The following is a 51,562-nucleotide window of genomic DNA, read 5'->3' as shown; positions in this document are numbered from 1 at the left end:
CGAAACTTTGAGTTATTGGATTAATGTATCTCAACCTTGATGAACCAAAGATGAATAAATAAACCTATGTATAGTTATAATCTTTAAACATGTAACAAACATTATTTTATATTATACTATATAAGAAGTGCTTGTTTTTACTAAAGTTATAGTAAGTAATAATTGTGCAATCCTAATATTTTAAATATTACAAAAGCCTAACCGACAAGTGTAGACTTAGCAGAAACGATTATTGGCTCATCGTATCTTAACAATTTTCTCTTCAATAATTACATTAATTTAATCCACGAGAAAAAAACACATGACATTGACTCTAACATCAATTATAAGACCAACATATATACAACTTTGTCAAAAGTTATAGCTAATGATAACACATCACTGCATCAATCGTTCTCCTAATAGGGACCATCATTCCAGTACAACAATATTTCATATAATGGAGAGCGCATGAAAAATAGAAGGATTTTCTTGAAAAATGTGGTTGATCTTGAACACTAACTACACCAATTTACATGGGCATCGCTGATTATAGTCTAAGGTATGGTTTTTTTTTTCGGTTTTTTTTTTCCAAATTCTTGATGATTTCAATTGAATCTCTGGAATTTTTGATGACTGCCTTTCACCCATTGAGTAACACGAGCATAATTTTACTTGTTAACATGAATATTAAGAATCTTCAATAAAATAATAACATAGGCTAAGGGAGTGATCCGACATGTTAACCATATTGTATGAATTATAAAAATTAGTGGTACACTACGACTTGGAATAATCAAAGGTCTGACTAAAGCAAAAGAAAATTCGAACATTTCTTTTTTCACATAAAGTGGTGATGACTAATTGACAAATATTATTAAATAATTTGTTTTCGAAAACACGACTTATATATTTTAAAAAATTTGCATGCTTTAGTTTACTCTCAAGTTTTCTTTTAAATGATATGAGAATCCACATCCATTGTTTTTGGTGTGCACTGGATAATTCTAAACTAACACAATAGTCGACAAACTACGTTAGTGAGGTAGATCGCACTAGCAACCCTGTGTGACAAGTTTATCCGATAAAGTGTTGGCATGAGTAATCGATTTCCTGATAATTCACCAAGCATTTTCCTACTCCAACCACTCAGATACCAATCAACGATCTCATTGTATTCTCCTTTCTACTATGTTGTATATGTATTGGAAGAATTTCGTTTGTAATTTGAAAAATCATCTTAGTTAAATATTCTTTTAATTGTGACATTTCTTACTTTATTATTATTAATTTTAATAAATGGCGCTAAACATATAGAGAAACAAAATGACCGAATAAATGTTAAAAATAGAAAATATTATAAAAAAAATCTTTATCAAAGAAAGATTATGTTTTGAAACCTTTTCATTTAACTGAATTTTTTTTCAATTGTTATTCTTTCCAAATATACCAGAAGAAAAACCTTAATCTCTCATGGTCGAACGACGCATGGATACAAATATACTCAGAAGGTAAAATTAGTTATGGAATGTAAGCAGTTATGGAATGTAAGCATTCATGGTTGAATTGAGCGCAAACGTCGACTCTGACTGTGTACAGATTGTAACTGCATCCACATTTACGTGAATCCGAACTAGAAGAAAAAACATTCATATAAAACAAGAGCCTAGTTATATTTAATGCTATATTTAATGATATTCTAATTTCAATTGAAAATGTTAGAAAATTTACGTTTTGGTGATTTAATAAGGCTGTTGATCAAATTGATAATTACAGAGCCTAGTTAAACTGAATTCAAGAAAAAAAATGAATATTCACAAGCAAATATTTTCAAAGCTAATCAGAGCCCTACCGACTGCTTAGTCAAATTGATAGTTTATTATTCGAAGGCAAAAATGTTATTGATAGCTAAACTGATCGAAGGACAACTGATTAGAACAGACCGCTTCAATGGATCAGTCATTCTAAAAAAACGAACATTCTCTGATCATCCTAACATTTCTTAAAGAGCAGAGCCCAACTAAATTATTGGATAAAGTTTTCTGTATTAATAGTATTTGAATATCAGAGTCCATGTGTACTACCCGAAGTGTACGATTTGTCAGAAAGGATGATGACATGACAACAACGACTTCTGTATTTGAAAACAGATACAAGATTAAAAAAACGACCATTGCAAGCAAAATCTATGAATAGCTCGTAAGACAAGCTTTAGAAATGCTCTGAGAAATCCTTTCACCGCAATTAAATCTTTTTGAGTATAATTTTTTCTTGAGAGTCGAACTGATCGAAGCAAAAACAAACTAATAGTTTGTAATATGATAATTGAAGGATCAATTGTGCTAGATTTTTTGTGAAATAATTGTAATTGAGAGTAAGAAATGTTATTGCTCATTTGGTTAAAGAGTGAGTATACTAGGAGTTCCAGTTATGGAGTGGAAAATAAGTAATTATCCAAGTCTTTTAGTGCAATCTTTTCGCAAGGAAGAAGGGATGACGTAGGATGTGTGGTTGAATTCTCTGATCATCTAATAACAAACTTGTGGCATTTACATTTCAGTCAGCCTATTTTTACTTTCCATTTATAGCGCAACTGATTTTATACCTTAAGCTCTTTGTGTTCAAACATTTTCAGTAGTCTATTTATGCGCAATAATAACTGTTGCTTACTGATACCCAACTAACAAGAATTCTATTTCATTGTTCCTATCACAATTTAAATATTTTTACTATTTTTTGAGATTATTTATTCATGATCTCTAAATCAATCTTCGATCCTAACAAGTAGTATCAGATGAGAGTTTAATTCTTGTCTCTGAACATTATATTCAAAATGGTCTCATTTATCAAAATCTCAATGTTTTCCAAAGAGGATTTTTGACGACTAGAAGATCAGAATGCATGATCATTTAGCTGCACAAGATGATGACATGTTGTTTGTCAACACATTTGACCCAATGAAAATCTTGAAATCAAACACTGTCATTTCCATTTCTGATGATGCTCTTTAGATGATTGAATACCGAGAATGAAATGGACCAGTGATGATAAGAAAAAAGGAAATATAAGCAATGTTGTCAAGAACATCTTGTATAAGAACATTGGACAAAATACCTTCAACAGTATCAAGATATATTTTATTTCCAAGGACATCTGGGAAGAAATGATAAAACTATGTGAAGTCAATGATCAAACAAAGGAAAATAAAATTTCTGGTGTAGTACAAAAATTTGATAGTATCAAGATAAAGGCAGATGAGTCCATGTCAGACTTCAATAAAAGAGTCAGCAATATAATAATCGAGCTGGCTGCTCTTGCCAAAGAGTATGAAAATCGTGAAATAGCATTGAAAGTAATGATGACACTCCCAAGAGAATGATATGTCAAAACAGTGACAATTTGTGAAACAAAAGACCTTAACAAGTTTGAAATGCACAATCTATTTTTAGACCTTTAGGACATATGAAATCGAACATGAAATAAGGACTGATGGTGAGTCATCTACCAAACTGAAGAAGGCTCTGGCTGCTGCAATCATTGAACAATCTGCCTCGAAAAAGAAGTCAATTGAGAAATGATCAGTTATGCTATGTCTGTTTGTGAAAAAAATTGGCAAGTTTATAAAGAAGAACCAGGTCGAGTTCCAAAGTTCAAGCATATGTAATCATTATAAGAAAGATTCCACTGATGAGAAAATGACTATTTCAACTATGGAAAGGTCGGACATTTCATATCCAACTGTCCTAAGACAAATAACGGATGAGAGGAGGCCAACTAATAAAATATGATAGACCTTATGAAAATAAGAAAAGGTCAAAGGATGACATGAGGTTATTCATAAAAAGAGGTCAGAAGTTACTGGTGGATGAGAAAATAAGGTCAAGTGGGCTGGATATGAGACTGACTCATCCAAGTCAAGGTGTTCCACCAGTGAGAGTGATGAAAATGAGGTGCAGTACCTTGTGGACGCCGCTGAGTTGGAATCTACCAATGATGAGGTATTTGATTTATCTCAATTGATTTTACACGAGATGATCTCATGACTGTACTTAATGACATGTTAATAAAGTACAAGAGACTGGGAATGAAAGAGTACGGATTGAGCATCAGCACATTATTTCCGAGAATACAAAATTAGATGAAATGATTAATATTTGGAACAAGTCTTTTATGTCTTGAGAAAATTCAGGAGTTGCAGAAGCACTCAGGAGATAAAACTGGTCTCAGCTTTAGTGGTAATGATATCAACCTCGCTCACATCAGTACTCAATAGAAACTAAACATTTGCAAAGGGAAATACATTTACTTTGTTAAGTCCAGTACGATACATGAACATCAGAAACCTAATGATCAAGTTGAGAAGCCTGTCGAACTGATGAATAAAGGTAGAAAGTTTGTAATTGAGTATATACCAGAGAGTTCCTCTGTAAAGCCCAACTGGTCTAGTAATGGTATAGTAACAGATTTAGTCCGGCAAGACATAACTCTTTGAAGGCTAAGCCGTATCGATACTATACCTGTAGGCCTGTTCAGAAGAGACACAAGCAAACTAATGATGACCGAGGGGCCAAACAACATTTGCTTCGAACATGAACAAATCATCACACACACACACACACCAGCATTGCACACCCATACTTTTGCACAACCCTTGTTGAACAAACAGAGTGGTCAGCTTGAAACGTCTATCCTTTTTATTGCTTTAAAAGTACTAGAATTTTTTTTTACCTCCCTAGCATCGGCCGAACCACCAAAAATTACATAAATATTTTGGACCTCATTTTAAAATAAACAACCAACTTTATAATTGAAAAATACAGCTCATACTATAATCTATCAAAATTCTCTCAAAACATGAATAAAATGTCGTAAAATATTTTTAACATAACTTGAAATCATAAATCATAACTAGTGCGGAAATCTAGCGTCGGTCCTCGGGTTATGTGCACCTTCAGTCTAGCAAAGTCAACCATCAAGACCTCCATTATCATAATTATTATAATCACCTGCATCAATCACACCTAGTGAGTCTAAAGACTCAACACGTCATATTCTTGATAACGAGTAATACGTATAAAACCACAATCAACAGTGAAAAATACTTGTACTTAAAATATCTTTTTCATGAAGATGCATAAACTTCAAACATGAACATTTTCGTAACCTTTTTATGATGCATGAACTTTAAATAGAAACATTTTCATAATGATGCATCAACTTTAAGCATAAACATTTTCATGACATGCATCACATAAAACTTAACCTTTTCCTTTCTTTTTCCTCAACATGACATAACATAAAACTTTTTTTCATGATCATAAACATTTTTCCTTTTCCTTTTCCTTTGTTGAATTCATATCGTTAATTGTGACTTTCCTCAAACCTCAAAAAGTCGATGGATCAATCTACATGAAACCGCAGTACTGGGCGACGGGGGACACCAGCAACACTCTCACCTGTCAACTGGGCCCTGGCCTATCTTCTTTCGAATAGAAATACGATCGTCGGGGTTCTCTCTGGGGCCTTTTCCCCTCACGATATTCCAGTCTTACAGTTACCACATACCATTACCTCAATAGCCACAATTACTTCACTTTCTTTAACGTTAACATTCTCATCACTTTAAAATCATGCATAACATATAATTTTGCTTTGAAACCAAGCATGCATTATGTATTTTAAATGTCAACATTAAATCATAAAAATCCTTGGACATTTAAAAATCATAATTTAATCATGAACATTTCATAAATATTTAAAAATAACCATAATATCATAAAAATAGCATTTAGAGCACTGCCATGACGTTTACTAACTTTTGGTGTAAAAAGACCGTTTTATCCCTGGACTTGGCATTTTACGTTTTTGGTTTTTTTCTTGATTTCTTGAATCGAACATGTCCCAAATAATTATTTAAGCCTAAATTAATTTTTCCATAATTTTATTTAGCTTAAATATTAAATTTTTTCAGTTATCTTTAATTAATTGTTTTGACGGTGTTTTAATCCCGAAAAATCCCAAACTTTAATATAAAATTCTTAAATTAAAAATTTAGTCTTTTAATATTATTTTAGCCCTTATGAACCACGACTGACCCCCGTGAGCCGTTTTTCAATTTTTATTAGTTAGAAACCCTAATATGACACCTAAACTTCGACCCCGAGCCAACTTTCGATTTTCACGAGTCACCCCCAAGCCAAGTTGATCCAAACCCTGTCCAACATCCTAGAGTACCCTACTGGACCCTAAGTTAACTTAGAACCCACCCCAAACAACAAAAACGAAGGCCCCTCACTCACCCCTATGCTGGACGAGAGTTTCATTGTGATAGGACTCTATGATTTTTGCGTCCAGGCCTCTACCAGCGAGCCCAGCCCATGAACCAACCACCCGTCCACCCTCGTAGGACTCTAGTGCATCACCTTAGCCCGGCCCCTGAACCACAGACCGAGCCCCGAGCCCCTGCAAGCTGCGCGAACCCTGCACAATTCTGTGCATGTTCTCGGGTAGTGTCCTAGCCATTCTTTCCCCAGCCCCTAACTCGATTCTTAGCCTAGCTAGGAGCCTCCCTTTGACTTCACTAACCCCTGGCCGAGCCCTGGCCCCAAGCCGTGACTCCCCAGCCCTCGCAACAAGGAACCCGATCGCCCAAACCCCATGACAGCAAATAAAAACCCAGCTTCTTGTTCCTTGTTGTGTGGTGTTCGGTGTGTGTCTAGAACCCTTTTCAACGTGTAAAATCATCACTTTAACAAGTCTTAACATCATGGCAGCCCCTTTGGTATAAAAAACGTGAATCATGGCATAAAACCGATGGCATAAAAATCATGCACATGAGGAAAACGAAAACAGCAAATCTGGACTTCATGTTTTCATACAAACATAATTAAAACGTTAATACGATGTGATAGATGAGAAAAAGAGATTTATGGCGTGTCTTTGCGTTATAATACGCACGAACAACCGTTGACGTCGAAGAACGGAGTGAAACCTTTGGCTAGAATTCCCTTGAACCTTCGAAAATTCCTTCTACTTGGTGGTGTTGTGTCGTGTGTGTTGTGCTTGTTGGGAGAGAAATTTCTGAATTTTGGGAGAGGGAGGCGTGAAAGTGAGGGTAGGGTTTTAGGTGATTAATAATTTTAAATAGCTAATTAATTTGATAACTAGGCTTAGGCCTATTAAGCCACTAAATTAAGCTCATTAGCCTTAATTAGAATTTAATAAAATATTAACAAGATTTTTGTTTAAATACATTTGTGAATTTATTAGCCGGGTTGCCAAAAAGCTCGCATTTTAGTTGAAAAACCAACACCGATAAAATTTACGTCCCGGCGTATAAATCACCTCAAAACCCCTTATTTTCCAAAAATATGAAAAACCATCAACCATATTTCAAATAATTAAAAATAATTATTTAATAAAAATTTTTTACGTTTTTTTAGCCCTCGGTCTCCGTTCTTCGATCGCAACTCGAATAACCTTTTAAAAATACATTTTAATGCAACCATGTAGAAAAATATATTTTAAACATGCAAACATGCACAACATAATTAATTAATACAATTAAAACATTTAATTAAAATACAAAGGAATTTAATAATTGCATGCATGTGGTTTGCGTGGACCTTTAAATTTTTCGGGACGTAACAATCTTCCCCGCTTAAATTGAATTTCGTCCTCGAAATTCGCTTATCCTTAATAACCCAAAGTTTAGATTCAGTTCTAGTATCCCAAAATCCACGCTTCCGCTGCGCTACTCTGATAAAACTTAAATTCTAAAATGTCCTTACGTCTACTAAATCCCAATTTATTTTTACCTTCTAAATCCTTATTTTCAAATCGTAACTTAAAAAGACCCAAATGACTTAGTGCTATTATTATAATAACCTCGAATTTCAATTTTTCTTACAATTCCCAATTAAAAGATGGATGACCATACTTATCGCATATTATTTTTCTTATTTTATACCCAAAATATTCATCAACTTATCATATTTCAACCTTAAAATCCCAAACGCATCCGTTAACGCTTAGATTTTTCAAGCTTAGTATTGATTCATCCTTAAAAACCCATGATCAACATTCCTTATTACACTATAACCAAGATATCCCAAGGTTCCAAATATTCTCAAAAGTCTAAATCATCAAAAACTCTTATCAATTAACCCATTCAATTCTCATTTATTGATAAACTAGTCCACAAATTTCGTAATAATTGCAAAACAAATTCTTAATTTCCTCAAAAATTATCCTAATTGGTCCTTAATTTCGAAAATCCTACGATTAACCCATAAATTTTTGACGTTCTTAATTTCCTTCTACAAGTTTTCCATAACATAATTTCAAAAATTTACACTTGTTTACCCAAAATCAATTCTCATAACCATTATTACAATTCCATCAAAACTTAAAATCCCAATTTATATTTTCTTACTTCCAAAGATCATCGCAGTCTTCGAATCATTATTCCTTACGTTTAATTCCCAAAATTAACTCAACTAGTAATCATGAATCATCAGTATTTTCTTAGAAAAATCTACGTGTCCCAAAGCATTCATAATATTCACAATTAACTTATGGCCCAAAAAGTAGAACGTCAATACTAAAATCCAAAAATCAACGTAGTCCAATTCCACCACGAATCCAACATGCGTTGAAATCAAATAATTTTTTTATTTCATATCGTCATGCAGGTAACATCATACTGAATCATATAAAGCATGTAAAACTTACAACTTTGAGGCTTGACGACTGATCTTCCCGGCGTTGATGGTGACACAACCCTTTACAGGAACCTTTGCTCTGATACCAACTGAAACGTCTGCCTTTTTTATTGCTTCAAAAGTACTAGAAATTTTTTTACCTCCCTAGCATCGGCCGAACCACCAAAAATTACATAAAATATTTTGGACATCATTTTAAAATAAAACAACCAACTTTATAATTGGGAAATACAGCCCATACTATAATCTCTCAAATACCTCTCAAAACATGAATAAAAATTCGTAAAATATTTTTAACATAACTTGAAATCATAACTAGTGCAGAAAACTAGTGTCGGTCCTCGGGTTATGTGCACCTTCAGTCCAGCAAAGTCAACCATCAAGACCTCCATTATCATAATTATCATAATCACCTGCATCAATCACACCTAGTGAGTCTAATGACTCAACACATCATATTCTTGATAACGAGTAATACGTATAAAACCACAAGCAATAGTGAAAAATACTTGTACTTAAAATATCGTTTTCATGAAGATGCATAAACTTCAAACATGAACATTTTCGTAAACCTTTTTATGATGCATGAACTTTAAATAAAAACATTTTCATAATGATGTATCAACTTTAAGCATAAACATTTTCATGACATGCATCACATAAACCTTAACTTTTTCCTTTCTTTTTCCTCAACATGACATAACATAAAACCTTTTTCATGATCATAAACATTTTTCCTTTTCCTTTTCCTTTGTTGAATTCAGATCGTTAATTGTGACTTTCCTCAAACCTCAAAAAGTCGATGGATCAATCTACATGAAACCGCAGTACTGGGCGACGGGGGACACCAGCAACACTCTCACCGGTCAACTGGGCCCTGGCCTATCCTCTTTCGAATAGAAATACGATCGTCGGGGTTCTCTCTGGGGCCTTTTCCCATAAATGGGCTCCCTCTGGGGCCTTTTTGCCTCACGATATTCCATGCTTACCGTTACCACATACCGTTACCTCATACCGTTACTTCAATAGCCACAATTACTTCACTTCCTTCAACGTTTAACATTCTCATCACTTTAAAAATCATGTATAACATATAATTTTATTTTGAAACCAAGCATGCATTATGTATTTTAAATGTCAACCTTAAATCATAAAAATCCATGAACATTTAAAAATCATAATTTAATCATGAACATTTAAAAATAACCATAATATCATAAAAATAGCATTTAAAGCACTGCCATGACGTTTACTAACTTTTGGTGTAAAAAGATCGTTTTACCCCTGGACTTGACATTTTACGTTTTTTGACTTTTTTCTTGATTTCTTGACTCGAACATGTCCCAAATAATTATTTAAGCCTAAATTAATTTTTCCATAATTTTATTTAGCATAAATATTAAACTTTTTCAGTTATCTTTAATTAATTGTTTTGACGGTGTTTTAATCCCGAAAAATCCCAAACTTTAATATAAAATTTCTAAATTCAAAATTTATTATTTTTATATTATTTTAGCCCTTATGAACCACGACTCGACCCCCGTGAGCCATTTTTCAATTTTTATTAGATAGAAACCCTAATATGACACCTAAACTTTGACCCCGAGCAAACTTTCGATTTTCACGAGTCACCCCCAAGCCAAGTTGATCCAAACCCTGTCCAACATCCTAGAGTACCCTACTAGACCCTAAGTTCACTTAGAACCCACCCCAAACAACAAAAACGAAGGCCCCTCACTTACCCTTATGCTGGCCGAGAGTTTCATTGTGATAGGACTCTATGATTTTTGCGTCCAGGCCTCTACCAGCGAGCCCAGCCCCTGAACCAACCACCCGTGCACCCTCGTAGGATTCTAGTGCATCACCTTAGCCCGGCCCCTGAACCACAGACCGAGCTCCAAGCCCCTGGAAGCTGCGCGAACCCTGCACAATTCTGTGCATGTTCTCGGGTAGAGTCCTAGCATGGCTAGGACCCTCCCTTCGACTGAACCAACTCCTGGCCGAGCCCTGGCCCCAAGCCATGACTCCCCAGCCCTCTCAACAAAGAACCCGATCGCCCAAACCCCATGACAGCAAATAAAAACCCAGCTTCTTGTTCCTTGTTGTGTGGTGTTCGGTGTGTGTCTAGAACCCTTTTCAACGTGTAAGATCATCACTTTAACAAGTCTTAACATCATGGCAGCCCCTTTGGTATAAAAAACGTGAATTATGGCATAAAACCGATGGCATACAAATCATGCACATGAGGAAAACGAAAACAGCAAATCTGGACTTCATGTTTTCATACAAACATAATTAAAACGTTAATATGATGTAATAGACGAGAAAAGGAGATGTATGACGTGCCTTTGCGTTATATACGCACGAACAACCGTTGACGTCAAAGAACGGAGTGAAACCTTTGGCTAGATTTCCTTTGAACCTTCGAAAATTCCTTCTACTTGGTGGTGTTGTGTCGTGTGTGTTGTGCTTGTTGGGAGAGAAATTTCTGAATTTTGGGAGAGGGAGGCATGAAAGTGAGGGTAGGGTTTTAGGTGATTAATAATTTTAAATAGCTAATTAATTTGCTAACTATGTTTAGGCCTATTAAGCCACTAAATTAAGCCCATTAGCCTTAATTAGAATTTAATAAAATATTAACAAGATTTTTGTTTAAATACATTTGTGAATTTATTAGCCGGGTTGCCAAAAAACTCGTATTTTAGTTGAAAAACCAACACCGATAAAATTTACGTCCCGGCATATAAATCACCTTGAAACCACTTATTTTCCAAAAATATGAAAAACCATCAACCATATTTTAAATAATTAAAAATAATTATTTAATAAAAACATTTTACGTTTTTTTTCAGCCCTCGGTCTCCGTTCCTCGATCGCAACTCGAATAACCTTTTAAAAATACATATTAATGCAACCATGTAAAAAAATATATTTTAAACATGCAAATATGCACAACATAATTAATTAATGCAATTAAAATATTTAATTAAAATACAAAGGAATTTAATAATTGCATGCATGTGGTTTGCGTGGACCTTTAAATTTTTCGGGGCATTACACAGCTAGTCAGGCTGATTCAAATGTGGTTCTTAAAAGACTAATCATGTTTGGACTCAAATAGGATTGAATACCATTTGATTTAATTTGTGAATGCAAAACTATAAACGAAAAAAGGCTGGAAAAATTCATTCTGGTACTTGGACAGTGGATGTTCGAGGCATATGACTGGCCAAGCCCAACTGTTTTCTGATTTAATCAACTGTGAATGACCCAAGATAAATTTCGATGATAATGCTAAGGGTAAAACCATTGTTAAGTGTAAGATTACTCATGAGAATATGTTGGGTGCAATAATTGTCCGTGCTTGGTAGAGCGATCGAATCGTGGTGCTTGAGCTACTGTGCGGTTTAAAAGATTTGAGTTGCACCATTACCACCAGCTATAGCTTTTGGTAAAGCGGCAATCGCTCGATCCTACAATTGGTATCAGAGCCAAGGTCACATGTTCGATTCACATTGATTGCAAGGAGTGCAATTATTGGGAGGGAGATTGTTGGGTGCAATAATTTTCCCTGCTTGGTAGAGCGATCGAATCATGGTGCTTGAGCTGCTGTGCAGTTTAAAAGATTTGAGTTGCACCATTATCACCAGCTATAACTTTTTGGAAAGCGGCAAGCGCTCGGTTCTACATAATGTGATAATCAATGACATATTATCTGTTGATGATGGATCGGTTCGGGCATCTTTGAAGGTGCTTCAAACACAATATTCTCAATGAGCTGTAATAGCTCGTGTTCTAAAAATGTAAACATCGATGAATTAGATCGAGTTTGGTTATAAACCAAGCGGAAAAATACTCGAAATAATCTTTCCTTAAGAAAGCTAAACAGTTTAAAGCTTTTAACTTGTTTAAACTAATTAACTGATATAAAGGGGATCAGTTCTTACATATATAAGTTCAGTTACGATGAGAACTGAACTGATAACAGCTCGAACTTATCAAATCAGTTTGAAAACGATAGTTAAACAATTAAGCACACACGATATGTTTATGGATGTTCGGAGACTTCAACTGCTCCTATGTCACCCTTCTACCTCCTCTGATAGTATACACTAGAAGATTTTGATTTATACAACGATTTGTACAAACCCACTCAGCTTAGGACTTACCCTATTGCCTAACTGAACTCCTATTTTAGACTGAAGCAGCACCTTCCAGCCAACACTTTTTTAACGTCTATGTGTCAAAAACTACATACACAAGTTTTACGTCTCTGTGCAAGACTCACTCAACTGATCTTTTAAGCTCTACTCTCTGACATATGTGAGTGATAGTGTGTGAGTGTGTGGTAACTGAACAATGAAAGGTGTTCTCTCACACTGAGGGAAAAGAGCTTCTATACTAAGTTGATAACGTTAAAGTGTTTCCTGGGCTGATTGCTTCTTGTAAGCTGATAAGACTCTAAGCGTGCCATTCTTCTTCACACACTCTTATATTTTTCTGTTATCTTTGCCGATCTTCATCTTTTATTTATAGGCGCGAAGTTTGATCGTACAGTGAGACTCAATTATTGTATCCGTTGCATTTTGAATCCGTTCCTCGAAATATGTCTGTACTTTTCTACAGCCATTCTAGAACGTTTTGGCTTTAAGCACTGCTGCAAAGTCTATTATTGTCCTTTGACTGGACAGAAGCTTTTCCTTAGTGCGCACAACTAGATTCCTTTGAATAAGCTTGTCGTGTTCTGCAAACTGATTGATTCCTAACTGATGTTCTGAACTGGTCAATTGAACTGATCTTGAACTGGTTTGGTGAAATCAGTTGGCTCGTCAGCTGCACTGATTTCGCTGCTTCAGTTGAACTGGTCAGCTAGACTCTTCATCAGTTGAGCTCTTCATGAGCTGGTCGGGCTTCTTAAGGTCTTCTGCTGAACTGCCTATCAGCTGGACAATCAGTTGAACTGGTCTTTTGATATCTTAGTTGAACTGGTTCAGTTTGGGCGATCAGTTGGTGCTTTCAGTTTGCGTCTCGATAGCTTTAGTTTTGGCTCGATAACCAGTGTTCTAAAAATCCCGTTTAAGCTCTGCTTAGGCACACTTAAGCTTGAAGCTCGACAAAAACGCCCTGATTCGGAGAAAATCGGAAAAAAGCGGTTAAACTGTAGTTTGACCGAATTAAGCGTAATTAAGGTGTTTAATTAATTTTGCTTAAGCACAATAAATCACATCTATTTACTTTTTAAATTTTTTATTTTGAAGGTATGTCTTTTTATTTTTAAATAATAAATTATGTTTATAATTTAGATTTTATTTTTAATTTTAATTATGATTAAGCATGTCTGATAATGATTTGACAAATATTTAGTATTTTTTAATGTTGTCTAGTTGCAAAAACAAATAAAGATTGTAATTTTTTTGATTTTTATGCTTTTATAAATATGAGAATTAATGCATCAGACTTAAATTTATCATATTTATGTATTATTTTATCTATTTATTGGTTTGAGATAATTACAATTACACGAAAAATAAAAAATGTTTTTTCACGCTTAAGCATGTGCTAATCTTGCTTAAGCTTGAAAAGCTTGGAGCTCGACATCCGCGCTTCAGCGCGCTTCACGCTTTTTAGAACCATGTCGATAACTGATCAGTTTCAGTTTTCTGTGCACTTAGGTAAAATCATTAGAAACAAAATAACAAGTTTTGTTAATATCAAAATCAAGATCGCGAACATTTCATGTACCAACAGTTGATAATATGTGTTATAATTTGGTTAGCATCAGTCAAATATATGATAATGGCTACTTGGTTGAATTTCATGAACATAACTGCTTAGTTAAGGATGATGATGATCAAACCTTGTTAACCGAAATTAGAAATGGAAACACTTATAGAATTAATTGGAAGAGTGATTATCTAGCCTCACCAACCTGTTTTGCTGCTATTAATAATGATAAATAATGACTATGATATAAATATGGAATCATCTAAATTTTAGATCGATCAACAATCTACGTAAACTTAACCTAACTGATGGTTTTCCTAGTATTGAGGTTTTTTAAAAATCATGTATGTTCTGTATGTCAGTTAGGTAAACAATTTAGATCTATCTTTAAGAATAAAGGTAGAAAATTGATAAATATATGCTTCAAGCTGTTGCATATGAATTTGTTTGGTCATATACCTGTAATCAGTTTAGGGGGAATGAGATATATACTCGTAATTGTTGAAGATTACTTAGTGGTAAAGATCATACAAGTACCCAACTGATTAAATTTTTTAAGTGTATTCGAAATGAGAAATCGGTTTCAGCAATCAGGATCAGAAGTGATCGAGATACTGAGTTTACTAACAAAACTTTGGATAAGTATTTCTCAGAACAGAGATTCAACATGAGTACTCAGCAGTAGAAACTTCTCAACAGAAGGAGTTGCTGAACGAAGGAACATGACCTTGAACTAAGCTGCTAGGATAATGCATGCTGATTATGATGTACCCCAAATATTTTCGGCAAAAACAATCAATATTGCATGCTACACTAAGAAAGAATCCATTATCAACAAAAAGAATGGTAAAACTCTATATAAGATATGGAATGAGATTAAGCCTAACTTATCTTATTTTCATGTTTTCGGCTATAAATGTGACATTCATAATAATGGTAAAACTCATGTATCTGCATTTGATGTCAAATATTATGTTGACATATTTCTTAGTTACTCAGCAGTCAGCAACGCTTTCCGTGTATTTAAGAAGAAAAATTAAATGTTGAATAAACTATTCATGTTGTTTTTGATGAAACCGAACTAACTGATGATTGAAATAATCTAGTTTATTTGAGCAATCAGATGAAAAGAATTAATTTTGCCGATGAAATAAATATTAACAAAAGGATTCATCAGTAACCTGAACTAGAGATCTCAGATCAGTCAGCGAGACAAAGAAATTAAGAACAGGAAAACCAGAATGGTCTAAACCAAGCTGACTTGAACTAGACTGATGATAGCCAAGCTATTTTTGAGAACCAAACTGATGAGAACTAGACTGTGGAGAACCTAACCAATCCTACTATGAACATTGCTTTGGAAATCTACTTGGACAAAGTTAAAAATGGAGTAAGACTCATCCACCCTCACTGGTGATTGGTACCCCTTCACCACCTCTTAGAACTAGATAACAAATGATTAATGAATTCCTGCATGCGACTTTTATTTCACAAATATAATATAAAAAAATAGATGAAAATGTTTTATCTAGCAGTTAGATAGATGCTATGCAGGAAGAACTAAATCAGTTTGACAGAAACAAAGTATGATACTTAGTTCCTAGACCCTCTCATCAGTCATTGTCATAGGAACCCCAAGGGTTTATAGAAACAAACTGTAATGAAGATGAAGTTGTAATTAAAAATAAAGCTAGACTATTTGAACATGGTTTTAGACAAGAAAAAGACAGATTTTTATGAAACTTTTGCACCATTAGCTAGATTAGAAGCAATTAGAATTTTTCTTGTTTTTACTGCTTACAAAAATTTCAAAGTGTTTCCGATGAATGTAAATAATGTCTTTCTATATGGCCTACTTCAAGAAGAGGTGTGTGTGGAACAACCTCCCGGTTTTTTAAATCATACTCAGCCTAATTATGTTTATATTAAATAAGTAATTATATGGATTAGAACAAACACCACGTGTTTAGGATGACACTTTATTTCTTCTTGATCATAATTTCACAATTGGTTCAGTTGATAAGACTTTATTTATATTTGTTGCAGGTGATCATACACTATTAGTTTAAATATATATTGATGACATTATTTTTGGATCTACTAATTCGAAACTATGCGGGAAGTTTGCTAAAGTGATGGAGGAAAAATTTGAGACGAGCATGATGAATGAACTGTCTTTCTTTCTCAATTTTTGCAATTCAAGCAGTTAGACGCTGGAACTTTTGTCAATAAAAAATAATATACCAAAGAATTACTGAAGAAATATGGAATGGAATCATGTTCACCTGCAACAATCCCCATGAGCTCATCAGTTAAGTTTCATAAATAAAAAGATGGAATATCAGTCAAGATAACATTGTATCTAGTTTAATAGGTTCTTTTCTATACCTAACTGTCAGTCGACTTGATATCATATTTGCAGTTTATATGTGTGCTCGTTTTCAGTCTGATACAAAGTAGTCTCATTATTTAGCTGCCAAAAAAATTATCAATTATCTTAAAAGAACACACAATATTGGATTATAATATGCTAAGGACTTATCGTTAAATCTAGTTCGATATTTTGATGCTGGCTATACATGTTGTAAGCTTGACAGAAATAGTACCAGTGTATTATGTCAGTTTCTTGGAGACCGACTGATTTTCAGGTTCAACAAGAAGCAAACATTAATTGCCACCTCAACTGTAGAAGCTGAATACGTAGCTGCTGTGAGCTACTATTCCCAACTACTGCAGATTCAACAACAATTCAAAGATTATGACATTGATTCTAAGGAGTCATTGATTTTCTGCGACAACACAAGTGAAATTGCTCTCACATACAATCCAGTTTTGCACTCTCAGACCAAGCATATTGATATTCATCATCATTTAATCCGAGATCATGTGTTGAAAAAGAACATCCAGTTGGAGTATATCTCAGCTGAACAACAACTAGCTGACATCTTCACTAAACCGCTTGCGGAGAATAATTTTTACTTCTTTATAAATATTTTAAGACTCATTGATTTATCTTAAAATGCATGTGTTTGGGGGGAATATTGAATAATGAAGCTCTACTGATAAGACAATTGTCAGTTAGTCTTTGAGTTTTACTAACTGACAATTAGCCTCATAACGTAACTGATAGATAATACTTTCAGTCTAACCGACCTTATCTTTTAGTATTGATTTTAATGATTTATTTAATTCTTATTATTAACCGTTAAGGGCGAGTTGACCATTTCATTTATTGTTTTTCTTAAAAAAAACTTTTAAATTCATACATTGCACCTACCTTTTTATTTTAAAATTTTAACGGATAGTGTGACACGTGTCATGTCTATTTACCGGTTAAAAATTCTCATATTTTAAATATTCAAATTTTTAAGGTTTTCAGTTTGATTTTTGATTTTCTCTCCGATTATACTTTCTTTCTAAGTACAAATTTTTTCTTCCCTTTCATTCAGAAACTTTCTAATCTTTATTTCAAAACTCTATCTCAAAAATGAGAACACCCGCGTCTCCTTCTTACATCATGAATTCCCTCGTAATTTACTTTGAGTCAATCTACTCTATGGAAGATTCTTCAAGGCGATCGAGTTATCTGGACTTAGGATCTTTCTAAGTTCGTCAATGGAGATTTACGTTTCTGAACTGAAGAATTTCTATGCTAAGGGAAAATCCACTAATGATAGTTCGTCAATGGAGATTTATTTTTCTGAATTGAAGAATTTCTATGCCAAAGGAAAATTCACTAATGATAGAAAGATTTTGTTGGAACATTTTATGTTCGCATTCTTGATTTTAATGTTAACAAAACTTGTTGTTGTGTTTCTAACATATTTACTCAAGGGTGAAATTATTAAAATAAGAAGCAAGCTGAAACTGAATTCTGCACAAATTGAATTTCTAGCAAGCTTCTGTATTTTGATGATATCTCTCAATTGGATGATTCAAATGACAATCCGCCAACATGAATGTTTAGAAACCTCAATTTCAAACAAGTCGTATTTGACGTCAGTTGGGATAAATCAGATGTTATCAAGGTCTAACTGATCTCTGAATTACCAAACTAATTGAACGAAAACAGCAATCATTTGGGTATGAGCAGTTGCGGTATTTTGGTCATATCTCTCAGCTCAGTTATTAGAATGAAGCGATTCAGTATGAGTTGGAAAGATAAGACGATGATCTACAAATCATCTTCAGAAGTCAAAGTCTGAATCAAAGCTTAAGATACTGATAAATGAAGATGAAGCTACTGGTTCTGCACAAATTGAAATCAGCTAGGATGATTTCAGCGCATCAGCTGAACTTAACTGAACCAGCTGCTGACCAAATGAACTGAACCAGCTGCTGACCAGTTTAATATGAACCAGCTGAACTGAACCAAACCAGCTGAAACTGAACCGAACCAGTTGAACTGAACCAGACCAACTGAACCAGCTGAACTGAACCGAACCAGTAGCTGACCAACTGAACTGAACTGAACCAGCTGCTGATCAGTTGAACTGAACGACCAGTTGAGTTGACCAGTCGGGAAAATATCCAGCAAGGCGAATTAGACCGTTGAAATTTCAGAAATAGTACAGAAATTTTCCAAACGGTCATATTCTTTTATCTAACGTATATATCATTGTTGGGGCCTATAAATACAACATCTATAAAATCAAACAAGAGCTTTTGAAGAGGATTCAAATCATGTGCAGTTAACATGAAGAAATCAGCTAGTTGAGAGCACAAGCCCTTGTGTGAGGATACATTTGAGATGTACATTGTAAAGGATAAATTACTCACACACAATCACTCACATATATACAAGAGAGTTGAATTTCAAATATTAGTTGAGTGAGTCTTTACACAAATACGTAAAACATTGTGTTTGTAGTCTTTGCATATGAGACATTAAACAATATGCTGATTGTGAGGTGCTGCCTACAATCTTGAGTGCTAGGAGTTCTAGTTGGGTGCTGCCCTTCCGGAGTGGATTTGTACAAAGATTTGTATAAATCAAAGTTTTCTAGTGAATCCTTCCCAAAGGGAAGAAGTGGTGACGTAGGAGCATTTGAACTCTCCGAACATCCATAAACAAATTCGTGTCTATTTTTTTATTCATTCAACTTGCATATATTTTAAATGCTTTACAAAATATTTAATCGGTTTCTAATAAGGAATATTTCGAGTACTTTCCGCTTGATTTTTAAACCAAACTCGATTTAATTCATCGATGTTCAATATTTCAAGAACCGAGCTATTGTAGCTCAATGATTTACCCCCTAATCGATCCTGTCAGATTTTGATGCTTCTGGGAGAGGATAATCTGTTGCTTAACCAAGTCTTCTTCTCCACTCTGTTCCAATCGCCTTCTGAAAAGTTTAGAGGATTTTTCGAAGTTCCTCAGCAGGCCATTGACGATATGAAGTCTAAGTTTTCTGTTACCAGTGACTCTATCAAGACTTCTGAAAGAATAAATAAATGAAACATGAATATCAATTGTTGGGGGATGTGATGGCCAAACCAATTTTTTCCAAGGTAGGATCCTTTGATTCTTTCACTAATGAAAATTTTCTGGTGATGACAACAATTGCTACTGAAATCAAGGCCAATTGGTCCGTCATTTTATTCCAGAATCTCGAAGCTATGATTTAGTCCGAGAAACAATCTGTTGGATTTTCTATCCAACTCAGCAAATTATTTGAAGATGCAGGAGAATTACTTAGTATTTTAGAAACCCTGCACAAATTCAAACTCTCACTTCCTCAAACATTCTTTCTCTCAGGCCTAAGGGACATGCTTTGAACATTTCTACTGTTGGTATGATGGTTGTTAAAAAGGAAATATGAAAGAGTTGGCTGCTACCAAGAAGACCTTCAAAAAGAAGGTCAGTAATGCTGCCATTACAAAGCCCAATAGGAAACTGATCCTACAATCCAGAAATCAAGGTAACTGATGACAAGGCCACTGAAGAGTCTGTCAAAAACATCAAACTGATAGTTGTTGTATCCCAATCAAGGAAAATCAGTGTGCCAACAACCCTTTGTTATTCTTGTCCACCAAAAGGAGACATCATAGAGATCCCATATAGTTCACAAAGTCATGACTAGATTCTAAAATCTCAACCAAATCAGTTTCAGGAAAGGCTTAGAGAAAATAACATAAGTTATGGAAATCAACCAGTGTCAGTAGTTCAGACACAAATTGACCTTCTATGGATGAAGTGAATGAATTTGCAGAAGAGAAGGTTGAATTCTTTGATGAATGGGTTGTGTTTAGGACAAGTACTTTTTGCGAAGAACCTAAAGAAAAAGGCTGTGTTGGATATGTTAACAGCACTAGATAAAACTATGCTAAACCAAGTAAAAACAGTGATCATTGCTGAAGCACTTCAACACAGAGAATACTTGCTTGATCTTCTGCGCATTCAAAATTTGTCTGCAGTTTGTGTAGAACAAAGAACAAACTATGATCCATCTTGTCCAACAGATTTTGATGATATCGAAGTGATAAATCAACTAGATACGGATCACGTGTCATTGCAATTGAAAGTAAATTTTTGGGAGAATGACAATCGACTATTTGAGCCCACTGATTCTCATGAAAAAACAAGAAGGAAGTTGGATCATCTTCTAAGTCAGCCTCTGAGAACTCAACTGAACCAACCGTTCAAGATATTGTTCAAAAAGCCTCACTGAAAGCAAGTACTGAGCCTTTTCTCAGTCAACCTGCAAAAAATATAATTTCTCAATATATCTCACTTCCAGTAGAAGTGTATTCTCCATCAGTTGAAGAGATTCGCTTGCAAACACTGAAGAAGTTGTGTAATCCATTGCACGACAACAACTTGAGAAATCATCTATGATTGATCAGCTTGATATTATTCAAATTCCAGAAGCAGAAACCATCCTATCTAAGGATGTACTTTATGAAAGGAGCTGATGTTGAGACAAGAGTCTGATGAAGCAGTTTTTGTCCAATCTATTGAAGAAGAAGTGGTTGAGATATCAAATGCTGATCAAGTTAATCTTGTAGTGTTGTCTAAGTTTGTGGAGGCCATACCAGAAGCTGTTGAGGATATATCAGTAATCCCATAGAGAGAAACTAATATTTTTGCATAATTAATTGAGGCAATCAGTCAGGTCTGAAGTCCAAATCGAGAATTTTTCAGTCAGATTGACTGCGAGATATTGATGATAGAGCAGGCTGGTCCTTCAAACAGTCAGGTTTCTGATATGAATCTTGCCATTTCCAAAGAACTTCTTAGGATCGAGCCTTCCTGGCCAGATTTAGATCTTTGAGATGGAAATACCTTGGAAAAAATTCACTCCAATTAAACACACATCTCCTCAACCGTTAGCAATATGAAAGAAGCAACTTGAATACTGAGGAAGCTCTAAACTTTTTTAAGGATAAAATGCTCAAGGAAGTATCTAACTTGTCCAGAAGCATGACTTATATCTTCAGTCGCTTGGATTAGATTAAGAAGAATCAGGCAGCTGCTCTTACCCATCTTGATAGATAAATTCAGAAAAACAACTTTCAGATTTGCACCAAGATTGATGAAGTCCAAACTAATTTCAATGAAAAGATTGATGGAGTAAACAATCAATTATCTACTGTTCTTGCCTACTTGAAAGCACTTTCTGGTGTTGAAAAAAAGAGGAAAGAAAGGACAACTACTGAATTCTCTAGTTTGGCTCACAAGAGAGAACAAGCTAAGCCAATTGATCATTCCAAGAAGCCAACTGACTCTAGTAACAATTATTCTAGATCTCATACTGATTATCACAGAAGATAAGGCCCAGAAAACAATTTATATTTGTTTGTTGAAGAAGTTTAAATTCTCTTCTATCAATGAATTCAATATTTCGAATTAAGTGCTTAATTATGTCAAACACCAAAAGAAGGAAATTGTTAGAATATTTATGTTTTGGTTGATTTAAAAAAGCTGTTGATAAGCATAGCAAAACTGAATTTAAGAAGAAAAATGAATATTCATAAGCAAATATTTTCCGTGCTAGTCAGATCCCCACTGTGCCTAGCCAAACTGGTAGTTTATTATTCGAAGGCAAAAAAGTCACTGATAGCCAAATTGATCAAACAATAATTGATTAGAATAATCATCGTCAATGGACCAGTTAGTCTAAAAAACAAACATTCTATGATCATCTGCTAACATTTCTGAAAGAGCATATGCTAGTGAATTATAAGATAAATTTTTCTGTACTAACCATCTTTGAATGTCCGAATCAATGCGCACTACCCGAAGTGTACAATCTGTCAGAAAGGACGATGTTATGACAACAAAGACATCTCAATTTGGAAACAGATATGAGATTCAAAAAGACGGCCATTACAAGTTTAACCTATAAAAATACCAGTAAGGCGAGCTTTAGAAATGCTCCGAGAAATCCTTTCCTCGCAATCAAAGCTTCCCGAGTCCAAAATATTTTTTGAAAGCCCAACTGATCGAAGAAAGCACACGCTGATAGTTTGTAATATGATCATTTAAATATCAATTTCTGCTTTGATTTCTTTGTGAAATACTTGTAATTAAGATTAAAAAGTTTTGCTGCTCATTAGGTTAAAGAGTGAGTACACAATAAGAGTTTCAGTTAGGGAGTGATAAATCATTATGAAGTATGTGGTTTCAAAGTATTATAATTATCGAAGTCTTCTAGTGTAATCCTTCCGCAAAGAAGAAGGGTGACGTATGAGTGTTGAATTCTCTGAACATCCAGAAACAAACTTATGGGATTTACATTTCAGTCGGCGTATTTTGACTTTCATATGATAGCCCAATTGATTTTTACCTTCAACCATTTTGTGTTCAAACCTTTTTAGTCAGTCTATTTCCGAGCATTAATAAATTGATAGCTTACTGATACTCAACTAACAAGAATTTCATTCTAATATTGCTAATCCAACCAACATGTTTTCATAATTTGTTGAGATTATTCATTCACCTTCTCTAAATCAATCTACGATCCTCACAGTGTATAACAAAAAGTTTGATTGTTTTTTAATATAAGATTTTATATTATATTACATTTTCAAATTTTTAAAAGAGCATCATCGTGTGTGTAAATTGATATTATTATTATTATTATCATTATTATATTAGAACTTTAGTCTCAATATTTTTTAACATATTTCCAAAATAATTTTAAATTTTTTATTCATCTAATTAATGAATTATTTTTGAATTTTTGAAAAATATTTATATATTCTTATAAATTTTGATATAAAAAATAATATATAATTCTTTAAAATATATATATTTTTAAATTTTTCTAATTAGTAATATTGATATTAATAGTTATCTGAAATTCCATAAATAAATATTTTTTACGGGTGAAATTCTAGGAAAGAATATAAAAGAGAGTTGACTAGTTTAAAGTGGTGGGATGGCTCGCAAAGAGTTCTTTGAATCCTACTTCCTCCCATTAGCTGTTCTCTCACCATCTCCACAAATCTTTCAGGGCGAAACGTGCATGTATCTGCAGGTCAATACGGCGAGATGACGTTGTATCTTCGTTAGTTGGCTGAGCTTTCTCAACCATAATATTCTCCTCTTTTACCGACAAAAAAGGTATCTTTCTCACAAAAACTGAGCATATATTAGATGAATATTTATTAGTATCATTTAGATTTTGGCTCGATCGATTGTCATGCTTGTACGCATTTTTTTCTGATTTATTTGCTTTTTTTTTTAAATCAGATTAAGCTGGTATTCTTGAATTTTACCATTTCTTGTTGGCCCATTTTGGGCTTCTTTGATCGATGGCCATTCTGGTATATTGCAGTGAAAAGGGTTCTTGCAACTCTGTGAGTTTGGTGAAGGTGGAGTCTTTCTGCGGCCATTGATCAAACAGGTGTAGAAGAAGTATATTTGAGAACTTTCTTAAGATGTTTGCTTCACAGCTTTGAGAATTCTCCAAACTATGCCGAATGATGTGAAATATGAAACCTGGTATTGCTTTCATCTGCTTTTGATTGCCATGAGAAGTTGTTAAGATTTTGACTCCAAGCAAGATTCTTATCTGTTTGAGTGTAGTGACAGGGCGTTTGATCCGGATGAACGAAGCTCGAGTGTGAAGGGAAGCCGAAATTCGAGGTTTTATGATTCTGAAAGTTTTGGGAGCAAGGCTGAATCTGTTTCCTTTGGAAACAGAGAGATGTACCAGAAACGAGAGTTTGTGGAAAATTGCGGGAATGAGCACTGGAGTGCTAAATCTATGAATGGCTTTTCAAAAGATCATGAAGGTGGAACTAAAGATTTTCCAAGAAAGGAGGATCGGCATGGGCTGTTGTATCATCTAAGCGGTGAAAATGGAGATTCGGATTCCCTATCCTCCGAAACAAAAGAGGAAGACAAGTCCTGGAGAAGTAGGGAGTTCGAATGCTCGCTGATGGTTGAAAAATCGGAACACCGAAACGAGGATGACGTCCAAGATTCTGGGCATATATTAATCTCAGCTTCAAGTTTCCTGGATCCATATCCGGATTCAGATCCTGATAAAATAAAGCTGGACTTTGATTTGCCTGAGTTAGAAGTTTGCTATAAAGAGACTAATTATCACATTGTGAAGGACGCTTGTGCTGATGAAATCATGCCTGAGGAGGACAATATTTTGATTGAAAATGGTAACTGTGGGCACTGTGAGGATCTAGAGGTGCGTGTGGGTGAGGAACCCGTTATTTCGGATGGATCAACCGATTGCTTTCTGGAAAACACGAAAAGGGTCACTGCAGATGAATCTGGGAGCAAAGAAGAAACAAAAGACGTATTACTTGAAGAAGGCAAGCCTAAATCACATGCAGACAGTTCTTTGGAAAAGGATACTGATAAGGATCATGATGCAGACGACTCGATACAGACAGATAAGAATGTGAACGGTGCTTTAGGGGAGGAAACTTTCATCGTCAGCTCCCTTCCAATTCAAGAATTTGGTACTCGGAGTTTCCTCAGATCTTTCCTCAACTCCCTGGACATTGAGGAGAACACCATTGTTCAACCTCGTAATGATAAGCAGGTTTCGTTCGGAGAATCGTTGTCTGAAAGTTTTGCTGTTTCATCAGCAGAACAGAAGGAAGAAATCCAATCTAGAAGCATGTTATACAGGAGTAGGGTGGAACGCAGAAGCATCACGTTTAATTTCAATTCTCCCCTACCGCTGATACCTGGCGACATGATCGAGTCGCAGGATTTGCATGAGCATGAAAATCCGTGGGGAACTAGTAAATACAGTACCGGAAACATCCCTGACCGATCGCTAGATGCATATTACAGTAAATCTTCTTCCACTAGCCCCGTGCATTACATTATCAACGAGGATACGAGTTATGAAAAATGTCAGGAAACATCCACTGACAAACAAGATACAAGATCTTTTGATCTTTCTACCGATGACCATGTTCAGATATTCAGCAGCAAGATTCCAAGTCCACCAAATAACAATGGGCAAGAAATCGAGCTACACTTTTCAAAGCACGAGCGTGGGAACTCTGATAATGTATCAGTTGTTAGCCAAATACAGTATGATGAAGCAGATTCGAGCCATTCCGCAGCCAGTTTTATTATGTTCTCAGGGCCGATAGCGTATTCTGGGAGTTTATCTCTTCGATCTGATGGAAGTGCAACCAGCACCAGATCTTTTGCTTTCCCTGTGTAAATCTTTAGTCCCTTTCCACTATGTTTTCTTACCCTCTCGTTGGACTGTTCATTGATTTCTAACTTAACTAACCTGAAACTTTTCCATTTCATTTGTAGATTACAATCTGAAGGGAATCGGAGTCCAGTGAGGATGGAAAACACAGATTTGAGACATTATCAGAAACACAAATATTGGAGATCAGGCCTTCTTTGCTGCAGATTCTAACCAAGTCTTTCGGTTTAATTTATATTGTGATTTAGGAATCGAGTACTGCAATATATTGCAGCGTTTTTTTTTTTACCGAACTAGTGCCATTGCAAGTGCCAAGCATACCTACAGTTTTGCTATCAATTACTACATACTTATACTCTTATATCATCCTACATTGTTTCTGCAATTTAGTATTATTTCAAGTTCCTTTTCTTAGAAGCTCACTGAATGTATAATGCTCTGCATCAGTTCGAGAATGTATTGTGCAGATCTATTAAACATTACATCTAAGTTCGAAATCGTTTAAATGGAACACCGAGTGGAACGAGATAGATGTGTTGATAGATTTTGTGAAGTCCTTTAAAAAAAATGTAAAGCAATGGCAACCTTCTTGAAGACATTGCAAATTGCAAAAAATTTATTGTATTTTATATATGATATTTCATTTCTTGATTAAATTATCTCCAATTTTCAGGCTCATTTTTTTCTTCAAGCAAGAATTATGTCCTCTCCAAAAAAACAGGCTAAAAATTCCCTTGAATTCGTGGACCCGAAACTGATACTAAACTCTTTAAGTGAAGTCGATACGACGTCATTGGACTACGATAATATTATGATCAAAACCTTAGTATTTCTTGCAGCACCTGAGAGTACCCTTTAGTAAAGAGTTTAAGGTAAAATTAATTCAACTTTTGTCAGTACTAAAACCAACTAAGCATTTCGAGATGCACACTTGACATATGAAAGAGTTGTATTTGTCAAAAAACCAAAACCAGAGCTGTGGTCCAACCACGGTTAGGTAACCAACGATCCATACAAGTTGTGTGAAGGTTCCCAAAAAGGGAAGTATAAAACTATTATTTTCAAAGTGTACTTATTTTGAAATTCTCCATTTTGTGTTTTGTGTATGTTTTCTTGCTCAAGTGAATTGTTTTTTTGTTTTGTGTATGTTTTCTTGCGCAAGTAAATAGTGGGATTTCTTCCTTTTGCTAAACTGCGAAAACCGCAAAGAAAACAATTCATTCCTATGGAACTGCCAACCTTCTTTGCTGCGTTTTGTGTGGCTCTCCTAGCAGTTATGGTTGTACCTTGCGCTTCAGATGAAGTACACAAGCGACTAGCTCTAGGACAAGGTATAGTGAATACATCTTATAGTGTTGCGTATCTATGTTATTCACTCAGTCTTTGCTACTTATGCAGCTCATCATTTCAAGTTTGCTGCTATGCCTTTGTTTCCAAGGAAGCTCAAATTAAATGAAGAGCAGATTATGGGAGTATGACAATTTTTTCCTTAGATTTTCTCTCTGTTTTTCGACACGTACGGAGGAGCTTTATGTGACTACAACCTAAGAACCCAAGTAGTGAGTAACTATTTGGTGCTGGTTTTCTTGATTCTGAACAGGTGAAAGGGTTTGCTAATCAAGCTTTTATGCCACACAACAAGCTGAAGGAAGCTCCATCAGGCATGTTTCAATATTCTTGACTACCATTATCCCATTTCTTAACGTACTATTTTCAAAATGAACCCAAGAACTTGAATGAAAATTATCTTAGTATGCTTGAGAGATCAAATTTTGAATTTTCCAAAAAAAATAAAAAAATCATATATTAAATTTCTGAAAAATTTTATTCAAGAAGGCAACTTGCCTAATACTTGGTGCACTTCATGCCTTCATTTTCATTCACAAAATCAACTTGATCACATTCTGGTCTTGTGAAATTTGAGGCCTGTTATTATTTCTTGGGATAATAAGTAAATTCATATATTTTTAAATTTTTTTGAATTCATACTAGAATGCATATATCTATAAATATATAGATATTTATATGTATATATATTGCTTGACATGTCCAGGTACGATATTTGGTAAAAGAGAAGAAAGAGTGAAAGTGCCTAGATCAGAAAACTTGAGCACAATGGACTATAACTGGGTTAGAAGCAGACTCCCTATACACAACTAGCTAGCTTGCAACTTGCTCCCATTGCTCTATAAAACATTAGCTTTTTAAGCAAAACCCAAAATTTTGTTTGTTAAAAACTGAAAGACAGGAGGAAAAACTAGTGTTTCTAGATGTGTATTGAAGGAATATTTTGTATGTTCAGTAGGTAATTTTCGATTTTGTCGTCTTCATTGTGTTTTTGCTTTCTAATGTACCCAAAGTATTTGGAGGGCAAATGAATCGAGCAAACTCGTGAGTTTTGTCAATGCTCGAATTCATCGGATTCAATTGTAGCTCGAAGGTTTTTTATATTATTTTTAATATATGTTGAGCAACTATATATAAGTATCATGTTTAACATGAACAGTAATAATTGTGTGTATCAGATAAGTGTTGTCTCGAATGTTGTAACACACCGTATGAAAACATGCAACGAAATAATATAACACATAAATAATTAAAATAAAACAGTGATAATTATGCACAAGTGAACACACTTGTACGATGCATTTGGACAAAATAATCACTAGAAAAAAATCAAATTTACCAAAACAATACTGATGAAAAAAATGAAAAACTATCTTCTTTAACAAGTTAAGTAAGTAAATTATAACATAAAATCTCAATAACAAAAATAAACAAAACACAAGAATGCAAATTTGTGTGGCCGAAATTCGGAGCAAGAAAAAATTCTTCGATCAACATTTGTATGTGTGTTGTTTTCAAGTGTCCCCAACACTTCATGGCAATGCAGTGACGACGACATAGTGAAAAAATAATACTTCTTTTTTGCGAGTTCTTCATAAAATTGTTTCGTGTATTGTTTGTCTCGCTTCTCTGGCACCTTCGAACCTCGCATCTCTTATGCATAATTTATTTTTCAATATATATAAACTTGTGTTGATCTTGATAGAATTCTTTAAATAGTTTCCTACAAGATAAAGAAAATAGTTTTTCATTAGGAAACAATTTTTTTAAATATCATGGATAGAATCTAAAGTTTATAAAACTCGATATTCTATAAAGAAAAAATCTTATGCAAAATCTTATCAAAAACGAAAAAAATATAGGAGATAAATTGTGTGTTGCGAAGAAAAACACATTTCTTTTCAATCTCCTCCTTTTTGCTTTTATGGACAAAATAAGTACAAACAAGTCTATTCAAAGTGATGTAACTCCAATAAGCTCCCCCTGAATTTGATTATATTAGCTCGGGTCTTGTTAGTAGTGTTGACAAGACGAGTGCAAAAACACTCATCAGTTTAGATTTAACAAGAGCATTAAGAAACGACTAACACCTTAAGCACACAATAATCAATAAAACTAAGCACAACTACAAAGATAAGAAGTAATAAATGATTAATGATCAGTTTCTTCTCTCTTCAGTATCTTCATCCTCCTCTACTTCAGTACCTCCATGAGTGCCAGAGGGTCCATCCTCTGAAGTTCGTGATGCACTGCTATCTCCTTTTTTTGTCCAGAATGGACACTCATGTCCAATAAAAGCCTGTAATGAACCACTTGGGCTTCATACTGAACGATCAATTCTTTGGCTTGAACGATTTTCTTAAGTGCAAAGTCAATCTGGGCTTGTAGAACGGTAGGGGAAAGCTGGATATAGTCAGAGGTTGAGTATATGTTTCCAAAACCAAAGAAGATCCAGCTTCCGATTGCCATTGAAGAGGGTGGGGGAAATCTTCAAATCTTCAGTCACCATGGACAGATGCTCATCGATGTCTCGGATGAATCCTTGTGATTCCAGGATCCCATATATAAGAGAAGATAAAGGTAGCTTGGTTAAATTTAGTCATCCATCAGTAAAATGTAGCACAATCTTAAAAATGATCTTCCCAAAGTTAAAAGTACTGCTAGTGCCAATGGAAAACATCACAAATGCTTGTGGCATGGTGACCATAGTCGAATTGGTTGATGGTGTCCAATTGCGCATGACTGTTTTGTGAAGCACATAGTAGAATGAAGATAGGTTGGCAGCAGAGATAAGACTTTTATGACCAGGGAATTGGGTCATCAACTGTACAGCGAGTACAACAGTATCCTCATTAATGTCAAGTTGAACCCCTTCCTCATCCTCGACGGGGGTGTTGTATAAAGAATTGATGATGTCGGGGTTGAACTGAAAGGCACGATCTTGGACAAAAACTCTGTCAAACTTGGCAGATCTCTCATCAATCATGCTAGATGTGAGGTTGACTAAGAACTCTTAGACGGGCTTGCGGCAGTATGGAGCAACTGCAGAAACAATAGACAGTAGTCCTTTGGTTTTGAAGAATTCAATAAAATTATATCTCCCGTAGACATCCGGATCAATATTCTTCTTATCAACAAGCCCTCTATTACGGACTTCCCTAGGTAGAACTTGTGAGAGAATGCAAAGTGATGGGTATTAGTCTAAAAAATGGTTTATTTTTGTAAGTTAGGCATAATTAATTGTGTAGAGATTGGATTGGGCCATAAATTAAGGATTAGGCCAAATAGAGAGCCCAAGATAATCTAAGCTCATGGTTCAACTAGAAAGCCTATAAATAGGATCCATCCCACCATTTTAAGGGGGGATTCACATTATTTCATTATATGCTCCATAAGTATCTAGCTTTTGAGAGTACATATTTTGGGGTGTTTGCTAATTTGAGAGTGGAGGATTTTTTTTGTTGGGTATCCCTCGATACCTCTAACCTCAATTCGTGACATAGGTGGCGACCCCGAGATTTATTGGTGTGGACGCGAAAGTAGCGGATATTCTCTCATACTAACGTGTTCACCCGGGCACATTTATCACCTGAATTTCGTGTAGCATCAGTTTGGCGCCGTCTGTGGGAAAACCTGCCACCTGATCACTGAGAATGCAAACACGGTCGCGTACGACTCATGACGCTCCAGAGGAGCATGGGCGCCCTCCTCCAGCTCGCCCGCAGCAGGAGGAGTTCCTGATCACGTCCGAGGTTCTGAAGGTGATGATGGAGGAAGCAGCGTCTAGGGCTGCAGCCGGCCGTGGCGCGATACCTCGCAACTCGGCAGCAGTACAACGAGAACAGAGGAGCGCACGGTGAAGGAGCCCATTCGCATCGTTCAGAGAGAATCTTACCAGAGAGAGAGGTAGTCGGGACCAACGACGTGCCGCCGACAAACCTAAAGAAAGGGATTGCACTCCAAGATGACGAGGCTCATAGCCAGGCACCTCCTTCTTATCAGAAACTCCACGCCAAGAGAGAAGAAGAGGTTGCAATTGCAATTTCACCTGCACGACGTAGCCCTTTCACCGCAGCTGTACTAGCAGAAATGCTGCCGGTTGGATTAAAGATAGCAAACCTACCTGAGTATAAAGGAGAAGGGGATCCACAAGATCACCTCGACAAATTTTATGCTAAGGCAGACCTTTATGACATCAGCGATGCTTCTTACTGTAAAATCTTTCGAACTACCCTATCAGGACAAGCCCTTACTTGGTTCAACAAGCTACCCCCGGGGACAGTAGGCAGCCTGGATGAACTCACCAGACGTTTTCTTCAACAATTCTCCATTAATAGGAAATATCCCAAGACAGCATCTTATTTGTTCACCATAGTCCAAAGAGAGGGAGAGAGCCTGAGAGAGTTCGTACAGCGATTCACTCAGGTCGTTCATGAGGTCCCGCACGTCAATCACGATTTACTGGCAGGAATCATGCAACAAAACCTTCGTCACCGGAGATTCAAAGAGTCAATAGCGGGAAAACCCCCTAACACTTTAGAAGAATTACTTGAAAGAGCAGAAAAGTATATTCGCATCGAAGAAGCAGTAGAACCTCGTTATCTTGGGAAAAGAAAGAGAGAGGATGAGAAATTTGGAGACAAGAAAGAAGAAAGGCGGGTAACTCAGAGCCCTCATCTCCAACACATCCCGCTGAACTCACGCTTGACGGACATATTAGTAGTAGCCGAGAAGCAAGGTCTTTTGCAGCCCCCACGCCCTATGAAAGAGAACTCGAAAAGACAGCAATCTGACAAGTATTGTCGTTTTCACAAGGACAAAGGCCATACCACAGAAGACTGTTTTGTCCTGCGAGCAGAAATAGAGAAACTCATCAAGCGAGGATACTTGGGTAGTTTCGTGGATAAGTCACGAAATCAGCAGGACAATAAGCGCCCAGAGTTCCAGCGCAAGCCCAGCCATCTGAGAGGGAACAAGGACCAAGGGAAACGATCCGAAAGGATAGAGGAGAACCTGCCTACTGAAGGAGTCATCGCAGTAATTTTTGGAGGCCCGCCATGTGGGGATTCAAACAGGGCGAGAAAAACCTTGGTTCGCGCAGCGGTGCAAGAACTTCCATCTGCGGTCAATACCATATCGCACACCATGCTCGAGATAGTCCAGTCAAAGAAAGATATGGCGTTCGGTGACAGTGACCTAGAGTTCCCTCGTGGGGAACACAATGACGCCTTAGTCATCTCCGCCACCATTTCCAATTTCTGGGTGAGAAAGATACTAGTAGATTCAGGAAGTTCTGCGGACATCATTTTCTATAGCGCTTTTGTAAAACTTGGAATTGACAATGCCCTACTAGCCCCGGTAAATACCCCTCTAGTTGGATTTGCGGGGGAGGTAGTTGAGGCATTAGGAAAGGTTACGCTTCCCCTTTCCTTGGGGTCTTACCCACTAAGAACCACAAAGATGGTGAGGTTTCTCGTAGTTAAGTCTCCGTCAGCATACAACATTATTTTGGGACGGCCTAGCTTAAATTTGTTTCAGGCAATAGGCTCTACGTATCACATGAAACTTAAGTTCCCCACACCCGAAGGAGTAGGGGAGGCAACCGGTGATAGCCGATTGGCGAGAGAATGTCATGCCATCACCTTGCAGGGGACAACAAGTCACCAAAAGAGGCAGGCTGCCTCAAAGGACTCATCACCCAGAAGTAAGAAGAATTTGGAGCATCATCCGGAAAACAGCGAGGTTCATGTTGTTGAGAGCGAATCGGGAAGAGACGAGAGACTTAAAGCCGCAAAAATACTGAAAAGTATAGAAATAATACCAGGAAATTCCGAGAGCAAGGTCAAGGTTGGAACGGGCCTGCCAACTAATTTAGAAGAAGCCCTGACAACTTTTCTAAGAAATAACGCAGATGTGTTTGCCTGGAAAGATGAAGCACTGCCCGGAATACCCCAGGAGTATGCACTCCACAAACTCAAAGCAGATCCAAAGATAAAACCAATTAAACAAAAAAAAAGAACGTTCGGTCTCGAGAAGAGCAAACATATCAGTGAAGAAGTAGAGAAGCTGTTAACAGCTAAGTACATCCGCCCTGTCATGTACCCAGAGTGGTTGTCAAATGTCGTGCTCGTTCCGAAGCCAGGAAACAAGTGGCGTTTGTGCATAGAATTCATTGATCTGAATAAAGCATGCCCTAAGGATTCTTTCCCGTTGCCAAGGATTGATTCATTGGTCGACTCCACTGCCGGGTGCGACATGCTCAGCTTCTTGGATGCATATCAAGGCTACAATCAGATTCGGCTAGCACCCGAGGATCAGGAAAAAACAAGCTTTGTAACTGATCGAGGGATTTACTTCTTCGAGGTGATGCCATTCGGATTAAAGAACGCAGGGGCAACTTACCAACGGTTGGTAAACAAGATGTTTGAAAAAACAATCGGGCGCAACATGGAAGTATATATAGACGACATGCTTGTCAAGAGCATACGGGCCTCAACCCACACCGAAGATCTCAGAGAATGCTTTGGCATTCTAAGAAAGTATAAAATGAGGTTGAACCCCGAAAAGTGCACATTCGGGGTCGGAGGAGGGAAATTCCTAGGTTATATGGTCTCAGTTAGAGGGATAGAAGCTAATCCCGAGAAGATCAATGCAATTTTAAACATGTCTCCTCCGAAGACGTTGAAAGGAATACAAGAGTTAACAGGACGGATCGCCGCTCTTAATCGATTCATCTCTCGGTCGGCTGATAAAGGCCTGCCATTCTTCAAAGTGCTCAGACAAGAAAGTAGATTCGAATGGACGGACGAGTGTCAGCAAGCCTTCGACAGCTTGAAAAAGTACTTAACCACATCACCCTTACTTGTAAAACCGTGTGAAGGAGATACGTTGTTCCTTTATCTAGCAGTCTCGTCCGAAGCAGTCAGCGCAGTGCTAACCTTAGAGGAAGGACGCGAGCATAAGCCAGTTTATTACGTGAGCAAAACATTGCAGGGAGCAGAACTTCGATACACCAATATCGAGAAATTGGCCCTGGCACTAGTCATTGCAGGAAGGAAACTACGTCCTTACCTCCAATCTCATCAAGTAGTAGTGTTGACCAACCATCCCTTGAAGAAGGTACTCTCCAGCCCTGAGGCATCTCGTAGGATGGTCAAATGGGCGGTGGAGTTGAGCGAGTACGGATTGGAGTACCAACCGCGCCCGGCGGTCAAGGCCCAGGTTCTGGCAGATTTCATAGTAGAAATGGAGATAATAGAGGCAGAATGTTCCAGCCCCACTTGGACACTGTTTGTTGATGGATCTCCCACTGCATCAGGAAGTGGAGCCGGAATATTGTTAGAAAATCCTCATGGAGACAAGTTTCAGTATTCCATAAGGCTTCAATTTTCGGCATCAAATAACGAAGCAGAGTACGAGGCTATTATAGTAGGATTAAAGCTAGCCTTAGCTGCAGGATCAAAGAGGTTGATAGCGCACAGTGACTCCAGCTTGTGGTTAACCAACTTCAAGGGACTTATGTGGCTAAGGAGGAGGAAAATGGCCAGGTATGTGCTCCGGGTTAATGAGCTGCTCTCGCGTCTAGAGAACTATGAGATAAAGCAGATACCCAGGGCCCAGAATGAAGTAGCAGATAGGTTAGCCAAGATGGCAAGTTCTATGACAAATATTGACAGTAGAAGGGTCACTTTTCTAGCCGTTACTAAGGAAGAGGCGGAGGGACCAACTCTTGACATTCTGTGCACTGGAGAGGGTGAACCGAGCTGGAAAGATGAAATCATCAGTTTCCTTGTACAAGGAAGCGTACCACAAGATCCTTCTACAGCCCGAAAGCTTCGGATAAGAGCCGCTCGATTTACAATAGTAGATAATGAGTTGTACAAAAGGGGCTACTCCTTACCATACTTGAAGTGTCTTGCTCCCAGTAATGCTAACTACGTACTTCGAGAGATTCACGAAGGAATTTGTGGGAATCATTTAGGAGGAAGGGCATTGGCCCATAAAGCTCTGCGACAAGGGTACTTTTGGCCCACAATGAGGCGTGACGCAGAAAAGTTGGTAAGACACTGTCGTGCATGCCAAGAACACGCGAATATCAATCATCGGCCAGCTACGCTCTTGCAACCCTTAGAAAGCCCTTTGCCTTTTGCACAATGGGGAATGGATATCGTGGGACCATTTCCCATAGCTACTGGGCAGAGAAAGTTCTTCTTGTGGCCGTCGATTACTTCACAAAGTGGGTAGAAGCTGAACCTTTAGCTAAGATAGCCGAAAGAGACGTAATAAACTTTGTGTGGAAGAATATAATCTGTAGGTTTGGAATACCACAAGCCTTCGTCTCAGATAACGGAGCACAATTCTCAGGTTCCAAATTAAGAAAGTGGGTGTGAGGGGTTTTCCATCAAACAATTCTTCACTTCCGTAGGAAAACCCCCAAGCGACATGGACAAACGGAAGTTACAAATCGTACTATCTTGCAGCACCTCAAACCCGATTAGGAGCGGCCAAAGGCAAATGGGTGGATGAACTGCCGAGTGCACCTCTGGGCTTATAGGACTACGTCACGCACCTCTACCGGGAGAATCACCCTTCAACTTGGTTTATGGGGGCAGAAGCAGTGGCTCCCGCAGAAATAGGAGAACCTTCCATGAGAGTCCAGAATTATACTCTAGCGGATAATGAAAGAGCGATGAGGTTATCTTTGGATCTCATAGAAGAGCTTAGGGAAGAGGCATCACTCCGTGCAGAAAGGTTACAGAGCGCAAATGGCCAGAGCATACAATAACAAGGTTAAGCATAGGTCATTTCAAGTAGGGGACTTAGTCTTGAGGAGGGCAGAAATCTTGCGGCAGGTAGGTAAACTCGATCCAAAATGGGAAGGCCCGTACAAAGTAATCGAGATAATCAAAGGAGGAGCATATCGTCTTCAGCAACCAGATGGGAAGACCTACCAAGAACGTGGAACATTGCGAACTTAAAGAAATTTTACGTATAGACTACGTGTTTCTATTTGTTTTTACTTAAAGAGTAGTCAGTGATAGGATGTTATTACCTGAGTTACGTTTATCAATAAATTTAAAAGTTTTCCTTGCAATTATCATCTTTTCGTTTTACTTAATTAAAGAACCAAGAAAAAAATGTGTGTAACGCGCGCGAAAGTCATCGCGAGACCCAAGATGTCATAGAGAGCCACCCAAGCATAAGAGGCTTGGCCAGCCCAGCGGGAAAGTGCTCAGACACTATAAGAGGTCACCAAAATAGAGTCCCGGGATACCTACGCTAGGGTAATAACTTCCCGTCGAGACCACAGAGGCTTAGTTATGCCCAAATTCATATTTAATTAAGCAGCAAGCATAAAGTATGATAAAAAAAAAAACGAAAATTAATGCCCAGATGACATAGTAATCAAAATAAACTTCGACTAAGCAAAATAGTTATGCAAAAGTACGATCTTAGAATAAAGCTCAGACAGGTCTAGTGGCGAAGGCAAAAATCATCCATCCTCGATAGCCTCGTCAGCAGGGAGCAAGTGCAGCGCACCAATGACCTCGCAGTCAACATCCCCCGCTGGAGGAAACTCTGGCAGAGGGTCAACCTGAGCGGTGTCATCCAACTCTGCCACATGAGGTGAAATCCTCATAATCACCTCCTCAGGAACCAAACCTGTCAAGCAGAGCTGGAGACGACAGTCTCGCACCACCTCGTCACGGAGACCAAATGCGTGACTGTAAACCTCATCAGCATAAGCCGGAGAAGCACGAAAGGCTGCTAGTGCCTTCTCCTCAACACCCGTCACAAAGGACTTCCCCGTCTTAGAAGCCAAGAACATCCCGCCAGTCTTCACCTCGGTATGGTGTTTGTCATAGAGGGAACCGAGCTCTTTACGCAATTCCTCATCATCTCTGGTCTTTTCTTCACATTTCTTTGTCAAGCAAGAAAGATCGTCTTGGAACTTCATGTTCTCCGATCGAAGACGTGTCATTTTCTTCCTTTATTGGGAGAGCTCTCGGCGAAATCGAGCCTCCTCAGCTCGACCTCTCTCCTCTCGAGCCTGATAAGCACAAGCCAGAGACACAGCCTGAAAAGCAAGAGACAGTTGGTTACATCACATAAACGTCCCTACAGAAAAGTCACTGAGGGGCGGGGAAAGCACCTGGCAACCTATCAAGGCTAGGCAGTGGGATAGAGCAGCAGGGGGCTGAGGGACCAAATGAGCCATGTCATGATCACATATCATCTCCCTCCCCTTTCTCCATCCCATATCAGGGTCATCTATATCCCAAAAAGACCCCACTTTCTCCTTAGCATTAACTCCTTCCAAGAATAGAGAGTTCTTCCGAGAGCCTCGAGAAGACGATATCGGATCTCCACGACATTTCTTAAAGTTTGGTGGGGTGGCCACTTCGCCCTTCCTCTTGCCATCGTCATGTCCTCTAGTACACTGGTCCTTTCTTTTATCCATAACAGTTCCAGAAGCATGGTTGTCAGTGGACATAGGATGAGGCCCCTGACGAACTTGAGAGCTAGACCCTCCTCCACGACCAGACTGGGGGTGCGACCCCGAAGAAGGGATAGAAGATCGAGGAGCGGGAGGGTAGCGCCGGTCATCAACTCTTTTCTTCTCTCCGATAGAAAGAGACCTCCCCATAGTGTCTTCGCGAGCCTGAAGGGTGGCCAAGTTCACGCGCAACCCTACAAGAAAAATAGGGGGCAATGAAGCATTAAAATTTCATAACTCAAACGTAAAAGTTAAAAATAGTGAAAATCAAAGATGTGCAAAAAGGCAATTAAAGCAACAAAAGAGATACCGCGGGTTAACAAACTCTTAGGATCAAATATATAATCAAAAAAACCCCAGGGTTTGGCACTGAACTTGCAAATGTCGATGAATCATTCTCATTTTCACAACACTACAACTAGAGCTCCAAGTTGAAGGTACGTCACAAACCACTATCCTTTACAAAAAGAAAGTGGGATCGCCAATCCCCTCGAGTCGAGCGTAGTCTGACCATGAACTTGAAACCAGCACGAGGTTGGAAGTAGACGGAGTAGTCAGGTTTAAGGCATCGTACTGAGAAAAGAGAATGGAACAAAGAAGTAGTAGCCTGAATTTGAACTCGTTTGCTCGATGACAGAATCCCAGAAAATAAGTAAGGGAGTTTGGGGACAATTGACTGAAGCTTACACCTAAGGTACGAGTCACCTCGACTAGTAAGGAATGAGGAGGAATGGAAAACCCGCTATTAAAATGGGCAAGGGTCACGGTAAAATACCCTGCGGGTGGGTTGTGATAAGAATCCCCCAAGCTAGGAGCCTTAAACTCATAGTCAGAGGAGATTTCCAGTTTACCACTCAAGCACTTCACATCCTGAGAAGTCAGAAGGCTCCGATCTAGGTCCCCGGGAATAACTTCTTGGTCAGGATTATCACCAAACGAGGAACCACGAGGGCAAGGTAATGGCACTTGAGGGATAGGAGGGAAAGAACACTCGAGATCATCCATTAAAACATCATCACCCAAAGAACCCAAGTCACCAAGGAGGGTCAGGTCACCCAAAGAACCCAAATCGCTCAAGAGGGACGGAGTGTCAGAGTGATAAGAGTAAGTATCTGAAGCTTCACCCCTACTAAAATCACTCGAAAGGGAAGATTTGTGCATACGACTAGCCATTAGTAAAGAGTACTCCTTACCACGAGGCGCGCACCCTGCAAGAAGTTTAAAAATTTATCAGATAACCCGAGAGAAGTAGCATTAGGTGCACACCCGTATCATGTTGTAAAGATTAGTCAATACCCCAACCCAAATCAAATCCAATCCACAAATAAACCCAGCCCAATCCCTAGCCCAAATCACCCCAACCCAAATCCAATCCACAAATAATCCCAGTCTAATCCCTATCCCAAATGAATCAAACCAGCCCAATACCCTTGCACCAACCCAACCCAATCCCTAGCCCAAACCACCCCAACTCAAACCCATTACATAAATAAAGCCCAGCCCAATACCCTTGCACCAGCCAATCCATGCCCAGCCAGCCCAATACCCTTGCACCAACCCAATACCCTTGCACCAGCCCAGCCCAGCCCAGTACCGTCGCCAGCGCAGCGGCTCTGCTCGAATCTGTGCACCCCGATTGGAGCAGCTCCGTAAGATCGGCTCTACTAGCATCTGCTGGGCTGAGTAGCAGCGAAGATGACTTCTCACCAGTATATACAGAACGAGGCTCACAGATACGCATGGATTGCGTGAGATCTTTTTAAGATTTCCGGTTATTTCAGACCCACAAAAGCATAGCACCACCTGGAACCAGGGCCGAAGCCTTGGTCGGACCATCTTGCGACATATAAGTCGCCTGAGTTTTCCCAAAAATGGTGGCTTACTGTACGTATTTCTTTGCTCTATGGTGATGTTCACAGAAAAAGAGTCCCCGGGAGCCTCACAAGATTACGAACAGTAAAGCAAATGGAAGGAAGAAGAAAGACTATTATTTCATGGAGCACAAATTCGAATACATAAAGGAAAAGCATTTGTAATATATATTATATAGTATAATATAGTACCTGCAGCAAAGACCCATAAAGAAAGGGAATAGAGCAGAGAGGATACCTGACATGACTGCGGAAGATCAGGAGAGGAGTGAGGCGTGTGGGCCCCTTTTATAGGGGAGTAGGGCTCAACCTAATTGCAAAATTAAAGCAAAGGATAGAATAAGTTTTTTAAGTTATTGTATTGTTATTTTATTAGGAGCGTAGGAGGAAGCTTTTTCTTCTAATAAATTGTTACTCTCGATCACCTTCAATAAAATGTAGGTGTTCCAGAGTGGGGGGCTTGGCTTATGATGGGTATTAGTCTAAAAAATGGTTTATTTTTGTAAGTTAGGCATAATTAATTGTGTGGAGATTGGATTGGGCCATAAATTAAGGATTAGGCCCAATAGAGAGCCCAAGATAATCTAAGCTCATGGTTCAACTAGGAAGCCTATAAATAGGAGCCATCCCACCATTTTAAAGGGGGATTCACATTATCTCATTATATGCTCCATAAGTATCTAGCTTTTGAGAATACATATTTTGGGGTGTTTGCTAATTTGAGAGTGGAGGATTTTTTTTTTTGTTGGGTATCCCTCGATACCTCTAACCTCAATTCGTGACATAGGTGGCGACCCCGAGATTTATTGGTGTGGACGCGAAAGTAGCGGATATCCTCTCATACTAACGTGTTCACCCGGGCAGATTTATCACCTGAATTTCGTGTAGCATCAGTTATGTACATGATAATAATAACAAGAATTTTCAAGTTGACATTGAGACTACGAGATCGGATTTTATAGCGAAAACAGATAAATTATAGTCATGTGTTTTCTTGCACACTTGCTGTATTAAAGCAACGTTTTTGTTGCTTGAGTGACATGCACATAACTTTGTTGAAAAAAGAAGAGAATTATGTTGAGTTTTGTGTGCGAAAGGTAAGACATTTATCTCTCATCTGTTTTGGAGTGCTTGCAAATGTTTGATTAATGCGCAAGCGTACGAGTGCGATCTAGGTGCGTCGAATGTCAGAATAGCTTATTTAGTCCTCTTAAGGTGTCTTTTTTTTTTTTTTTTATGGTTCTGTAACTTATGGAATTTGAGTTTAATCAGGTAACTTTGGTTTTTGTCATATTTTATCGAAATGTTAACGTGAGTTTGAAATTGGGCTAGCCTAATGGGCTTAGCTCATCCTGTTAGTTTGGACTAATGCATGGGTTCAAGTAATGGGTCCTCAGAATTAATGAGGCGTGGTGATGGTGAGAGGTCTCTTTGGGTCAGGACCATTAACAATTGGGGGCTAAGAAAAAAGTGGCCTTGTTTATGAACTGAATGGTTTGGCGTGAACCACAATAATTGGCCATTAAAATTAATTTTTAGTTGCATTTGAACATCAAAGAAATCAAATGGATTTAAAATCCTTGGATTTGAAATTCATAGTTTCAAACTCGTTCATTTTAGAAAATTTACCTATTTAATCCATCATAAAATAAAAGACTATTTTAAATATATTATTTATTTACTAAATAGTATATAATACAGGTTTTCATGTTTTAAAAACCCTAAAGTATCTCTATTTTTCTTTTTACCCAAAACTTAGTAAACAAAGTTTTATTTCAAAATAATTGAAATAAATTCATTTCAAAAAAGTATATTTGGGGAGATAATTTAAAATCAATGGATTTCGATTATATCTTATTATTCAACGTTGAAATTTTAAATTTATATTTTCACGTGTAATAAAATATATTTCAAAATTTTCTATTATTATGTGAATTTAGAATATATCGTAATTCATCGTGTAAACATACAATGAGAGAATTTGAAGTTTATGTTATTCTTTCACTAAAACAACGAAAATACTAAGAAAAAATAGTGGCTAATCGCAACCTCCCTCCAGTGAAAAACCTAAAAGAAATAAAAACTTGTTAAATTTTTTAATAGAATAATATATCATTTGTTGTTTAACAATCAAGTACATTAACTCATGTGTTAAAAACTCAAGCACGTTTATCTCATTTACAAGTGGTTTTAAACCTAAAACTTAATTTTTTTTAAAAAAAAAAGGATTTTAATTGCAATTAATTTTACATACAAGTTTTTTCATTTTTTTAAAAGTTTTATGAGGTGCTGATGCAATTTACCCGTAAAAGTTAAAATATTTCATTATATTTATACATTTTCAATATTTTCTATATCATTAATTGATTTATTCATTTGTGAATCCGACTGATCCTTACAAAAACTATAATTTGTATTTGATCGAATTTGTTAAAAAGAGTTTATTACTTACAAATTCATATAAAATGTTCATTTTTAAATCCCGAAATTTCGGTGTGGTTTCTTAATATTTGATGTGTGGAGCTAGCTTCCACTTGGAACAGATGAGACAATCGATAGCAACAAGCACTAGCATAGTGCATACATTGTAAGACCAATATTTATTAGGAAAAATGAGACAATTTATGGAATTTGCCACTGAGTTCTGAAAATGGCCAGCAATTCATGGAATTTTAGCAAGCATCAATTTTATATCTTACCACGCTTGGTTTAATCACTAAGCTGCACCGACACATGCAGAGATTGGCGAATCTAAATGTGTAGATTTTGTATACATTTTCCCTGACAAAAACTTGTGTGAGACGATCTCACGAGTCATATTTTGTGATACGGATCTTTTATTTGGGTCATCCATGAAAACTATTACTTTTTATGCTAAGAATATTACTTTTTATTGTGACTATCTGTAGAGTTAACTCATCTCACAGATAAAGATTTGTGAGACCGTCTCACAAGAGACCTACTCTATTTTCCATGGTTTAAATAATAAAAATCACCGAATATTTATATGAACTAGCGGATGAGGCACCCGCGTTGCGTGTAACATAACACTTAATAATGTTGTACACATTGTTGTGTATGACAAAAATCTATTTTTCTATTAAACTTAATTTCAGTTAAAAAATAATATTATGGTAGGAAAAAAAAAGATTTTTTTGCGTTAAAAATACTAACCGTAAGGTTTTTTTAAATTGAGAAGTTTTAAATGTGTTGGTACCGCTAGGGCTTTCATTTTTGGGGAAGATTTCAGACGTGTGGGATTGACGTGGTTGGAATTATTACAGGTGGTGTTGAAGAAGAGGGTAAAAAGGGAAGAAATTTTGGTGTCCTCCTCAAGCAGTTTTTCTAACCCACTTCACTTAATAATATAGTATAGATATTTAACATTGGTAAAAAAATTTCAACATGTGATATATAAAATAATAAAAATTTATGATCGAAATAGTGCGACATTATATTATTATAAAACAAAATGCAATAAATAGGATCACATATTGACACTTAAAAGTATTCCTCGCAATAATTAAATCAATTTAAACTCTATGTTAATCGATAAATTAATCAACTACCTACTATCATGGTGCTTAGTATTATAAAATTGAATTAAAGTGATTATAAATTTATCATATATCAATTCATCATGACTCGTCCATGGTGCGTGTAAATAAAGTGAAATTAATCAATCGAAAATGGAAATTTCGGTTCTATTATTTTAAAATTGAATTTAAGTGATTATAAATTTATCATAAATCAATTCATCGTGTTTTGACGTCCATGGTGCGTGTAAATAATTGATAATAATCACTGGAAAATGGGTAATTTTTGTTCAAAAGTAGAATTGTGGATGCTAAATGTAACGACCATAATGGACTGACACATCAGGAAACAACGATTATAACAATGAATTAATGACAAGTACCACAATTATGAGTCATTTTTTATTTTTATTTTATTTGTAAGAATAACTATTTCTTCAATTTTGATTTTTTTTAAAAAAGGAATAACTGGTTTGCTCTATTAAAAAGACTCGATGAGAAATATCATGTAAATTTTTTTTTTACTTTAATTTAGTTTGGATGAGGTCGAGGAAGGATCAAAGATGATTTTTTTTACAAATACATGATAGGGTGAGGAAACTATAATCTACCACCTCTATTTAAGTCCATCAACCAAAGATTTGTAACTCTGAGACCTAATTTCAAACTTGAGATCTTGATATCAGTCAAGTCATTAAGACGAAATAGTTAAATGGGATAAAATGGTTGCATTCCACTTGAATTTGCTTTAGTCTAATTTGGGCGCTCTTTCAAACCCACCTTGGCCACAAGATACCCTAAAGTAAGGAGGTACCATCCAATGCCCTTTCCCATTTTATATCACACCGGTCTATTCATCTCTTCTATTTTACATTTCGACTTTAGCCATATAGGCTGTGCTCATAAGAAACACTGATCAATATACATTTCAAGGCACCAATTTGCAGTGATCATATCGTGAATATTGGGACTAGCTATCTACCAATTTGTCCATATATAGTAATTCTACATGTTTCCATACTGTCTGATCTCGCGGTTGGTTTAGCTTGAACATTTATTAGAACTTTCATACCGTTATAATCAATATTTGACATATATTATATTGACTCTCGTTCACTGTTACTGTGATAATTCTATTGCTAATCAGGAGATATACTGTTTTGGGGCGTCTCCAACTCATTCATAGAAACCCTGATGTACGTTCGGGGTTTTAGCGAGGGATCAAACACAAAGAACCATTGATAAATCTTCATAACATATCTGATTATTTCTTAAAGTCTCAAATTTCCGACGATCTATCAGATTCGAAACCCAATTATCACAAGTACATCTCCCCAAGTAAAAAAACACAATGTACATATTTCTAAAAATGAGTTACAAAAATCTACATCAACCAAAGAATGGACTAAAGTAGAGTGCGATAAGAACGAATTAAAACAAAAAATTGGATCGATATCTAATTGTACACCGCACCTTATTTATCTTAAATTACATTTGAGTTGAGATATAAGTATCACCGTTACAACGTCGATGTTCATCAAGAACTGACACCACAGGTAGGTCATTATTTCCGCTATATCCTATTATAAAGTGTTAGGATCGGGTGATTGGTTTGAAACTTCTAACCACTCACACTAACTTTTCCAAAATTTCGGTTGGGTTAACAAATTTGAATTTGTAATTTTCGCTAGGTTAATGTCAGTTTATATTCAGATAAGTTATGTGCGAAAGAAAACTAAAATGCTAGATTGAACATTATAAAGTAACTAAGTAAGGAAAAACAGTTGGTTTATCAAGGATAAGCTGACTGAAATGTAAACAACACTGAACAATATACTGTCATTTTAGAATTATTTCGAAATGAAAATGCTAAGCACAAATTGATATTCAATGATTTGATATAATGCTTAAGTGTGTGCTAAGAGATCTTGAAAACAGTTGGGCTCTTGAAGTTTGAGCACTTGAATTTATGCGATGATTCAAGAGAGCCTAACTGATTGATAAGTTCCTCTATTTATAAAACTTGGATTCGACGTTCAGTAAAATCAAATATTATATTTGTTCTAAATATGATAGATGTTAATCTCGTCTTTTTCCACGTCGCTATCTTTTCTGACAATCGTAAATTGTAGGTAATGCTCGCAAAATTCGGAAAAAATCAGATATAGTTTGCATGAAAGACTTTATTCAATAATTCAGCTTTGTAACTATGAATAGTCTAAATTGTTATTCAAAGAATGTTTGTTTATTTACTCAAATATCTTTTAGACTACTTGGTCATCAGCTATTAGTTCGGCGACCTTGATAACAGTTAATCTCAATCAAAATCAAATTTTGTGTTGTAATATTTTCAAGTTAGCTTATTTTCAGGTCAGTTTGATTTAAAAAAAAAAAATCATAAAAACTTAATTGATTATTTGATACACATTTAATAATAAGTTAAAGTCTCTCCTTACTATCTCAACATATTTATTATTTTTTTAAAACAATAAAAGACAGTACGGTATCAGATAAATTTTTTTGGTATATTTAAGTGAACTTTCATTATTACATTTTATTAAATAAAAATAACGTAAAATGAACAATTACAAAAATATTGAGGGGTACAAAAGTTCGATTCACCAAAATTTTAGTACTCTTTTCACAAACAATAAAAATATATATTTATATTATATTATTTAAAAAATAATTTTTTAAGTATATTAATTTTGTTATTTTTATTTAAAACTTTAATATGTTTTGTCGTATTTAAATTTAAATAAAAAAGTTAAGGATTATATTTACAATACTTAGAGATCAATATACATCATATTAATGAACTACGTTCAAACTTAATTAGATTCGATAAATAATGAAATTAAATCAAATTTGTATGTCCTATCAAAATATAATTTGTATTTTGATTTATATTAATTAAATTATTATTATTATTATTAGATCAAAATTTAATTATTAAACATACATGAGTGAAAGTAGTAATAGTTCTCTTCAATTTTTTTTAAAAATATTTTTGAGTACGCTCACATGCATATACGGTATACCATGTGTACAATCACAGAATATATAATAATACAACAACAAATGTACGCAAAAAAATACGCTTCACACAAACCTAATGGTTACAAGTCAACCGAAACTAATCCCATGATGCAATATCCCACTTAAAATTCCTTTTTTTCAAAAAAAAATCACATTGTTGGATAAGTGCTGTTCAGTGACGGAGTCATAAATATGGTTCTGCTCGAGCTTAGAATTTTAAGCTCTACAACTTTTAATATTTTAAATTTATCTACCTGGACTAATATCATATTATTCCAAAATTATACAAAATCTAAATGTAATTTTTTTTAAAAAAAAAATGGAATCAGCCCCGGGTAGATGTAGAGTGTAGCTCCGCCCTTGGTGCTTACGTCATAGTCAAATCGTAATAATATGATTATCATTATTTGAGAAAGATGTTGACGATTAATTTGTTCCAATCTGCTACGGCCTCGCTGGATAAGAGCTAGCCAGGTAATGTGAGCTTATTTTAATTTCCGAATTTATCAAAATAGTTGTAACATTAAGAAAAATAAATAGATTTTCAACATATTCCATTACAATCCAACTAATTATTTAGCTATGTATCTCATGATTATTTTTAATATATCAGTATACATTAATGATCATTGATAAGTACACATGAATTGTTAATTGATTAAACGTTTAAATACACTTTACAAAACAATTATTTATTAATCCGTCTTTTATCAATACATGTAGTATCAATGCTATTAATTTATAGAGCTTTAAGGCATAGTTTGGTACACATGATAGGATAAACATGTGATATATAATATAAGGATAAGTTAATGATAAATAAAATTTAGGATATTATGTTTAATGTTTGGTATGATTTTAATAAGAGTGATTAAATTTACATATTAGATTGTGATGACAAAATTAACCTTATCATAATAAATTGTATAATTTCAAAGTTATTGCTTGAGTTCATATTTCTCATCCGTTCATGCGCCGACAGTGCTTGGATGATTTATTTATTTACCTAATTTTATATTATATAATATGATAATTGAGCCATTGATTTCGTGAGTCAATTCAAATATCAATTTTTAAGGTTAATCGAGTGCTACTAATAATTTTATTGAGATTTATAAAACTCATTTATATAATTATCTCGAATTCATTTATATAATTATCATTTTATATAATATATAAAAATAAATAAAAATATTTATTTGATTTTAATTTCTATCTACTAGCAAATATTATAAAAATCATTTATATAATTATCATCATAGTGATATTAATTAGAACTTGATCTTATATAGGGTATAATATTTATATTTATGAGGGCAATTAAGTCATTTGTGGTGTTTTTATCATTAAATTAAAATTATCACATCTCATAAAAGAGATATTTTATCATTGTATAAAATTATTTATCACAATGCCCACGATATTATCACAGATTTTCTACAAAAGTTCCAAACGTAAGATAAGGAGAATTATTTATTAATCCCTCTTTTATCCAGTATACTAAACAATACTTATAGAGCTTTGATTACTATAGTTTGTGAATTGAACTTGTGAAACATAATCAATAAATAGAATTCCTAAATTCTAAGAAATTCAAAAGGAAAAAAAAAAGAAGATATAAAGTAAAGTCGCTCGGTTTCAACGATGGGCAAAGAGAGGTTGTCACCTTAAATATATATATAAATAAATAAAACGGATTTTTAATTCATTAATGTTATGTTGGTCTTGCTTGGATGTAACTGGATATTTTTTCATCAATTTTTGTTGATGTTTTATTTATCTCGCAGCAATCTAATCAATTGGTAATTATTGATCTCATATTAAATCGAATTAGTTGAATTACAAAATTAGAATTTATACTTTCATATCTTTATTTTATTTTTATTAATTATAGAAAGGATAAAATATAATTTATCATCTTACCCTAATTTGATCAATCAAATCAAATATGCTATTATTATTGAATACTATTTCACGTCCTACTCAAATATTTTAATAATCTCCATATTAATTTATCTATACAATTCTATCAAATCTTATAACTCAAGTAAAAAGAACCTAAATATGTAAATTGTTATATGTAAAGTATACTAAATCATGCTTACCTTATCAAACACTAGTTGTCCCGATAGCTTCAATCTGGTCCAAGACTCGAGGTGGAGGCCGGTGGATTCTATGTTTTAATTATTATCACATCTTTTGTCATACGTCTCACGAGCTAACCATACAATATTACCCTATCTCGATTTGATCACCCCAAATTTTTTTATGTGTTGGAGCATTATATGCCACTGGAGCAATACTTTATTGCTAAAAAAAATCGTGAACTCAAATTGATAGGATCGATTATGGATATTTATTGAGACACGATGTACCGGTTCTTGAAATATTAACACCAATTAATTAAAATGAGTTTGTTTTACAAACCCAGTGAAAGAAACTTGAAATAATCTTTCGTAGAAATCGATTAAACATTTGGTAAAACATTTAAAAGATATGTAAGTTGAATATAAAAATGGTTTGGTTGAAGTATTTTATCAAATACATGATATGCAATATTTTAGTATTTAAAATACACATAGAATTATTCAACAATGCATATTAAAAACAGTAGCAATAATAAGTAAATGCGATGAATAAATAGATATGAATTTGTTTATGGATGTTAAGAGATTAACAACTTATATGTCACATCTTTTTCCCTTTGAGAAGTTTCCTTGGGAAAGATTCACTAGAAGACTTTGATGTATGCAATTTTTTGTACAAACCCCTTTCGACTTAGGACTTATCCATTGCCTAATCGAAACTCCTACACTCTCGATTGTAGGCCGCAACCTCACAATCTGCATAATGTTTAAGTCTCATATGCCAAGACTATAAAACAATATTTAATGTATTTGTGTGAAAACTCACTCAACTAAACTTTTAAGCTTAACTCTCATGTATGTGTGAGGATTTAATCCATTACAGTATGTGCATCTCGCAAATGTATCATCACACTTAGGCTTACTATCTTTCTAGCTAATTTATTCATGTAGGCGATCCATACTTTGAATCTCCTTCAAAAGCTTGTATTTAATATTCATATATTGTATTTATAGCCTCCAACAATGATATGAACGTTTGAAACAATATGATCGTCGAGAAAGTTTATGTATTGTTTCTGATATTAAAATGGTTAAATTCGCCTTGTTGGTCACTTTTCGCGAGCCTAACTGATTTTGAGATCCGCTGCCAGTTGGGCTCGTCAGCTATACGATAATTTAGTTGGGCTCATCAGCTAGATCGAACCAAACTGATGAGGTCTGCTAAAACCATCCTTGTTGATTTCAGCCTATGCGAACTAATAATTTTATCGTCATTGATCAAAAACCAAACTGATGAGGTCTGTTAAAATCAGCCTTACAAAACTAGTTGTTTTATTGTCATGTATCAACATCTTAAACTCTGATTCAGACTTTGACTTGTGAAGTTGATTTGTAGATCATCGTCTTCTCTTCGTAACGCATACTGAACATTTCATTTGGATAAATGATTATCAGTATGATCAAAATAACGCAACTGCTTATGTTCAACTGATACTTGTGATCAGCCAAACCTATTAGTCTGATGTCATTAGTTTGTCTTAATAACATCCGATTTAGCCCAACTGATGTGAAATAAGACTTGTCCCAACCAAGCTGGAAGATAACATCTAAACATTGAAGCTCGCCAAATTTTCAGTTTGACTAAATTCGAGTTTCAACTTTCATCTTGAATTAGCAACTTCATACTCGAATAAATATCTTAGAACAAAATAACAAATTTTGTTTTCATCAAAATCAAGATGGTTAAGTTTCTAAACCCAACACAAATTTTTTGAAATAATATAACAGCCCAAACAACATATATATATATATATATTAAAAAAAAATTTACATATATCGTTCAACGAAGTTGTGCCCTACGAGATTTTAAAACATAAAATTCATCAATAATAGAATTTATATCAATATGTTTAGCTAAATCTCGTTCAATATAGAGTGTCAAACAATCGGCAAGAAAGTCATCATCCATTTTATTGCGAAGTGCCGTTTTCACATGCTTCATTGCTGAAAAAGCCCGCTCAGTAGTGGCAGTAGTAGACACAGGTAATGTCAAAACAAGATGAATCAATCTAGTCAACATAACATAAAACACTTGACCGTCCACTCTCGGTCAATTGCTGACACAACTCAACAAGTGTAGAAACCTTTAAATTCTGCATCACATCAAGTTTATAATGTATCAATTCATACTTCAAAGCAACAATTTCTTGATGACTGTGAAATCTCCAGGATAAAACTTCTTCGCAAGCTTGCAAATATCATCACTGTTAAATGAGTCAAATGAATTTTTAGGATCTAAAGTTGTACTAAGAGAAAGAAGTTCCACGATGACTCATTGAACCGAGTATTTAACTCCATCAAAATGAAATATATTGCTGCATTAAAAACATCAAAGTGGTAATGATGTTCTATTGTAGTTTGCCGACAGGAACGTCCAATCTTATATAGACAATCAAGGTCAGGTACATCAATTCATTTCTTGAGCAAAAAACTTTAACTTCCTGAAGAAATTCATTCCACCCACATTCTCTAAATTCTTGAAGACAAGTTTTGGTAGTAGTGACAAATGTGATAGCAGTCAAAATGTCTTGAGATTTTCTTTGAAGAATTTGACAAAGAGTATCTGTTGTTCTCATAATTTATGCATTAAGTGCAAAATAAACACAAATTCAAAGCTTGCCATGTTTCTGTAAATCCCCCGAACTTCAGCCTTAACTCTTCCATTTGGAGAATAATCGCTGGAGAACTTCAAAAACTTTGCAAGTTGCAGTGTACATACCTATCAAGCTTTTTACGAATCATAGTGAGAACTCCAACGAGTAGCTCCTGCTCGTTGCAAATTACCAATCTGGTTTGCACCACATCAGGAATCACGTTCTCCAATTGACAACATATACTCAATTTCATTTCTTTGTGCAGTATGTAATTCAGCAATGCGCTTAGTAGAAGAAGTGACAATATTAACAATATTGTCCAAATGAGAAAAGAATTCCCAAATAACACTAACATCCTTAGCTGCAGAAAACCAATGTCAGTTGTAAACGATGTGCAAAACAGTGGACATAGTATGCATAGGGACAATCTTTGAGAATAATGCTTGAAGTCCATTC

The 51,562-nt window shown here is 35.8% G+C and overlaps 4 protein-coding genes across 4 annotated transcripts; 3 read left to right on the top strand and 1 right to left on the bottom strand.

Moving 5' to 3' along the window:
• Positions 1-24,341: 24,341 nt before the first annotated feature.
• On the top strand, positions 24,342-26,344 carry LOC142535138 (uncharacterized). The gene is made up of 3 exons (XM_075641682.1): positions 24,342-24,378; positions 24,463-26,076; positions 26,179-26,344. Exons 1-3 carry the CDS (start codon positions 24,350-24,352, stop codon positions 26,285-26,287), a joined length of 1,752 nt encoding a protein of 583 aa, XP_075497797.1. The 5' UTR covers positions 24,342-24,349; the 3' UTR covers positions 26,288-26,344.
• An 893-nt stretch (positions 26,345-27,237) lies between these two features.
• On the top strand, positions 27,238-28,473 carry LOC142535136 (uncharacterized). Its single transcript, XM_075641680.1, has 4 exons — positions 27,238-27,405; positions 27,473-27,546; positions 27,675-27,735; positions 28,128-28,473. Exons 1-4 carry the CDS (start codon positions 27,300-27,302, stop codon positions 28,232-28,234), a joined length of 348 nt encoding a protein of 115 aa, XP_075497795.1. The 5' UTR covers positions 27,238-27,299; the 3' UTR covers positions 28,235-28,473.
• Positions 28,474-31,074: 2,601 nt separating this feature from the next.
• On the top strand, positions 31,075-36,206 carry LOC142535139 (uncharacterized). The gene is made up of 3 exons (XM_075641684.1): positions 31,075-31,222; positions 31,305-35,479; positions 35,976-36,206. The coding sequence occupies exons 1-3, from the start codon at positions 31,075-31,077 to the stop codon at positions 36,204-36,206; spliced, it is 4,554 nt and encodes a 1,517-aa protein (XP_075497799.1).
• A 1,177-nt stretch (positions 36,207-37,383) lies between these two features.
• Positions 37,384-38,069, bottom strand: LOC142535137 (uncharacterized). Its single transcript, XM_075641681.1, has 2 exons — positions 37,575-38,069; positions 37,384-37,499 (listed from the first exon to the last, which is right to left on the bottom strand). The coding sequence occupies exons 1-2, from the start codon at positions 38,067-38,069 to the stop codon at positions 37,413-37,415; spliced, it is 582 nt and encodes a 193-aa protein (XP_075497796.1). The 3' UTR covers positions 37,384-37,412.
• Positions 38,070-51,562: the final 13,493 nt, after the last annotated feature.

The sequence above is a fragment of the Primulina tabacum genome, unplaced genomic scaffold (genome assembly GCF_025594145.1).
Source record: "Primulina tabacum isolate GXHZ01 unplaced genomic scaffold, ASM2559414v2 Contig810, whole genome shotgun sequence".
NCBI lineage: Eukaryota > Viridiplantae > Streptophyta > Magnoliopsida > Lamiales > Gesneriaceae > Primulina > Primulina tabacum.
This window is presented reverse-complemented; position numbering and strand designations above follow the sequence as displayed.

What these genes read in the sequence shown, in the direction of transcription:
- LOC142535137 (XM_075641681.1), bottom strand. Translation starts at nt 38,069, where the DNA reads ATGGGGAGGTCTCTTTCTATCGGAGAGAAGAAAAGAGTTGATGACCGG. An exon ending in TAGCCTTGATAGGTTGCCAG is followed by an intron (nt 37,500 to 37,574) that starts GTGCTTTCCCCG and finishes CTTGCTTTTCAG; the next exon opens with GCTGTGTCTCTGGCTTGTGC.
- LOC142535139 (XM_075641684.1), top strand. Translation starts at nt 31,075, where the DNA reads ATGCAAACACGGTCGCGTACGACTCATGACGCTCCAGAGGAGCATGGG. An exon ending in GTCTAGGGCTGCAGCCGGCC is followed by an intron (nt 31,223 to 31,304) that starts GTGGCGCGATAC and finishes CGCATCGTTCAG; the next exon opens with AGAGAATCTTACCAGAGAGA. An exon ending in GGCGTGACGCAGAAAAGTTG is followed by an intron (nt 35,480 to 35,975) that starts GTAAGACACTGT and finishes CTGGGCTTATAG; the next exon opens with GACTACGTCACGCACCTCTA.
- LOC142535136 (XM_075641680.1), top strand. Translation starts at nt 27,300, where the DNA reads ATGGAACTGCCAACCTTCTTTGCTGCGTTTTGTGTGGCTCTCCTAGCA. An exon ending in GCGACTAGCTCTAGGACAAG is followed by an intron (nt 27,406 to 27,472) that starts GTATAGTGAATA and finishes CTACTTATGCAG; the next exon opens with CTCATCATTTCAAGTTTGCT. An exon ending in GCTGAAGGAAGCTCCATCAG is followed by an intron (nt 27,736 to 28,127) that starts GCATGTTTCAAT and finishes TGACATGTCCAG; the next exon opens with GTACGATATTTGGTAAAAGA.
- LOC142535138 (XM_075641682.1), top strand. Translation starts at nt 24,350, where the DNA reads ATGCCGAATGATGTGAAATATGAAACCTG. An exon ending in GATGTGAAATATGAAACCTG is followed by an intron (nt 24,379 to 24,462) that starts GTATTGCTTTCA and finishes GTTTGAGTGTAG; the next exon opens with TGACAGGGCGTTTGATCCGG. An exon ending in AGATCTTTTGCTTTCCCTGT is followed by an intron (nt 26,077 to 26,178) that starts GTAAATCTTTAG and finishes TTTCATTTGTAG; the next exon opens with ATTACAATCTGAAGGGAATC.